The sequence below is a fragment of the Porites lutea genome, chromosome 7, assembly GCF_958299795.1.
Source record: "Porites lutea chromosome 7, jaPorLute2.1, whole genome shotgun sequence".
Taxonomy (NCBI): domain Eukaryota; kingdom Metazoa; phylum Cnidaria; class Anthozoa; order Scleractinia; family Poritidae; genus Porites; species Porites lutea.
The window spans coordinates 25,928,294-25,999,199 of record NC_133207.1 but is presented as its reverse complement, the minus strand read 5'-3'; the positions used below and the strand labels follow the sequence as shown (position 1 = coordinate 25,999,199).

At 39.7% G+C, this 70,906-nt stretch overlaps 6 protein-coding genes and 2 pseudogenes across 7 annotated transcripts in view; 7 read left to right on the top strand and 1 right to left on the bottom strand.

Annotated features, from left to right (window-relative positions):
* Positions 1-4,731, top strand: part of LOC140943632 (uncharacterized) — an 11,669-nt gene extending 6,938 nt beyond the window's left edge. The window contains exons 1-6 of one of the 2 annotated variants that reach the window (XM_073392751.1): positions 1-111; positions 253-306; positions 2,171-2,244; positions 2,389-2,478; positions 2,888-3,094; positions 4,187-4,731. The exon at positions 1-111 is cut by the window's left edge and continues 155 nt beyond it. In XM_073392751.1, the coding sequence (XP_073248852.1) occupies positions 1-111; positions 253-306; positions 2,171-2,244; positions 2,389-2,478; positions 2,888-3,094; positions 4,187-4,668 (1,018 nt within the window). In that variant the 3' untranslated portion in view covers positions 4,669-4,731. The remainder of the gene's footprint in view (positions 112-252; positions 307-2,170; positions 2,245-2,388; positions 2,479-2,887; positions 3,095-4,186) is intronic. The other variant, XM_073392752.1, reaches the window with a different exon arrangement.
* A 7,696-nt stretch (positions 4,732-12,427) lies between these two features.
* Positions 12,428-17,973, top strand: LOC140944688 (uncharacterized; annotated as a pseudogene).
* Positions 17,974-24,018: 6,045 nt separating this feature from the next.
* On the top strand, positions 24,019-28,678 carry LOC140943639 (uncharacterized). The gene is made up of 6 exons (XM_073392760.1): positions 24,019-24,332; positions 24,504-24,566; positions 25,192-25,265; positions 25,630-25,755; positions 26,428-26,502; positions 27,982-28,678. Exons 1-6 carry the CDS (start codon positions 24,070-24,072, stop codon positions 28,461-28,463), a joined length of 1,083 nt encoding a protein of 360 aa, XP_073248861.1. The 5' UTR covers positions 24,019-24,069; the 3' UTR covers positions 28,464-28,678.
* A 6,903-nt stretch (positions 28,679-35,581) lies between these two features.
* On the top strand, positions 35,582-39,220 carry LOC140944857 (ATP-dependent DNA helicase RecQ-like). The gene is made up of 2 exons (XM_073393962.1): positions 35,582-36,214; positions 38,767-39,220. The coding sequence occupies exons 1-2, from the start codon at positions 35,670-35,672 to the stop codon at positions 39,218-39,220; spliced, it is 999 nt and encodes a 332-aa protein (XP_073250063.1). The 5' UTR covers positions 35,582-35,669.
* A 293-nt stretch (positions 39,221-39,513) lies between these two features.
* On the bottom strand, positions 39,514-43,008 carry LOC140944858 (uncharacterized). The gene is made up of 3 exons (XM_073393963.1): positions 42,136-43,008; positions 40,953-41,222; positions 39,514-39,669 (listed from the first exon to the last, which is right to left on the bottom strand). The coding sequence occupies exons 1-3, from the start codon at positions 42,433-42,435 to the stop codon at positions 39,514-39,516; spliced, it is 726 nt and encodes a 241-aa protein (XP_073250064.1). The 5' UTR covers positions 42,436-43,008.
* A 2,866-nt stretch (positions 43,009-45,874) lies between these two features.
* Positions 45,875-50,461, top strand: LOC140943405 (uncharacterized; annotated as a pseudogene).
* Positions 50,462-58,411: 7,950 nt separating this feature from the next.
* On the top strand, positions 58,412-62,374 carry LOC140943637 (uncharacterized). The gene is made up of 6 exons (XM_073392759.1): positions 58,412-58,774; positions 58,941-59,003; positions 59,658-59,731; positions 60,096-60,293; positions 60,655-60,861; positions 61,893-62,374. The coding sequence occupies exons 1-6, from the start codon at positions 58,512-58,514 to the stop codon at positions 62,372-62,374; spliced, it is 1,287 nt and encodes a 428-aa protein (XP_073248860.1). The 5' UTR covers positions 58,412-58,511.
* Positions 62,375-69,956: 7,582 nt separating this feature from the next.
* Positions 69,957-70,906, top strand: part of LOC140943636 (uncharacterized) — a 4,111-nt gene continuing 3,161 nt past the window's right edge. Inside the window, exons 1-2 of the mRNA XM_073392758.1 lie at positions 69,957-70,265; positions 70,432-70,494. Coding sequence (XP_073248859.1) covers positions 70,003-70,265; positions 70,432-70,494 — 326 coding nt within the window. The 5' untranslated portion in view covers positions 69,957-70,002. The remainder of the gene's footprint in view (positions 70,266-70,431; positions 70,495-70,906) is intronic.

The following is a 70,906-nucleotide window of genomic DNA, read 5'->3' as shown; positions in this document are numbered from 1 at the left end:
TGAAGTTGGTGGAAAACAATCGCAGTTGTACCGTGATCGAAGAACGGTGAAAAATAACGCGACCCCCAACCTGTCGGAATTTGCAAACCGGCTGAAAGATCTTGAAGAAAGGTATAATCTTAACTCGGCGATTCGCTATGAATGTCGTTTTTCTATCACATGGGCAATGTTAAATGTTGGTTACGTGTCACTATTCTAAATTCAAACTGCTGAGAAAATGGTGAATTTACTAACATCACTTCTCTTTTTAAGCCACAACAAGAGCGTACATTTGATGATCAGACGATTTCAAGAGTTGGAGAAAAGGTTTGAGAAATAAAATTAAATGCATCATTACTAATTGCTTTTTTTAAAAACTAACAAGTACTTCTGAAATTGTTACCCCTAAGGATTGCATAGGAAACCCGTTCGATTTCTTGTCTAGCGAAGTATGTTACTTCACCTATTTCCAACTTGATAGAATAGGGGAAATACCCAGAAAGCCCCTGTTATCCAGGCCGGACACGTATTATAGACGGCACTGATGGATGTGCAGTGGAAGACTTGTGTGGGAACTGAGTTTCATCCAAAATCCGCTTAACACAGGGGCACCCAGCGAGAATATAGTTCGAACCACTTAAACATAGCATTGTTAAACGTATTTTAGTATTTAAACGGTAGATATGGGCATATTTTCATCCCCTAAAAATTTTTCATCTGTTCTGATTTCCTAGCTGAAAGTCTAGTGATCCGAAAATTATAGGAATCAAAACTTACCGTTTCGAAAGTTTCAGCCAGAAAAAAGGCTCCCCGAAAATTCTAGGTGACCTTTTTAGGGTAAAAATCCGTTTAAAATAGGCAATTACACCATTATTTAGATGTTCGAAAATCCTAGGAGGGGCAGGCAAGCAAAAAGTTTTACAACAAATGTTCCGAAAATTCTAGATCTCAAATCGTCTTCCGAACAGATATTTTCCGAAAATTGTCGTTGGGCTGGTGCCCCTGTTAACATAGTTCAGTGTAGTGACCAGAGTTATTGTTGATTATCTTTTATCTTTTAGCTATAAACTGACTTGATTACAGACTTAATTCAAATCATCGACGCAATTATTTACTAGAGCAAAAGAAGCTTAATAAACAGCTGTAAAAAGCAATCAGTAAAAGAAAACACCGTTTAACACAAGGGCACCCAACGGCTGTTTTCTGTAAAATATCTGTTCGGAGAAGCATATATTGCCTCGAATTTTCTATTTCTCGAGGAGGGCTAAAAATTTCTAGATAACCATTCCACTCATGTACAATTTTCGAAGCTTATCTTATAAATTCCCTACGAGTTTCTAAGGTTTAACTTTTCACATTTCACTCCCCAGGTTAGGCTATTTTTCGTAGAAAAAAAAAAGAAACCTAAGATTTTTGGATTCAAAAATGAGATGGAGAGCCTTAGAGGAATCAGAAAAATTATCACTTTTGTAATACGTTTAACTGCATCCACAATTTTCGGGAAAGTAATACACAACTGAGCCCATGTAATTTCGGAAACTCTCAAGTGGCCCTAGAATGACCGAACAGATACAAACTTTATCGCCGCTTAAAACACATTCCTAGAGATTTAAAAGCTCTCTGGATAGCCTAAAAAGTGCTTTCAATACATTTAGGAGGAAACCGTCGCTGAGTGCCCCTGTTAACAGATTTCTAACAGTTAAAATTAAGCCTAATTAAGCCTCAACTGGTAGTTGAACTTTACTTGGGATTTAAGGCTATTTTCACACTATACTGATCTATACTGGAAAGCTTGTCGTGTCGACACGAAAAGCTGTTGGGTTTATAAAGTATCAACAGTAACGGCACAGAACTGGAACGTTTACACACGCATCGAAGCGGTTGGCCGAGAGGGTTAGGTGGACTAAATCCCAGTCTTCACTTCTCACCCCCTAAATATTTACTTCCGTCTCAGTAGATTCCAGTCCTCGCTCCTACATTTTTACTCCCGCAAAGATTCACTGCACAAAGTGTAGCACGAGGTGGCACATGATCTATCTGATATGTTACGCTCCATTTTAAAGTTCGGCGCAGCGCAGCCTCGCTCCGTTACAGTGAGCGGAAATGAAATGTGTGAACATGGCTTAAGTGACAGAGAGATTGAGATTTTCTTTCTTGATTTTTTCTTTTCTATGGTTGATCTTTTTTTCAGACTTGATGGCTTACTGCGATTATCTCCTCGACCAGCAGGGGAATCCTACGGGTCACTTTTGAGCTATCTTCTTGGTAAAATATGATATTAAATCCAATCGAAAGTTACCTAAGGCAACTAGCGGATTTCATCAATATAGACAAAATGATGTCAGGTCCATTTGGCTGGTAAATGTGCTGTGATTTATGGGTGATATCACCGCTGTGTTTCTTTTTCAGGTCAGCATATGCAAAACCCTGGAAAGGGTCGAGTTGGACCACCCGGCCCTCCAGGGAAACAAGGGCCAGCTGGACCAAAAGGATCAAAAGGTAAAAAGGGTAAACGACAAAGATGGAGGATATCGGGGGAAAATGAAAATTGTATAACGCCAACTGTGAACGCAGTGGAGAAAGCAAATGAAACTGGTTTTTTAATTTCAGTTTTTATGTTCCAGCAATTAGAAGTTAGCCGGCAGTAAAGAAGAAGTGCGGTTATCGATAGTAAATTAGCATCACAGTTATTTTCTGACAAAGTATTTCTTTTGCGGTTCTTGTTTATGATCATGGAGTGTATCAATTGCAAGCCGCCCAATTTTCAACCGCTACACGCATGAAAGCAAATGTGGATTGTAAGAAGTCCATAAGAAAAAAAAAGCACTTTTATGGATTCCACCTTTTAAGCACTAAAATAAGTAAAAAAGCTGGCATCGAGCGCTTTGACTCATTTTATACTCTGCAGGGGAACAAGGAAAACCAGGTACCAACAAGCCATTCCCAGGCCCCCCTGGTCAAAAAGGAGACCAGGGAGCAGTTGGGAAGACTGGAGCGCAGGGACCACAGGGTGCCAAAGGAGAAAAAGGACAGGATGGAGTTGGGACATCAGGAGTGAAGTACGTTCGCTGGGGAAGGACCACATGTCCTAGTGGTGCGCAGATAGTTTATAAAGGTAAGAGAAAAGGAGCTTAGTATGATAGTTACTATTACTCGTATGGTCCTAAAGACAGAAAGAGTGATAACCTGAAGATTTTTATGCCACATACACTTACTCATCATTATTTAAAAGTGACAACTATGAAATTTCTCCAAGCTTGTTACATCTACTGGTTAATAACCCGGGCATCTCTTTAAGTTATCTCTTTGTTGCATCTTTCCTGCATATTAACTGTTGAGTGTAATTGGTTCGTGCCTGTTCATGCATAAGACAGAGTGAAATCTGGGTATGAGATAACGCCCCTTGTTTCAGTTTCCTAACAATGCGCGCTCTCACGGCATTGGTTACGTCGAGGTCACATCAAAATGTATCGAGCCACATCGATCAGACCCCTGAACAGTGAATTATCACCCACGAAGCATAAATGATTGCCGCTTGCTGAAATTTAGTTTCATAAATTTGTACAAGTAGGCTTTTCTATGTTTTAGTGATCAATATAAATAGACAAGGAAATGGCAAAAAAGTAAGGACATTGTAATTCTAGAGTATTGTATTAATTTTTTGCCTCAAAATGTTACAGCCATTTGTGGTTTGTGGTCTTGGTGTTTTTTAAAAGTAATCTGATTAGTTCGCTATCTTAATATTCACCTCTTAGCGATATTAAGTGAGCTAGATGTTTTGCCAATTTTTTGAGTAAGAACTAGTCAACAGAATCCTATGGTTGATGTTTTTGAAGGTAAGAAAAGATTTCAAACTATTTTAACTGCGTTTTCCGACTTACTTTTATAGCAGAATGTTTTTCGTTTGAACAACAGTTTACTCGAGTAGAAGATGCCATTTTGTTAACTCAGCATTTCCTTATTACAAGAGGAATTCAGTTGCCTAGAAATCAAAGTTAATTTATGACAAAAGAAAATGAAAGCAAATGTTCGCGAAAATTCTTCATTTCAAATAACCAGGACAGAGGAAAGACGCCTTTCCTCCCTCAACCGGTAGCCGCCCTTTCATGCACTTGCCAAGAGCAGAACGGGAAAGATTTTAATTAACTTGGCGAGTTGACAGAATTTCAAAGAATAATTGTTGATAAATTTTTTTGCCTTCTATCAGGTATAATGGGTGGAGAGCATTACACTCACCCTGGTGGTGGAGCGAACTACCTTTGCCTTCCACACAATCCAAAGTATGACAAGTACACAAATGGCCATCAGGACTCCGGATACATGTACGGCACTGAATATGAAGTAAATGATCGCAACGGAAACCCTTTTGAGAGAAATCTTCACGATCATGAAGCACCATGCGTTGTCTGCTTCGTCAAGTCACGTGGCTCGATGCTGATGATGCCTGCCAGGAATGACTGTCCGTCTGGATGGACCGAGGAGTATCATGGGTACCTGATGACTTCATATTATAACCACAAGCATTCAACCGATTTCATCTGCGTTGACGGGGATTCAGAGTTTGTTCGTGGTAGCCATGCCAACAAGAATGGTGCTTTGCTGTACCCTGTGGAAGGTGTTTGTGGCTCACTCCCATGTCTTCCTTATGTCAACGGGCGAGAGATGACATGCGCTGTGTGCACCAAGTGACGGGAAGATACATGTCACTGTGGCATTGCTGCCATTCCGATGAGCTGAGGAAACCAAAAACTAATGGTTAAATCACTAGATACTTTTAACTAGTCTTAAAACAAACCGCGATTATCTGGTCTGCCAGCACTAAGGCGCCAGAAAAGTTGGCTGTAAATTAATACGGGATATAAGCAATAACGATTAAAATAAGGTGAAAACATTGATTTAAAAAAATGTCTTTCTTTACTTCCTTTTCCAACCGATTCCAAGAAATCAGTACAAATGCCCTGTCAGCCGGCAAGTAGCAAAACCAATCTTCGACGACCCATGTAAAATTTTAAACAAGTCCCTGTTTTTTTGTGTCCATGAAACTAAGGAAGAAGGCATACAAGAGAAGAGAATTCCTCACCAGATTGTAGCTCGTCTGACAGGGGTTATTTGGCGTTGACAAGATAAAAGCGCCAAGCTCGAGGCAAGGGGACACGGATTCTCGGGGAATCTGTCTTTAAAGCCTATAAGGTGTCTGCGCGCTGCCTGTCAACTGTGATCCCAGGTTTGTCGAGTACCTCACACTGCGCTCGCAGTTTACGTGCACGATCAATATATCTAATTGCACCAGGCAGGTAGACCGCGAGCGGTGGTCCTTCTTTCCTCAGGGCCAATCTCAGGGCCACGCGCGGCGAGTGAAAAAGTAAAATTACTCTGATTCAAAAGAAAAATAAGAGACAGCTCGCAGTCTGTGACGCCATATGTGGGTTGAGTTTGTTGTTGGTTCTCTCCCTTGCTCCGAGAGGTTTTTCTCCGGGTACTCCGGTTTTCCCCTCTCCTTAAAAACCAACACTTTCAAATTCCAATTCGACCTTGAACGCACGGACACGTTTCAACGAGTTCTTATGAACTCCTTAGTGATCCGTGGGTAAACAAATTACAATTTTTCAATTTTTTTTTTACAATTTACAAGTCTACCTGCTAGGGGACGGGACGGCAAATTTTGTAAAAACAGATTATCAAGTTGTTGTCAGGCGAGCTCTTGCGACGGCTACTCAGTGGAAGAACAGCTAACAAATGGGAGATTATATCACTATATTTTTAACCCATTAAGCCCTGAGAGTGATAAGCAACAAATTTCTCCTTGGAATGCCAATGTTTTACACATTGGTGACGAGAATAAAGATCATGACCAAACACAAAAAATATAACTATATCAGAAGTATTGAATTGATAATTAGTCAGTAAAAGACGAAATCACTGTCATTGGACACACTTAGGGGTGATTCAGCTGAGAAATTGAGATTTTTGAGGGCTTGAGAGTTTATAGCCATTTTAGCGTAGGCTCTTGTGTCAGCCACGGAGGAATCTAACAAGTTCCAAGCATGGGATCCTCTGTACGAGATGGAGTTCTTCATGTAGCAGTGGCAGATCCAAGGGAGGGGTCAGCCCCCTCCCCCTTGTTGTCTCAGGGCCTGGATGACTGTCCTCACCCCCCCCCCCCCCCCCTCCCCCCCTTATCTGAGGGTGTGGATCCGCCACTGTGTAGTACGTTTCGAAACGCGGAATACTCACGCGATGATGATGACACAAGTCGTACTTGTTCTCTCGCCTCGGTCTGGATTAGACGTTCCAGGAGCCCTGACGTTCTCAGCGTGATGGAGTTATGCAGTTAAATATTTTGTAAATTTAAGTTACGATCTTGGCCTCGTACATGCCATATACGAGTTCCACTTGACTGATTTTCGAACGTTTGCAGAGGGTAAGTAGCAGGGCAGATTATATATGACTCAAGCAGCTCTGCAATGTATAGATTCCAAAATAATTTAAAATTCATTCTTATTGCCCGGTGGCACACTCCCAGATTGGTAGCGCAAGACTGCTTATTCTGTAGAAAACGTGTAGGGACAACAAATGGATAAAGTATGGAATATTTTTTTAAGGATAGCTACCATACTTAACTTTGCAGATTGGTATTTATTGGATCGGCGTGCCCAGTTTACTACTCTCCCAGTGCGAATCCCCTCTCGTTTTGGGAAGCCATGATGTTCCATCGAGCAATCACTTTCTTCAATTTTGCACTATTAAACTTATCTATTTTTAGTAGTAACCCTTTGGTCGGTGGAAATTGTCCCAAGGTTAGTGAAATGAAAGAAAATTTTACCGGAAACATGAATTTTACATTCAAGTTATTGCTCTCTGAAATTTCTTAAGGTGATGTTACACGGGACGATTCGCAACGACGATCTTTAGCGCAACACAGCGTTGCAATGCTGGAAGAATGCTGGAACCAATCGAAACAATGTTGCAACGCTGTGTTGAGCTAAAAATCGTCGTTGCGAATAGTCTCGTGCATCATCACCTTAAGTGAAATCATCAAGCTTTGTGAGGTTTTAAAATGTTATGTCCAGTTTATTCACATTTCTTCTCTTTTATTATTAGTCTCGCTTGCTTAAGCAGCGAGACTCATAGTCTGCAACGCGTTTTTCGCCCCGGAGGCGGGGGGGAGGTCCCTTATATAGGCTTTATGGGTACGGTGCGGTGCCACGGGGTATGTTTTTTCAGCCGTTTTGGTCTGAAATAGGGTATCAATTTCGACCATTTTGGTCTGAAATAGAGTATGGTTTGTGCACTCTAGTCTTGAATTGGGTATGTTTTTTAGAAGAATTAGCTACTTCTTCATCATTTGGCGATAAGACCATTTCCCTTAAATGTTTACGCCAACTATAGGCTTTTGTACATTATGCTTTTGCTTCCCTACTAAAATGCTCCACCTTAATGCTCCATTTTTCCCACTAAAATGCTCGGTCTCCCCAAAAAAGTCACTAAAATGCTCGGATAATGCTCATTATACAAACAGTTTTTTTAATTAATTTCAAAGTTTACACTTACAAAAAACGTGCAAGTGTTGCAAGTAACAACGACAACGTGCACAAGTTCATAAATACAGCCCAAAAAACCAGCTGTATCAGGTTTTTTGTGAATTTTGAGTTTTAGTCTTCATTTTGTTTAAAAAAGCAGGAGCTCATGGGGCATGGGCTCCTGAAAAAAGTTAATTTCTGTTTTATTTTCTCGGAAAAATTAATTTTCCGGGGAAAATGCCATAAAATGCTCGAATAATGCTCAATGCTTTTGCCTCACTAAAATGCTCGAAAAAATGCTAGCATAATGTACAAAAGCCTAGCCAACTACCGTGTACATGCCGTAACAGCTTGTCACGCGCTCCGGTCACGCGCCGGGCTCTAGGGCTTCAGGTCTGAAAAAGGGTATCAAATTTTTGATCAGGTCTGAAACAGGGTAGGCAAAATCACAGATTTTGGTCTGAAATAGGGTAAGGGTGTGAGAAAGCGTACCGCACATCCCCACCCAATTTTTCTGGAGGTACCCCCGGGGCATTTTTGTCGTTTGGGGGTCAGAAATGGGGGGTCATTGTGCCAGGCGTTCTTTGCGGACACCGTGGAAACTGGGACTAAGAATCGTTGCGTGATGGAAGGCACGCATGTTTTGCGAAGAAAGCTTAGGAAAAATTAAATTTAGAGCTTTTCAGAAACGTGTCGATCCAAGAATTCTATCACTTGAAAGCGATGATTACTTTGGAGCAAGTGAACACTACTGAGCGGTCGAAAAAGAATAAGAATCTGAATTAGCAAAATTACGATGGTCAGGTGTTGTAAACTTTCACTGTATGCAAATGAGTCTTGGGATGAGGATGTGCGATTTAATTTTTTATTTCGGCCATGATTGAAAAGACGTGCCATGTAAATCACTTTTTCGGTATCTGGTAATGATGCTACAGTTCTCTGGAATCGAGGCTTTTGAATTTTCGTATATTTATACACGCGTGTAGCTTGCGACCGCAGACGTATTTCCGGTCGTCGCCAACACACGTACTAAATCAATTCAGAAACAAGTAAACAGTATCGACGTCGATAAAATAGGAAGTAAAAAACATTTAGCGAGTAAATGTGTTTCGTTTCGTGTAGAATTAATCGCCTCCTCAATTCTCGATCTTATCTTCAAGCAAGCGTGACTGAATCCGCTAGAAAAGGGTTCTTGTTTTCACTCAAGCACGAGGCACCACTCGATAACGTCAAGCCGAATTACTTTATAGACAAGGGGAAACAATTGAGGTAAGATTTTACAAACAAATTGACGGTTCTTAGTATAAAATGTTTGTTCAAAGCCTAGTTTAACAGTCGTTAAAGTTTTTATAAACTCAAGACTCAAGACTAAATGATATCTTGTCGTTTTCTCGTGGGCATTCAGGTTTGGGCTTATCTAATTTTTGAACCATGGGAGGATCATCGCGTAATTGTGAGTATAAAACTTACCGCTACAATAGTAAGGGACTTTTGTGGAAAACAGCACAGACTTTACAGCTTGAGCGAGCCACAGTGCAAAAGCAGTCTATATCAGAACTGTTTAGATGTTGTTGTTCAAAGTTTCCTTTGCTTTGATAATTTTTAAAACAGCTTAAAGTTTATCACAAAATGAATCAACTTAATAACGTTTCGTGAGAAATTGCGTTACTTGACTTACAGTGAGAGAAAGGCGCTGTGATAGGGCCAAAAGCTTGATAGTAGTGACCCTTTTTAACGACAAAAACAATTTGTGCATTCATTTCAATTTTTGATTGTATGGACCAGGTTCTGGGCAACTGCCCATGTAATCCTCCCCCCTTAAAGCCAATGTTAACACTGACTTCTTCCTTAGGAAGAGTAGGTGGGCAGACGTTTACCAGAACCTTATAATGAGACACTTTGACTTAGGTGGTCATCAGTTTAAGGGAAAAAAAAAAGGAAAAATAACACCTGATTGAAAAATTAAGCTTACAGGCAGAAAATTATTTTTTTTAAGTGGAGTAATAAGCTGTGGTCCGTGGAAATGAGTTTCAACATAATGTGAAGAATTGTCAGTCGCAAGCACCGATGTTTAGCAATCAAAGATTGAATGAGTCTGAGTAGCATATTTATTAAATTTTCAACTTCGGATAATTCATTTCTAACATTCTGATTGGTTCACTCTATCTCGGTTATCAGCTCATATACCTTAGTTTGACCTTCTATAATTTCTCTCGGACATTAAAGCGGTGGGAAAAAAGTAGATTTCGCGAGCTTTCTACAGACGATACAACAGAAAAAAACAGAAAGTGCCATACTGGCACCGACAAAAAACCACAAACTTTGGTTTGAAATCATTTGATGCTACTCCGAAGTTTTCTTACATAGTTAAAGAAATTCTTAAAGCTTCAATTCTTCCGTACGTCAAGCCTATTATGTAACAACAACAAAAAAGTTTACCTTTAAGAATGGCTTGCAAGAACTTGGAGGAGTAAGTTTTCAAAACCATTAGCAGATTTTCGCGTTTTTGAAGAGCTTTTGCACCTCTTAATACTCTCCCAAGTCCATAACGGACCGCATTAAAGGCCTCAAGTGAATCCCACAACGAGCGACTTTCCATTGAACAACACAACAAATTGATTTGATTGCCATGGTCTTTGTCACAAGGTACAGCTCCGGTTCAGTGGAGGAAGATAACAAAATTGAAGAGCAGTCAGGTCGACCTATCCAGCGTCAAATTCCACAGTCACAGCGAGGGTAAGCGAAAACAGTCAGCTTCGCTCCCAGTCGTCCTCAGCGATTTAGGATGTGACTTCACCTGTCAATCGAAGCCTCCTCTTGTAACTCGGATAGTGCGAACTGGCATGGGTACGAGGCTGGAAAACAGTACTTGTCGAGAATAACGCACATGTCACGTGATTTTCCCTTGGTTTACCGGAAGATACTTAATATCCGGTCTTTTTGTAATATTTAAAATGAAATTTACTAAAATTCAGTTGTAATAACCAGTCATTGGAAGTTTACAAAAATTTAATAAAACAATTATTCCATTCGCGCTTTTTGGATATGAGATAGTTATAGCCAACTTGGTGCTACGCGCCCCGTTGGCTATTTACCACCTCATATCCAACAAGCGCGAATGGAATAATTGTAAGAATTATGCAGATCAAGGACGGTGTTATCCACCGAGGCCGTACAACCTGTATAGCAGTGTGTGTCTAGGCGCAGTTGCCGAGATGTAGAAAATGGATTATAGTAACAGAGGAGCACCATTCCCAGGATTCCTATCCCTACTTCCGGAGAGCGACAGAGAACGATAAATCAAAAATCAGGATATACTTAAGAGGAATATGATTTATACGAAAGAACAGAGCCGATATCGATCAATTCCCTGCTGCCTTTGAGTATGTGTGACAAGTGGCCATGTCCTTAAAGGTAAATTCCGCTCTCAGTTTTAAACCGTATTCACCCTATTGCCGGTTTCCAGTGTCACGCCATTCAAAAAGAAAAATTTCAACCGTTCAATAGATAAAGTCCAGAATCTGGGCAATGAAAGGAGGTTAATTTACAAATACTCTCCCCAAGATTCAGATCAGAAGAATATTTCGTATTCGAGATATAAGAAGAAATTTATTGCCCAGATTTATAACGATTTGTATGGAGAAGCCATGCTGGTGCCCATCCGGATGGGCACCAACGTGGCGAACCGAAACCAACAGAAACATCTGTTACCGAGTTTTGCCACAAAAGCGCGAATTTCTTCCTCGAGGAACTCATAAACATTCAAGTAATACTGCTTCTGATACATGAACTGTCTAGATAGGAAAATTCCATGAAATAAGTCACTTTTTTGCCTACATGACAGCTCTCTCGGCTGTCATGTAAATGCCGCGTCACGCAAGAAATTCAAGCGTACTCTATCACAAAACCAAGAACCCTTTTGAAGCGAAAATTTGTATGGAAATTAGTTTTCGGCTGCTCTAATAAATGATAAAAGTAAAATCTCAGTAGGATCTATAGTTCTTTGGTTAGAATTTTAGTGACGTCATGTGAAAACCATCAATTTTCTGTAGTTTTATTCAGCTTCCTTTAATTCAACAAATACAAAGGAAATCCTGCTTAAACCTGAGAAAAGATTTTACCTACAATAGCCGCACCAAATTTGTGTCGGTTTACCGAATTTTGTAAAGTTTAATTTGACAAATTTTGTCTATTTAGACTTTCACAAAGGGTGTATTTTCTCAATATTACTAAGCAGAGTAAATTTTAGAGAATTTGTACGTTATTTCTGAGGCAGCCTGTCGCCTGGTAGGTATTTTGACGGTTTTGATTCACAATTTGAAATTTAAAGCAGATGTACAGCCGGGGTATAGAGCCCTAAACGAAAAAATGTTATTTTAAACTTTCTCCCTCGGATGATGAAAAAGTAACGCACATGTATTCTCGCTCGGGCCTGAATGGAGGGCTCGAAACCTTACTATCAAAAATTTCCGGAGGCTTAAATAAATAAGCTTAACATGCAAATTTAACAGATTTTACATTATATAGTGGCCGACAGAAGAAAAGATATACTCGGTACAGATTCCAATACTTTCTTTAGCCTCCACCTTTTAAACGCTAACGACTGGATTCAGACTGGGTCAGGCTTCTTGTGTGCGTCAAAAATGCTTAATCATGCTCTGAAACAGTTGGTTCGTAAATGACGTCTCCATACTTAATATGACTATACCGATACTATAGTAGACTGTTTACTCATTGTCCTTGCATATTTAAGTCTGTTGCAAGCTCACATCCGCCTTCCGATGGCCTTAGATGTTACGTCACAAGCGCGAAAAATTTCTCGTCCGAATTTTTGTACCTTCCAAGCTTCGATATTGACTTCACGTAACACCTTTTTGTGGAGGATAGACAAAAGGTTGTTTTCGGTTTCAAAAGATCTTTCCTGTAAAATGAAATTGTCTCCAGCTGTTACACCTCGCTCGACCGTACGTTTCTTGGCTGTGACAGTGATGTTCTGTGCTGGTCTGGTTCATATCCTCGCTCTTGATGATCAACTGGCGCGAAAACCGCGAGGAGAAGATCGCGTATCTACTGAAGGCACTGTAGTTGGTGGACAACAATCGCTGCCGTACCGTGATCGAAGAACGGTGAAAAATAACCGAACTCCCAATCTGGCGGACTTTGCAAACCGGCTGAAAGATCTCGAAGAAAGGTAGCTAAAGGTATAATGTTAGCTCGGCGATTTGCTATCTCACTTTAATTTGAGAACTCATTTAATTTGAGGCCATGGGAACATTCTATTAGACACTGTTCATCGGTTACAATGTTCACACTGTTTGTAAAATGATGGATGTACTAACCTCATTTCCTCTTCTTTGCCAAGCCACAACAACAGCATACGTTTGTCTCGAATGATGATCAGACGATTTCATGAACTGGAGAAAAGGTTTGAGAAATGAAATTAAAAATTTTACCATTGTTAAATAAATATAATTGCTTTTTTAAACTAAGTATACTTCGATTCTGAAATTGCCATTGCATACTGGGGGAAATCTGTTCAATCTCTTGTCTAACGAAGCATGTGCTTTTGGCAACATGGCAAATCCCCTCTTTCCTAAAATGTGTAACGGCGACTCCAAAGGTCAGGAAGGGGGAAATTATAAGCCTTTAAAACAGTTTCAAAACTGTGCATAGGCTTGGGTCTCCTATTATAAAAGTACCTGGATACCCCCTTTAAACAGGAAAACGCTTTTTGTTGGCCGGCACTGATGAATGTTGAAGACTTGCAGCCCGTTTGTGTGGGAAGATCAGTTTTCAGATCCAGAATAGAGTATCCTTCAGTGTAGAGACCAGAGTAATTGTTGGTTATTTATAAACTGACTTGATGACAGTTTTTTTCCTTTCATCCACGCACTAATTTCCTAGAGCAGAAGAAGTGTAGCAAACACCACGAAAATATAACAATGCCTAACTCTTGTAAAGTTAAATTCAAGCCGCATTAAGGCGGAACTGGTAGTTGAACTAGGGCTAAAGACACGAAGGTCCCCGTTACACTATCCCTGACAATTTCTATGTTTGACTCTTTTTTGCAGATTTGATGGCTTACTGCGATTATCTCCTCGACCAGCGGGGGAATCTTACGGGTCACTTTTGACCTACATTCTTGGTAAAATATGTTGTTCACTATTGCAAACTAGTACGAAACTACCTATAAGCAACTAGCGAGTTTCATTAATATCAGTAGGCAACATGAACAGCCGGAAATATTCAATTCAGGTGTTTTGCCCTAAAGTTCTTTTAAAAACATAAAATAAGCGATTTTATGTTGTCGGTGATTTAGTGTTTTAGAATTCGTAAGCAACAATGTACCCCAAGAACCGGTATGTAATTCATTTGGCTGATAAATTTGCTTTATTTGTGAGTGGAAACACCCACCCTCTATACAGGGGATTTTTCCTTAAAAAAAAAAAAAGAAAGAAATAAAATATTGGTGGAGTTGGGGAGGGGGGGCACTTTCTAAGCGAAAAAGTATCGGCAATGGGGTTTTGACATCAGCGTGTTTCTTTTTCAGGACAACATATGCAGAACTCCGGAAAGGGACGAATTGGACCACCTGGCCCTCCTGGGAAACAGGGACCTGCTGGTGCTCCTGGGAAACAGGGGCCTGCTGGTGCTCCTGGGAAACCAGGACCAATTGGACCAAAAGGACCAAAAGGTATCAAGGACAAACGACATAGAGGTCAAGGGAAAAACTGAAGCTTTTATAACACCAATTGTGAATGTAGGAAAAAGAGGAAAAGAAACTCCTCTTTTAACATACCAACATTTACAAGTTAGCCACCTGGTTAGCTGTAATAAACAATAAGTTCTATTCATCGAATTTCAGCTAACATCTTATTTCTTTGTTATGGTGTTTTTGGGTCTTTTGCAAGCCGGCCATTTTTCAACCGTTATATTCGTGATTTGTAATCGTCACAATCCTACAGGAAAAAATAGTCTCGCGAACGCACCAATTTTGAGCCAAATGATGTAATACGTCGAGATTGAGTGCTTGGGGTCGTTTTTATACTTTGTAGGAGAACAGGGAAAACAAGGAACCAACAAGTCATTCCCAGGCCCTCCCGGTCCTAAAGGAGACCAGGGAGCAGGTGGAAGGACTGGAGCCCAGGGACCACAGGGTGCAAAAGGAGAAAAGGGACAGGATGGAGTTGGGAATTCAGGAGTGAAGTACGTTCGCTGGGGAAGGACCACATGTCCTAGTGGTGCGCAAGTAGTTTATAAAGGTATGCAAAAAGAAGCTTACATGATAGTTACTATTATGCCATGATTCTAAATACAGAAAGAGTGATAAGCTGAGGATTTTTATGACACTTATTCTGAATCATATTTAAAAGTGGCAACTATGAAATTTCTCTAAGCTTGTTACTTTTACTGGTCAATGACCCGGGTATCTCTTCAAGTTATCTTTTTGTTGCATCTTTCCAGCAGTGTAACTGGTTCATGCATAAGACAGAGTGAAATCTGGGTATGAGAGAGAAAGAGAGAGAGAAAACGCCCCTTGTTTTTCCCAACAATGCGCACTCTCACGGCATTGTTTACGTCGAGGTCACATGAAACTGTATCCCGCATAAAGTTTTTTTTACAGTCTATGTCGTCGATCGGATCCTTGAACATTGGATAATCACCCATGAAGCATAAATGATTACCGCTTGCTGAAATGTATTTTCATAAATTTGTAGTCTAATACGCTTTTCTTTTTAGTGATCAAAAGAAATAGGCAGACAATGAGTAGAGTATTGTAATAAATTTTTGCCTAAAAATGTTACAGCCGTTTGTGGTTTGTTGCTGATTAGTTTCTTATCTTTGACAATCCAGGAATTTTCACCTCCTAGCGATAATTGCGTGAACTAGGTGTTTTTCCAATTTTCTGAGTAAGAACTAATCAACAGAATCCTAGGGTTGATGTTTTTGAAAGTAAGAAAGGATTTCAAATTATTTTAAGGTGACTCGACCCAGTTTTTTTGAGGGGGTACCATCCTACTTTGAAGCTCTCTGGTATCCCCACCTTTACTTTTATCGTAAGTCTAACACATAAAATGGATAACATATAGATCAATCTACAATATAACATAAAATTTTTGGCGATCGGAGTAAATGTCACGTGGTTATAATGCCACGCCCCTTTGAGGTCTGAGTCGAAAATCTGCTGTTGCCGGCATTTTTTCGTGAAAATCTCTCGGCTACACATAGTGCGCATTAGTGCCTTGCGCTGAACAGAGTTTCACCAAAATCGCAAAGACCCAATTCGAGAAATTCAGCGGTTTCCAAATTTAGGTCATAATTTATGCGAAAATGATAAGCAAACTTTACACGGATTATATCTAATAAACTATGAGATTCATCCCTTTATTTTGGGCATCGTTATAACAGATGGGTCCTTGCAAGTCAGCAAAACGCTTTAGGGCCTTGTTAATGCGCGCGATTTCGAGCAAAGCAAACATATAGAAATTATAGTTTTCGCTATTTGTTGACGTTTGTCAGCGTTTAAGAGTCCTTCTCACGAAAAAAGCATTTTCTTAAAAATTCGTAGTTTTTTTTCCTTCAAATTTTTTCAGGGCCACAATTGATTAATTAACTACCCGGACTCTGAATTTCATGGTCATTGAAAAACTGTGACATTATCTTCTATAAGCCCAAACTTGAGTAAACATTGAAGATTTTTAGCGTTTTGGCTGAGTTTGTGCTTTGGGAGTTATCTATTGTTTCTAGTCTGTCATTATACAGCATTCTTGTTCAGCACGCGTGCAATGACCACGCTTGGCTGACTTTCGAATGCTCACCGAGATATTCCCTTCACGAGTTGGTTTAATTATTGGCTTGCATTAAAACTATGAAAAAATGATATTTTTGTAATAGTAAGTAGATTTAGTGTGTAGCACTTCTTGATTTTTTTGCAAAGGCACAAGAATTGATTAAAAATTGTTAGTTAAACCTCTATGTATCACGCGATGGCCTGTCTCACTGTACCAAAATTATCATATCTCGGTGAGCATTCGGAAGTCAGCCAAGCGCGGTCATTGCACGCGTGCTGAACAAGAATGTTGTATCATGACATGCTGTATTATGACCTAAATTTGGAAACCGCTGAATTTCTCGAATTGGGTCTTTGCGATTTTGGTGAAACTCTGTTCAGCGCAAGGCACTAATGCGCACTATGTGTAGCCGAGAAATTTTCACGAAAAAATGCCGGCAACAGCAGATTTTCGACTCAGACCTCAAAGGGGCGTGGCATTATAACCACGTGACATTTACTCCGATCGCCAAAAATTTTATGTTATATTGTAGATTGATCTATATGTTATCCATTCTATGTGTTAGACTTACGATAAAAGTAAAGGTGGGGATACCAGAGAGCTTCAAAGTAGGATGGTACCCCCCCCCCAAAAAAAAAAACTGGGTCGAGTCACCTTAACTGCGTTTTCCGATTTACTTTGGCAGAATGTTTTTCGCTTGCAATAACAGCTCACTCGAGTAAATGAGGCCATTTTGTTAACCCAGCATTTCCAAACAAGAGGAATTCAGTTGCCTAGAAATCAAAGTTAATTTTTGACAAAAGAAAATGAAAGCAAATGCTTGCGAAAATTCTTCATTTCAAATCACCAGGACAGAGAAAAGACGCCTTGCCTCCCTCAACCGCTAGCTGCCATTTAATGCACTTGCGAAGAGCGGAAAAGGAAAGTTTCGCCAGTTGACAGAATTTCCAAGAATAATTGTTAATAATTTTTTTTCCCTGTATCAGGTATAATGGGTGGAGAATTTTACAATCACCATGGTGGTGGAGCGAACTACCTCTGCCTTCCACACAATCCAAAGTATGGCAAGTACACAAATGGCCATCAGGCTTCCGGATAGATGTACGGTACTGAATATGAAGTGAGTCAGTACAGCGGTAACCCTTTTGAGAAAAATCTCCATAATCATGAAGCACCGTGTGTTATCTGCTTCGTCAAGTCACGTGGCTCGATGCTGATGATGCCTGCCAGGAATGACTGTCCGTCTGGATGGACCGAGGAGTATCATAGGTACCTGATGACAGAATTTTATGCCCACAAGCATTCACGTGATTTCATCTGTGTTGACGAGGATCCAGAGTTTGTTCCTGGTAGCCATGCCAGCAAGGATGGTGCTTTGCTGTACCCTGTGGAAGGTGTTTGTGGCTCACTCCCATGTCTTCCTTATGTCAGCGGTCGAGAGTTGACATGTGCTGTGTGCACCAAGTGACGGGAAGATACCTTTTACAGTGGCATGGCTACCATGCCGATGAGCTACGAAAACCAAATAATAATGGATAAATCAGTATATACTTTAAACTAGACTTAAGCCACACTGCGTTATCTGTTCTGCTGGCACTATAAGGCGCCAGAAAAGTTCGCTGTAGATTAATACGGGATGTAAGCAATAACAATTAAAATAAGGTGAAAACATTGATAAAAAATGTGTTTCTTTACTTCGTTTTTCAACCGATTCCAAGAAATCGGTACAAATGCCCTGGCTGACAGCAAGTAGCAAAGGCAATCTTTGACGACCCATGTTAACTTTAAACAAGTCCCTTTTTTTTGAGTCCAATGAAAGGAAGAAGGCATACAAGAGAAGAGAATTTCCTCACCAGATTGTAGATCGCCAAACTGGCGTTATTTACCTTTGAAAAGATGAATGTGCGAAGCGCGAGGCAAGGGGACACGGATTCTCGGGGAATCTGTCTTTATAAAGCCTACTAGCAGTAATCGTAGATTATAGTGCGTCGCCTTTCTCCATAAAGCATCTTAATCCTTTTTATCCCACACTGAGTTATGGGGAGTTGATTTCTCAAACGAAGTCACTTTTGTAAGAAATCCTCTGGTTTTTCCATTCCTGAATGAAACCTCTTCGGCGGAACTTTTGCATAGTACTGTTTATTTGTAACGCAAACATACTAATTGGCGCATGGCGCGCTCGGATGCTATTTTGACGTTTCAAGATGGCGCAGATTTGGAACCGACACACCGACAACCTCTTTTCTCGATTTCTCACGCTTGAAACATGCACAGGCCGCCCACGAACACACAGAACAGCCAACGACTCTCCTTCGTCGACGCAATATGATGTCTGCGCGCTGCCTGTGAACTGTGATCCCAGGTTTGTCGAGTACCGCTTCACACTGTGATCGCAATTACTCGCATGATCAATATACTTGATTGCACCTGATAGATAGACGGCGAACGGTGGTCCAATTTTCCTCAGGGCCGAGCATGGCGAGTAAAAAATTTTGTAAAAACAGATTATCAAGTTGCTGTCCGGCGAACTCTTGCAATGGCTACTCAATGGAAGAACAGCTAACAAATGCGAGAAATGTCACTATATTTTTAACCCATTAATTAAGCCCTGCGAGTGACAAATTTCTCCTTGAAATCAGGGGCGGACGGAGGATTTTGTGATAGAGGGGGCCTAGAGATATATAGTATAGAGTGGCAATATGGGCGCGACAGCGCCCATCAGGACTACGAACGGCGCACTTTTCTACGGAGTTTCGGGTGCATGCTCCTCCGGGAAAATTTTTCAGATTGAAGTTCTCTGAGATGCAATCTAGTGCACTCTGGACGCTTGAATTTAGCAAATGTCTGGATTCCATATTGAACATGTAATACTGAAATATTTAACAAGCCACAGGTGTGGTTGTGGTCAAAGAAGTAATTAACACTTTGTATGATGCTAGCAGGGGCCGAAGCGATTGCGGCGAGAGCACAATCTCCCGGCAAAGGCGGCAACGTTGGCCGTATTTATACTAGAAGACGTCTTAGGCCTGGTTCAGACGCCGTACTTTTCATGTGCCGAACCTAACTGAATAAGTTCGACTTTGGAGCGACAATGGCGCGACATCTGATTCAGACGGCGTACCGTGTGTCGAACCTAAGTTAAGTTCGACAAAAGTTCGACAGACTCTGTCGAACTTAACGCTTTTGCCGCACCAAACTAAAACTGCCGTACCAAATTGATTCAGACGCCGCTATTTTGCCGTACTTAATTCATCAGTTAGGTTCGGCACATGAGTGGAGCGGCGTCTGAACCGGGCCTTAGACATCCAGACGCATTAAACATCGGACGGTTAAGTGCGTCCCTTTTTTATACTAGACTTCTTAAATGTCTGAGACGACTAATTCATCTGTTAAGTGCGTCGATCGGACGCACTTAACTTCAGACGTTTTATTCATCTGAGGTTTAATGCGTCTGCCTTATTTCCCGTATTTATACTAGACGTCTAAGGCCCGGTTCAGACGCCGTACTTTTCATGAGCCGAACCTAATACATTGAATTAAGTACATGAAAAGTTCGGCGTCTGAATCAATTAGGAACGCCTGTTTCAATTTGGAACGGCTCACCCGTTCTTTTCGCCTAGCCCGGCCGGGAATTTCGCCTATGGATCGACTTTGGAACGCCTTTGATTCAGACGCCGAACTTTTCATGTACCGAACCTAATGCATAAATTCTTATAACGTATTTTGTAAGCAGTTTGACCAAAATGCGCATTTTTCGCCTTCTGAATTTAGTTCGGGTGGAATTAAGATCGGCGTCTGAATCAATTTAGCCGGTCTAAATAATTTGGGTCGGCCTTAATTCGAATTAGGTTCGGCTCATGAAAAGTTCGGCGTCTGAACCGGGCCTAAGTCGTCTAAGACGTCTTAGACGTCCTCTAGTGTGAATACGGCTATTGTCTCCCTGAAAAATTGTCAAATCCAGTTTGTTTGAGGCGGTCATTGGTCATTTGCGACAAAAATTGTAGGCTTCGAACACAGATTCTTTTCTCATTTGCAATGTTTATTAAAGAAAGTATATTAAAGTAACAAAGCTCGAAGCACCAGTCGACACACGTTTACTAAAAGAAAAAAATTCCCGGACAAAAGGGGGGGGGGGGGGCGGCCCCCCTTGGCCCTCCCCTTAATCCGCCAGTGGGAATATCAATGTTTTACACATTGTTGACGAGAATTAAGTACATGATCAAACACAATAAAACTAATTAAAACTTCAACAAATTCTCCCACTAATAACAACAACTTTTATTCAAACACGGTTAAAATTAAAGCTAATACAGCTTCGAAACACGGAACACTCACTCGATGGTGATATGACACAAGTCGTACTTGTTCTGTCCCCTCTGGATAATTAGACGTTCTAAGGAGGATGGAGTTATGTGATGAAATATTTTATAAATTAAAGTGGATATATATCTTGGCCTTGTACATGTCAAATAACGAGTCTCACTTGACTGATTTTCGAACGTCTACAGAGGGTAAGTAGCGGGGCAGTTTATATATGACTCTAGCAGCTCTGCCATAATGTTATAGATTCCAAAACATTTCTTAAAACATTCTTTTTATTGGTGGCACACCCCCAAATTGGTAGCGTAAGACCGCTTATTTGTAGCGTAAGACCACTTATTCTATAGAAAACGTGTAGGGACAACAAATGGATAAAGTATGGAATATTTTTTGAAGGATAGCTACCATACTTTACTTTGCAGTTTGGGATTTGTTGGGATCTGCGTTTTCTCCATGAAAATTTTACACAAACTTGTCCCCAGTTTACTAGTCGCCAAGTGCGAATCCCTTCTCGTTTTGGGAAGCCATGATGTTCCGTCGAGCAATCACTTTCTTCAGTTTTACACTGTTAAACTTATCTCCCTTTAGTAGTAGCCCTTTGGTCGGTGGAAATTGTCCCAAGGTTAGTGAAATGAAAGAAAATTTTACATGAAACATGAATTTTACATTTAAGTTATTGCTCTCTGAAATTTTTAAAGTGAAAGCAGCAAGCTTTGTGACGTCAATGTTATCGGTAAAAATGTCTGGTTTATTCAGATTTCTTCTCTTTTATCATTTTCTCTCAAGCACGAGGCACTTCTCGATAACTTCAAGCCTAATTATTTTTTAGACAAAGGGGAAACAATTGAGGTAAGATTTTACAAACAAATTGACGGTTCGGAGCCTAGTTTAACAGTCGTTCAAGTTTTTATAAACTCAAGATTAAATGATATCTTTTCGTTTTTTCGTAGGCATTAAGGTTTGGGCTCAGCTTATTCCTGAACCATGGAAGGATAACCGTGTAATTGTGAGTATAACTTTTCAGATACAATAGAAAGGTACTTTTATAGCTAGTGGAAAACAACATAAACTTTTCAGCTTGAGCGAGCCAAAGCGAAAACAGTCTGAATCAGAACGGTGTCGATGTTGTGGTTCAAAGTTTTCTTTGCTTTGATAATTTTCAAAACTGTGTAAAGTTTGTCATAATATGAATCAGCTAGTAACTTCATACTTAGGAAGGGCAGGTGGGCAGATGGTTACCAGAACTTTTTAGTACTGATACACTTTTTATTTTACTTAGATCGATTGTGGTCATCAATAAAGGAAAGGAAGGAAAAATAACAGCTGATTGAAAAATGTTACATGCCAAGGTGAAATTGAGCTTAGGCAGAAAATTATTTTTCAAGTGGAGAAATAAACTGTGGTCGGGGGCTGAGTGTCAAAATAATGTGAAGCATTGTCAGTCCCAAGCACTGATGCTGTTTATTAATTATTTCAACAGCAAAGATGTTTTTACATGTACCTATTAACTATTCGGGTTGTGAATTCTAAATCATTCTTAATAATATAGAACACCCTTAAGTTCTAAACATTGCATTCATGACTTTCAAGACATGAATTTAGATGTTAGAGCTGCAGATTCCAACTTCAATCAGGCAGAAATTTGAGATAATAATTCTGGCAGGCATTAAAGTAAGCAAGGTTTTATTCCTCTAGATTAAAAACTTGACTGTCCCTCACAGACTTTTGTCATCTGTTATGAAACCAATTGTTTTTCCCTATATGCTGTACCAGTAAAGATAATAAATTTGTCTGTCATTAGCATATACATACTTTGTTAATTAATTTCAGGGCAGCCTTTCAAATACTGAGTATCTAACATTCAACGTGAGGAGCTGGGAACAAAAAAAAACAAGGAACAGGAGTTATCTCTAGAAATGTTGTAAGTTAAAATAAAAAATATTTATATGGCAGTTAATAATAACATTGTTATTGTTGTTGGATTACAAAAATAACTCGCCGTCCCAACTGGGCTAGCCTACGTCGCAGGACACTCTAAACCGCCTGGATAACTAAGCAGTGTGTATATAGAGTGCAGTTGCCGAGTTGTACTAAATGGATTATAGTAACAGAGGAAGATCATTTCCAGGATTCTAATCCCTAGTCCCCCGGAGAAACAGAGAACGAAAAATCAAAAATTTACTTGAGAGGAATATGATTTATACGAGAGAACAGAGCTGATCTTGATCAATTCCCTCCTGCCTTTGAGCATGACACGTGGTCATGTCCTTCAAAGGTAAATTCCGCTGTTAGTATTCAACCTAGTTTCTGTAGTTTGATTCAGGTTCCTTTAATTCAGTAAATACAGGGAATCCTGCTTCAACCCAAGAGAGGATTTTACCTACGACAGCCGCACCGAAGTTGTGTTATCTATAAGTGCCACCGAATTTTGCAGAATTAAATATGACAAATTTTGTATGTTTAGACTTAACACAAAGCGAGTTCTTTTTTTCTCAATACGATCGACTAAGCGGAGTAAATTTTAGCGACCCGTTTACAAACAAAAGGACTCTGACTCATTAATACTCTTTCAAAGCTGTGTTAATTGAATGATTTTCTTTGTTTGCCACCTAGCCGAGATGATTCATGTCAATGCCTGTGTTTAAGCAATAAGCTCTCTCTCTCTCTCTGGGCTAAATCATGAAAGAGGCCTTCATAGGGGGGTATGTTATGGCTTTGTTTGTCATTCCTGAGCCTGCCTGAGCCTGTTGTAGGTTAGGAAAAAATATCGCTGTCGCGGAAAGTCGCTAGGGTAGAAAGTCGCTGTCGATTGGCATAAATTTCTGTGATACTCAATTTCAAATTTACGGCAGATATACAAAAGTCAGGATAAAGAGCCACAAAAAAACAAATTTTATTATAAACTTTCTCCCGCGGTGAATGTAAGTTACGGACGTACATTCTCGCGCGGGCCCGAATGGAGAGCTTGAAACCTCACTATCAAAAAAATTTCCGGAGGCTCAAATAAATAATCTTAACATGCAAATTTAGTAACAGATTTTCCATTATATAGTGGCCGGCAGAAGTAAAGATATACTCGGTACGGATTCCAATACTTAACTTAACCTCCACTTTTAACGCTACTGACCGGATTCAGATTGCGTCAGGCTTCTTGTGTAACAAAAATTCTTAATCTTGCTATGGAACACTGAGTTTGTCCGTTAGCGCCGTCTACAAACTTAATATGACTATACCGATACTATAGTAGACTGTTTACTTATTGTCCTTGCATATTTAAGTCTGTTGCAAGCTCACATCCGCCTTCCGATGGCCTTAGATGTTACGTCACAAGCGCGAAAAATTTCTCGTTCGAATTTTTGTACCTTCCGAGCTTCGATATTGACTTCACGTAACACCTTTTTGTGGAGGATAGACAAAAGGTTGTTTTCTGTTTCAAAAAGATCATTCTTTCCTTTAAAATGAAATTGTCTCCAGCGGTTACACCTCGCTCGACCGTACGTTTCTTGGCTGTGACAGTGATGTTCTGTGCTGGTCTGGTTCATATCCTCGCTCTTGATGATCAACTGGCGCGAAAACCGCGAGGAGAAGATCGCGTATCTACTGAAGGCACTGAAGTTGGTGGACAACAATCGCTGCCGTACCGTGATCGAAGAACGGTGAAAAATAACCGAACTCCCAATCTGGCGGACTTTGCAAACCGGCTGAAAGATCTCGAAGAAAGGTAGCTAAAGATATTATGTTAGCTCGGCGATTTGCTATCTCATTTTTGAGAACTCAGTTAATTCGAGGCCAGGGGAACATTCTATTAGACACTGTTCATCGGTTACGATGTTCACACTGTTTGTAAAATGATGGATATATTTACTAACCTCATTTCCTCTTCTTTTCCAAGCCACAACAAGAGCATACGTTTGTCTCGAATGATGATCAGACGATTTCATGAACTGGAGAAAAGGTTTGAGAAATGAAATTAAAAATTCACCATTGTTAAATAAATATAATTGCTTTTTTAAACTAAGTATACTTCGATTCTGAAATTGCCATTGCATACTGCGGGAAATTTGTTCAATCTCTTGTCTAACGAAGCATGTGCTCTGTTTGGCAACATGACAAATCCCCTCTTTCGTAAAATGTGTTACGGCGGCTCCTGAGGTCAGGAAGCCGAAGGAGGATATTATAAGCCTTTAAAACAGTTTCAAAACTGTGCATAGGCTTGGGTCTCCTATTATAAAAGTACCTGGATACCCCCTTTAAACAGGAAAACGCTTTTTGTTGGCCGGCACTGATGAATGTTGAAGACTTGCAGCCCGTTTGTGTGGGAAGATCAGTTTTCAGATCCGGAATAGAATATCCTTCAGTGTAAAGACCAGAGTAATTGTTGGTTATTTATAAACTGACTCGATGACAGTTTTTTTCCTTTCATCCACGGGCTAATTTCCTAGAGCAGAAGAAGCGTGGCAAACACCACGAAAATATAACAATGCTTGACCCTTGTAAAGTTAAATTCAAGCCGCATTAAGGCGGAACTGGTAGTTGATACACTGTCCCTGACAATTTCTATGTTTGACTCTTTTTTGCAGATTTGATGGCTTACTGCGATTATCTTCCCGACCAGCGGGGGAATCTTACGGGTCACTTTTGACCTACATTCTTGGTAAAATATGTTGTTCAATCCTATTGCAAACTACTACGAAACTACCTATAAGCAACTAGCGAGTTTCATTAATATCCGGTAGGCAACACGAACAGCCGGAAATATTCAATTCAGGTGTTTTGCCATAAAACTTCGGTCCTTTCAAAAACTTAAAATAAGCGATTTTATGTTGTCGGTTTAGTGTTATAGAATTCGTAAGCAACAATGTGGCCAAAGAACCGGTATGTAATTCATTTGGCTGGTAAATTCGCTTTATTTGTGAGTGGCATCATCCAACCTCGTTCCCAGGACTTTGTCCCTTAAAAAAATTTGAGGGAAAAAACCTTGGGACCGATGTTGTGACATCACCGTGTTTCTTTTTCAGGACAACATATGCAGAACACCGGAAAGGGACGAGTTGGACCACCTGGCCCTCCTGGGAAACAAGGACCGACTGGTGCTCCTGGGAAACAAGGACCTACTGGTGCTCCTGGGAAACAAGGACCGACTGGTGTTTCTGGGAAACAGGGACCGACTGGTACTCCTGGGAAACAAGGACCGGCTGGTACTCCTGGGAAACAGGGACCGGCTGGTACTCCTGGGAAACAGGGACCGACTGGTTCTCCTGGGAAACAGGGACTGGCTGGTGCCCCTGGGAAACAAGGACCGGCTGGTACTCCTGGGAAACAGGGACCAATTGGACCAAAAGGATCAAAAGGTATCAAGGAAAAACGAAACGGAGATGAAGGGGAAAAATGAAGCTTTATAACACCAACTGTGAGGGTAGAAGAAAGAGCAATAGAAACTCCTTTTTTTTGACAGTACCAGTAATTAGAAGTTAGCTAACCGGCTGTAAAGAACAAGTTCTGTTAATCGAATCTCACTAGAGGGTCTTTTACAAGCCGGCCATTTTCAACCCCCATATGCGTTCTTTATAATCGTCAAAATCCCATGGAAAAAATTTATGTTATGACACTTCCAATTTTAAGCACTGAAATATTCTAAAAATTAAGTTAAAATCTAGTGCTTGGGCTCTTTTTACACTTTGTAGGAGAACTGGGAAAACCAGGAACCAACAAACCATTCCCAGGCCCTCCAGGTGCTAAAGGAGACCAGGGAGCAGTTGGGAAGACTGGAGCCCAGGGACCACAGGGTGCCAAAGGAGGAAAGGGACAGGATGGAGCTGGGAAATCAGGGGTGAAGTACGTTCGCTGGGGAAGAACCACATGTCCTAAGCATGCTCAGATAGTTTATAAAGGTAAGGAAACAGGGGCTCACAAATGGTTCGTGACTATTTACCCGACTTAGTAACGAGGATCTCTTAAAAACTCGGCTTCTTAAGTCTGCATTTTTTTCTGAAAAACACAATGATTTTACTTCAGCAAATGAACTTGGATACTTAGTTTTATTTCTTTTTTCCCCTCTTTTCATTTCTTTTAAGCTTTTATTTTTTTATATATTATTGTGCGTAACCACTGCTCGCTTCGACTAGCTGTTGCTAACTTCGGGTCTTGTTCCTTTTTGTAAATTTGTCACGAATCAATAAACGTAACTGAACTGAACTCCTACATGATGGTTCTAAAGACAGAGAGAATAGAGAACTGAAAAGTGAGGACTACTCATTATTATTATCAAGGGAATTTTTATGTTCTGTGCAGTGTTTTTATTTGGCAATATTCCCCCTGACATTTCTCAAAGCTTTTTTCGTCTGTTAAATTAACCGGTTTAGTCTATAAAGTTAACATCATGTTTCGTTTTTGTTACCTATTTCCTGTATATTAACGCCCCCAACTCTTCTAACGTCACCAACCTCATCCCCATTGCTTTTTCCTTCCATTTTCCGAGGGGTTTAAGGTGGCTGAACACAGTTTTGGCAGTTTGTGAGTATATGGCATTTGCCAAATCATGGCAAGAGAATGGTTGCAGCTCAAAAGCTGATTATTAGATTTTCCTATAAACTTGCAAACAGCTTAATATGATTAATCATTACCATTTGAAAATTATTTGACCAAATCTTAACAGACCGGTTTTTAGATCATTAATAATATAATTGTACTGTAATTATAAAATGTGTCACAAAATTCGTCTGTTCAACCTCCATTTTAAAGTTCTTATAATTTAAAATACGATAAAAGTAAAAATTATGCTAAATATCACATTATTTTTATAAGTAGATTTTGAGATATCGTCTTCTCACAGAGTACCATTGCTTTTTTCGCCGCCATTTTTGTAAAACACGCGCCGTCAGGAGGGTTCCCGCCGACTGCCGGCAAAACTGTGTTTATCCACCTTAAAGCCCTTTGGAGGAGGTTGCAACGCCCCTTGTGATCTCAAAGCTGGATCTTCCACGGCCAACAATGAGGCAGAATGTGATCTGGATTTTTCCCCAACAGCGCGTACTGTCATCAGTTACTTTGAAGTCACAGACCATCTAACAACAAAACTCTTCTCCTTCAAAAAGCGCTGAGTTGGCAATGATGCAAAAGGGTAACAGTACGCTGTAACCTGACAATGATGATCGTTTGCCGAGATTTACTTTCATAAATTTAATTTGTGCACGTAGTAGTTTTTCTTTGTAGGCCATTTATCGGAAAGCTTTGTTCCCGCGAAACTCAGTTTTGGGATTCTTTGAAAACAAGAGCGGTCAAGTTTTAAGTTTCATTATGTCCTTTTATGATAATGAGAAAATTTAACTTAAAAAAGTAACGACCAAAATTGATCTTTCTCCTTGTTTTAGGTATAGTAGGTGGAGAAAGCTACAATCACCACGGTGGTGGGGCGAACTACCTCTGCCTTCCCCGCGATCCAAAGTACGGCAAGTACAAAAATGGCCATCAGGGGGGAGGATACATGTACGGCAGTGAATATCAAGTTAGTAACTACAACGGAAACCCTTTTAAGAGAAATCTCCATGATTATGAAGCACCGTGCGTTGTCTGCTTTGTCAAGTCACGTGGCTCGATGCTGATGATGCCCGCTAAGAATGACTGTCCATCTGGATGGACCGAGGAGTATCATGGGTACCTGATGACTGCTCATTATGGCCACCCGCATTCAACCGACTTCATCTGTGTTGACGGGGACCCAGAGTATGTTTCCGGTACAAAAGCCAACAGGGATGGTGCTTTGCTGTATCCTGTGGAAGGTGTTTGTGGCTCACTCCCTTGTCTTCCTTATGTCAACGGTCGAGAATTGACATGTGCTGTGTGTACCAAGTGACGGGAAGATACCTTTCACAAGGGCATGGCTACCATACCGATGAGCTACGACAGCAAAATAATAATGGTTAAATCAGTTTATACTAGTGTAATTCTTATTTTTTTGGACAACAAGTCAACCTTTACCTAGATAAAACACACTGCGTTATCTGGTCTGCTATCACTATGGCGCCAGAAAAGTTCGCGTAAATTAATACGGGATGTAAGCAATAACAATTAAAATCAGTGAAGGTGAAATTGATAAACAATGTCTTTCCTTACTTTGTTTTCCAACTGATTCCATCAAATCGGTACAAATTCGTTGGCAAGTACAGCAAGTAGCAAGGCCAATATTGAGCAGTCCATGTAAACTTTAAACAGGAGAGAATGACGGCTACTCTTTTGCTTTAAACGAGTCCCTGTTTTTTTGAGTCCGATCTCGGAAAGGAAGAAGACATGAAAGAGAAGAGAACGTCCTCATCATATTGTACCTCGCGCAACAGACGTTATTTGGCGTCACGAGCAACCAAAGAGGAGCACGAGGCAAGGGGACATATACAATAGGAAATTTGTCGTAGAGACTAAAGCCTGCGCTGCCTGTGAACTGTGATTCTAGGTTTGTCGCGCACACGTCACACTGCGCTCGCAGCTCCCGCCCGTGATCAATATATTTAATTGTACCTGGTAGGGGATGGGACGGTGAATTTTGTAAGAACAAATTATGGAGTTGTAGTCCGGCGAGCTCTTTCGATGTCTACTCTATGGAAGAACAGATAAAAAAAATGCGAGATCATCAATGCGTTACAAAACATATTGGTGACGAGAATTAAGGACATGCACACACAATGAATTTATTTAAAACTTCAACAAATTCTCCCACCAAGACCACTAATTCTATAGGAAACGTGTTGGGACAACAAAGTGGATAAACGATGGATAATGTTATGAAGGAAATCGCAAATTTTACACAAACTTGTGCCCAGTTTCCTACTCGCCCCGTCTAAGTCCCTCCTCGTTTTGGGATGCCATGATATCGATCCTTTCGAGCAATCACTTTCTTCAGTTTTGCACTGTACTTATCTCCTTTGAGTAGAAACCCGCTGGTTGGTAGAAATTGTCCCAAGGTTGGTGCGATGTAATGATATTTAATTATAAAACTTGAATTTTACATTCAAGTTATCGCTGTCTAAAATTTCTCAGTGAAATCAACAAGCCTAAGTTTGTAATCGGTGAAAATGTCTGGTTCATTCAGATTTCTTCTCTTTTTATTATTTTCATCCAAGCACGAGGCACTACTCGATAACTTCAAGTCTAGTTATTTTTTAGACAAAGGGGAAACAATTGAGGTAAGATTTTACCAACAAATTGACGGTTCTTATCTTAGTATAAAGTGTTTGAAGCCTAGTTTAACAGTCGTTTATATAAACGTAATATTAATGATATTTTGTCGTTTTTTCGTGAGCATACAGGTTTGGGGCTCAACTAAGGGCCTGTTTACATGGAGGTGAGGGACCCCAGGTGGGTAAGGTAACCCGCTTAGGTGGGGTAAACCGTCTTTCCATATAGTCTATTGTTTTAATTTGATTGCGTTTACATGATAGGTGAGGTGACCCGCCGAGGCGGGTAGCCCGGTCTGCCAGACCGCGTACCCTCTCAGTCGTGGCCAAATTTTGCCATGTAAACGTTTCAAGGTGAGGTAACCCTCCTAGCCGGGTCGGATTCGTGATACATCAAATTCGCGCAAAGTTCACTTTGGCGGTGGCTTTGCATCATTATAAGTAACAATAGAAAGCCACAGCATCGAAAGTTTTAGCAAGAGCAGCAAGTGGGAGCAGAAGCACATTAATCGCCAAAACGCGTGGTCTGCCAACATTTTTCTTGTTTACGTGCTCAGCGACCAGATTGCATGTAAAGATTGCATGTAAACGCGGGATATTTTTTTACCCCACCTAAGCGGGTTACCTCACCTGCCTGGGGTCCCCCACCTCCATGTAAACAGGCCCTTATTCCCGAACTGTGGGAGGATAATCGCGTAATTGTGAGTAAAAAACTTACAGATACAATGGTAAGGAACTTTTTATCTTTGAAAACAACACAAACTTTACAGGTTGAAAAAATTAAAGGTTTGTTTTTAGTGTAAAGTGTACTTTTCTTATCCAGTTAGTTTACAGGCACTCCATTCAAATAACTAGCTAGAAACAGATAACCCAAATAGAACATAACAGGATTAAAAACCCCAACTGACAGGAGGCAGCCACCAGTTGGCTATTAACAAGCGTGGCCGAAGATTTAAACTCGGGGCGACAGGGAACAAAATCCAGCAAGTGACCAGCCCGGGACTCAAACCCTAGACCGCCGGATTGCGAGTCTGACAAGGTGACCACTCGTTTATGCTGCCTCCTTAAAGCTAGAGCGAGTTATAAAGCAAAAACAGTCTGAATCAGAACAGTGTAGATGATGTGGTTCAAAGTTTTCTTTGCATTGATAATTTTTGAAACAGCTTAAAAAGTTTGTCACAATATGAATCAACTTAGTTATGTAAGAAACTACATCACTATGACTTAGGAAAGGTGTTGACAGTTGAGATAGGGTCAAAAAGCTTCTGAGTAGTGACCCTTTTTCACAACAGAAACAAACATTGTGCATTCATTTCAATTTTTGATTCTATGGATCAGATTTTAAGTAACTGCCCATGTTCTTACTTGCGTTTTTTTACCTTAGCTTGTCCAAAATGTGAAAATAATCTTTGTTGATGGCCAAGCTTTTATAGATGGTTTTCCAAGTGAAGGTTACGTTTTTCTCCATATAATGATTACTATACTTTACTAAGCACATAGTTCCTGCCAAAAAGAAGATCAACACCGCAAATAAAACTGATGTCTTGATTTTTTCAACAAATTCTATTCACAATTATCCTAGGGAGACAGCCGTTATTTGCGAACAACATTGCCGAGACTCAGTGTCGTTTATCTTGTTATTCATTGCAAAATCACGTTTGATATTTGAATTTTTGCATAAATTATGAGATCTAAAATGTATCTTGTAAATTTTTTCAGTGAAGCTGATTATGGGCTTCCAGAGGGCAAAATATTTTTTTGGCAATGTTTATTGTATGCCCTTTGAAATGAGGTATAGCTTTCTAAGCTAGGGTAAGTAACAGTGGAGATATAATTGTTTTAAAATGTGTGGTCAATTAATTTGCTGTTTGCGAGTCTGTCATAAATGAGTTAAGGGACAGCATCCTTTTCTGTCCCTTTGTTTCTTTCACTATTAAAATACCGTACTTTAACAAGTTGAACGTTTTCTATTTATTTTGAGTCTGAGCGGAATGGAATGGGCAAAACGCCGGTGGTCATAGTTTAAAGTGTCAACTGCTTGAAGGCGTTATCACTGGACGTAAAGTTGCTGAAAGCTCTACCCAACTGTCCTGTCATGGCGAGTCTTTCGCTGTTTCAAAACGAGTGTCCGCTCAAAGGGTTGGCTGTTGTAGCTTCCGATTTACCGAGATTGTCAAACAAAATAGCCTATCCTGAGTGGAATAGAATGGAGAAAAAGCTGATAGTCACAGTTTAAAGTGTTGATTGCTGGAAGGCTTTATCACTCGTCGTAAAGTTGCTCATAGCTCTTCTCGACTGTACGGTTTGAGCAATGTAATGGTGAGTCTTTCTCTGTGTCTAATCGAGCGTCACTCAAGATTTTAGCTTTTGCATCTTCTGATTCACAGGCTACAGAATGAAAAATTAGGCTTCTGTCTACTCTCGTCGACCGCAATAAAAGACATGTGACTATTTCGAAATTAGTTGAGTAGAGCTTTCAGCAACTTTACGTCGAGTGGCAAAGCCTTCCAGCTGTTAAAACCTTAAACTGTGACCATAGGCTTTTTCTCGACGGTATTTCGCTCAGGATAGGGTATTTTGATTGATGACTTCGGTGAATCAGAAGATGCAAAAGCCAAAGTCTTGAGTGACGGTCGATTAGACAGAGAAAGACTCACCATTACATTGCTCAAACCGTACAGTCGAGAAGCGCTTTCAGCAACTTTACGTCGAGTACCAAGCCTTCCTGCTGTTAACACTTTAAACTGTTACTATAAGCTTTTTCTCCACGGTATTTCGCTCAGGATAGGCAATTTTGATTGGTGACTTCGATGAATCAGAAGCCGCGAAAGCCAAACTCTTGAGTGACGCTCGATTACAAACAGCGAAAGACTCGACATAACATTCCTCAAAACCATGCAGTTGAGTGCAAATTTCTGCAACTTTACGGGGCATGATCCAGCCTTCCAGTGGTGAACACTTTAAACTGTGGCCATCGGCGTTTTCCCCATTCTATTCCCTTCAGGAAATTATATTTTGATTGATGACTTCTCTAAATCATAGGCCGCAACAGCCGAAAAACGTTAACGACACTCGTTTTGAAACATCGCAAGACTCGCCATGACATTCCACGCAGCTGCATGATAATTATCATTAAAATAATACTGAATCTTCTTTGTTTGGTCATGACATTTGCTTGAAAGGCCGGCTAGATACCTTCTCAACATTCTCGGCATTCAAGATACATAATTCCGTTAGCCTGTTGGTTAAAATAACGAAGAAACCAAATAGCATCGGGCGTCCATCTTGGTGCTTCGCGCCAAAACAGAGCAGCAACTTTGTAACCGGATGTGATGTCATAAATCGGTGGATCATAGGTACACGAAACAAGTACTAGGCGCTATTGGAGTCGTGGGGCCCCCCCTTGCACCAACATAACAAGCATTACAACTTGCACACGAAAATTTATAGACCACACGCGTGCGTAGCCCCTCAGGCACAGCATCTTTCACATTGAAAAGATTCCTGACTTTGAAAGTAGTAAAGACTAACATTAAATCAATAGGTTTACGTAATCGGTTAGCAAGTTTGCGTATACTCCTCTGTGCCGTGAGTGAGAATCGCCAACGTAAGGGATTTTAAAGAAGAACATTAACCTGACTCTCTCCCTGTAAAGAACTAAGCGTCACTCATTTAATTTTGTCTTAGTACGCAATATTGACAACGCAATGTAACGAACTTTGTAAGATCGCGCGCGCTTTAAATTCAACGGCGATTTCAAAATATGTAACACTGAAGATGACGGATGTACCGTCGAAACATGTCTGGAAAATTAAAGAAAGTTGTTATGTTTATACGACTATCTTTAAACGTTAATTTCACCAATGAGACAATGTGTGTTTCCACAGTCTATTCAATATGCAGAGGGCTGTGTTCATCAACGAAAAGACAAACCTCTCTAACAATCTCGCCTCCCCTATTACGCAGACTAACTCGCCGTCCCAATTGGGCTAGCCTGCGTCGCAGACACTCTAAACCGCCTGGATAGCTAAGTAGTGTGCATATAGACGTACTTACCGAGTTGTAGCAAATGGATTACAGTAACAGAAGCAGATCATTCCTACACAGTAATTTTCAAGGAGTTATAATAACTCCTCTAGTGGGGCTAATTTAAATCCTTAGGGTGGAGTTATTTTTTTGGGAGTTATTTTAACTCCAAAAAGGAGTTTAAAGAACTCTTTTTCAGGGGTAAAAGTGACCCCAGATATTGAGGAGTTAAAATAACCCCAAAAAAGGAGTTATCCTGTACCCGAAATTTTTATTCCACTTTCAGAGTTAAATTAACTCCAAAAAGCGTAAAAATAACCCATGTAAGGAGTAAAAGTAACCCCGTTTCGGAATTATTTTAACTCCAGACTGGGAGTAAAAAGAACTCTTTTTCAGGAGTAAAAATGACCCCAAATTCGGAGTTAAATTCGGAGTTAAAATAACCCCCAAAAAGTGTTTATCCTGTACCTAAAATTTTTACTCGATTTTTGGAGTTATAATAACTCCCTAAAAATTACGGTGTAGGATTCTACGGTGGCCCAGAAGGGTCACACATGTAAATTAAAAATGTTGCTGCAAACTAAAATTGGATTGTCCCCCGGAGCGACAGAAAACGATAAATCAAAAATATACTTAGACGAATATGATTTATACCCGGGGGGGGGGGGGGGTACTCCCCAATATGGGCTATATAGGTATGTGCGGCCCCAAAGGGTAGGGTTTTTCAGCCGTTTTGGTCATAAATTGGGTATCGATTTTGGCTATTTTGCCGCCATTTTGGTCATAAATAGGGTAACGATTTTTGCACTGTAGTCTTGAATGCACTTTTTTTAGAAGAAGCTACTTCCTTATCATGTCCCCCTCCTTCATAAATAGGGTAGGGAAAATCGCAGATTTTGGTCATAAATAGGGTAAGGGTTTTGGGAAGCGGGCCGCACACCCCTACCCAATTTTTCTGCGAGTACCCCCCCCCCCCGGGGATTTATACGAAAGAACAGAGCCGATGTTGATCAATTCCCTCCTGCCTTTGAGCATGACACGTAGCCATTTTCTTGAAGGTAAATTCCGCTCTCAGTTCAACCTAGTTTCTGTAGTTTGATTCAGCTTCCTTTAATTCAGCAAATACAAAGGAAATCCTGCTTCAACCCAAGAGAGGATTTTACCTACGACAGCCGCACGAAAAATGTGTCATCTACAAATGCCACCGAATTTTTTAAAATTTAGTTTGACAAATTTTGTATGTTTAGACTTTCACAAAGCGTGTTCGTTTATCTCAATACGACAAAAAGGAGTAAATTTTAGATCTTTACAAATAAAAGAACTTTCATTTATACTCTTTCAAAGCTGTGTTAACTGAATGAATTTCTTTGTTTGCCACCTAGCCGAAATGATGTTAATGACTGTGTTAATTTTAAATTTAGCCCGCGAGCAATAAGCTCTCTATTTAGGGCAAATCATGAAAGAGGCCTTCCAAGGGGTATGCTGTCGCTTTGTTTGTCATTCCTCAGGCTGCCTGTAACCTGGTAGTTTAGGAAAAAAATATCGCTGTCGCATTTTAGCAAGGTCGAGAAAGTTGCTGTCGTTTGGCATAAATTTTTGTGATACTCAATTTGAAATTTACGGCAGATATACAGGATATAGAGCCACAAAAGAAAAAATGTTATTAAACTTTCTCCCTCTTGCTGAAAAGTTATACGCACATGCGTTCTAGCGCAGATCGCTTGGCTCGCCCGAATGGAGAGGTTGAAACCTAATCTCGTACCCAGATCTCCCACGGCCAAGGGAAAGGGAGATCTGGTAAAGTTCGATTTCGATCATGCTCAGTAGAAGCGAGGCCCGATATACGGGCCTTGCTATAACTGCGCATGTTCGTGCTTACTGTTCGGGAAAGAAAGGAAAACATGGATTTGGACAGTGTTCTTGAAGATGTTCTTCGAAGTAGCGGTCAAGGAAATCTTATACTGAAGCCTAGACAAAAAGAAGCTCTACAGTCCATTGTTTTTAAAGGTCAGGATTGTTTAATTGTTCTTCCAACTGGCTACGGAAAGTCGTTGATCTACCAAATACTACCATCACTGTTTCATAAAATTAGTGCGAGGAACCTTTCATCGAAGGACAAGTCAATTGTCATTGTTGTTTCTCCTTTGAATGCCTTAATTGATGACCAAATAAATAAACTTAAATCAGCTGGTGTCAATTGTACAAGTTTGCGTGTTTGTGGTGACGAGGTTGATGGCGCATTTGAAGAGAAAATTCTTGAAGACCTTCAAGCTGGAAAGTTTGAATTAATTTTTACACACCCCGAGGTAGCAGTAAGCAACAGGCAATGTAGAGACCTATTTTTGTCGGCTTACTACCAGAAAAATGTTAGGGCTGTGGTGGTTGATGAAGCACATTGCATCATTGAGTGGTAAATTATGATTATCATTACTTTTTGTTGTTTTTCTCTGTTTGATCATTTTGTTATTACTTTTAAGGTTATAAGCTTACTTTATGTTAGGGCTAAAAATGGCCCCTACACGTATTGTTAAGTTCCTGTTTCCTAGACTCAAATTTTTGGGTTACATGATCACTTTTGTCACCTCACACCTGAAAGGATTTAACATAAAGTTAGTTGCGTAGTCAGTCATCCTTAGTTGCTACTTTATGAAGATTTCACAAAGGTTATAAATTCAATGTTCTCACACCGGGATCCAGACTCCAAAATTTGAACTATACAATGAAACTCAAAGTTTACTATGCGTGTTTACTATGTGTGTTTACTTTGCAAGGACACAATGAGCTGTTTCTATTCTTATCATTGCAGTAATGATATTTATTGCCTTATGCAATGTACATGCTAGATCAACTAAATGAAAAGGTTTTATTATGTGCAAAAGCAGCTATCTTGGTATTTCAATTGCTTCTGATGGATGCCTTGATCAGATCACCAAAAAACTAATATTCATAGACCTGTTATGCTTGTAGACTTTGTTTTCTCAATGTGTAAAATTTTGATGCTCTCAAGAGGTATCATGTGATATGTTTTCTCAAATTTAATGCACATCTTTAAAATTTGAAAGAAACAGTTCTGTTCTCCAAGTATGATCAAATGACTTATATTAAGGCAACAATGCACACAAGCAAAAGAAGTCTTTACAAAGTACAAATGACTGTTTGGGTTCATTTAAGTAGCAACTCGATACTTATCTTCACCATTTGTTTTCCAGTGCATACCTGTGGCCAGTTCAAATTAAATGTCATTCATTTTTAGTGCAACTGTGTGTCCTCCTTTCACACTAGTATGAATCTCTAACTTCCCTAAATATTCCATCACCACGTTGTTTAACAGCGACAGTGAATGTTTGAAACACAGTATAATCTAACCGTAAATTAATGACCTAAGTCCATCACAGAAAGCTGGTGGGAAATTAAAATAAAAATTATGTTCAAAACAATACGACTGGGAATTCTAAAATAATTTGTTATCCAAAACTTTAAAAAATGTCACTCTTAGAGATGCTAAATTCCTGGATGGTGCCATTTTGAATGAATGAATGTTATGTGATAAATATTATTTTATTAATGTTAAGGTGATTCCCTAGTTTTGCACTGCGCATCTCTTACTGCGCATAACAAGATGGCCGCCGTAAAAAAGAGCATGTGAAGTAATATTATTAAAATGAAGTTGACTGAAGAGAAACGCTATTGGAATTTTTGCTTGCTGTTGTTTTTTGCCGAGGTGAGACTCAATGTGTTGGGAATGTGCATAACGTAAGCAGTACGCGTGTTGCTGAGTTCGATCTCCTCTCGGAGAACCTCGATAGTGGATGTTTAACTTGTGCTTACTCACTTTGATTTTCATTTAAACACTTTCTTTATCACATTGTGTCCTAAATGTGATATCTCGATGTAAATTCTGTAAAAACTGATTTTTTAATACTTTCTTCCCCCTCTCACATACATTCTATTTTGAAATTTGCCCCAGTCCTCTCTCAAAAATCGGAGAAAATGCGTTTGGTGCGCACTTTCTGCAGCTCTACCGCAAAAACGAGTACGGTGACCCCCATTTTTTATTTCATGATTTTAATAAGGACAGTGCTTCCTTTCGATAAGAAAAAAATTGGCACAAATCTATGTTCAGTTTTTTGGCAATTTTACTAAATTGTACGGATTGAGCCATCACGGGTCGAAAAGCGCGCGTCCAATTTAATTCTACTTTGGAGCGTAAAGTAAAAACAAGGGCATTAAAAGGCATTTTTCTGGTACGTAAGTGGATAAACAATACATTAAAGCCAAATTCTGTGTGATGTCACATGCATCATCGAAAAAATCTCTTCTTTTTGTCTAGTTTTGCGCTGCCCGCGGTTTTTGTAAAAGGGTCCAAAATAGCCATATTTGTCAGCATTGTGACGTCAAAACGAGCACGGTGACCCCCACTTTTTATTACTTTTTTATCATCTTCTTGACTTGTTACATCAGCGTACCAAGTTTTAGCTAAAATCTATGTTAGGTTCTTTTACTATGGAATCACCTTAAGCTGGTTAAACAAAATATTTTCAGTTACATCACGTAATAATAACAGAAAAGTGAACCTTGAACCTTTAAGCCCCAGTAATGACCTCTCATTAAGCAGAGGCCAAGAGATTACCAGTGGCTAAGCTTCTTGATATTTCAGCAACCTCTGTATAGTGCTACTAGGGAAAATGTACACCTAAGAGCAGTTAAGGGAAATTTCATCAGTGGGGCTTAAAGGGTGAAAAGCTAATATAACTACATGGCCATATTGTTACTAATAACAAAGTTATTGCAGCCTTTTTCTTCTTAATTCGACCCTACTAGAACGGCTTAGTTACTTGAAAGTCCCCTTACATGTAGTCATTATCCGTAATTCTTGTGGCCAAATTCTCTTATTTTAGTGGCAAGTATAACAGCATTTCAGTGTATCACAATAGCATTTTTACTTTGTGTTTCATTGTTTAGGGGGCACAACTTCAGAAAAGACTACAGAAAACTAGGAACACTTTCCTCGGTATTCCCCACGGCTAAGATTGTTGCCATGACAGCAACAGCAACAAAGGAATATCAAACAAGCATTATGAAAAGTCTGAACATGAAAGATCCCAAACTTGTAATTACAAATCCTTACAGGCCTAACATTTTTTATGAAGTACAGCAAAGGCCATCCTATCTTAAACAAAGTAACATTAACCAGTTTGAAGAAATTCTTTCACCCATAGCAGATGAACTCATTATTTGCAATATTAAAATGCCTGTCACTATTATTTACTCATCATTAGAAATGTGTGGAGTTGGGTATGCCTTTTTGGAGAGAGCTTGGGGATCACCAGTTCTACCCGATTGGGGTTCCCCAAATTCCCCAAAACAGGCTTTTTGCTCAATTTCACTCGCCACAGACAGACAAAATGAAACATGAACTTATTAGCAGCATTATTTCACAGTCATGCAAACAGAGAGTAATATTTGCTACAGTGGCATTTGGCATGGGGGTCGACTCTCCTTGTATTGAAAGGATAATTCATTTTGGTGTGCCTTGAACTATGGAGAGTTTTTTTCAAGAAAGTGGGGGAGCTGGAAGAGATGGGAGGCCTGCCAAATCAACTCTTTACTTCAACAACAATGATATTGGTGCAAATGTTGAAGGAATGCAACCTGTTATGAGAGATTACTGTAAAAACCCTCAAAATGTCTGCAGAAGAAAAATTGTGCTTAGCCACTTTGGTTTTGGCATTCCAAGTCCTCGAGACAAACACAGCTGCTATAACATTTGTCGAACTGACTGTGAGTGCTCTGAATGTGTTGAGCTACATCAAGATGTTTTGGCCCTTGAAAACATTCACATCTCTGATAATGAACTTCTTCTTTCTGGAAGACAGGTGAAAGATATAAAATCAGAGCTTATAAAATACAAAGAAGAAATTGAGGCCGGCGATAACTATTTGAATTTAAGTATGTGTTCAGGATTAACAATGACAGTAATTGATGATGTTTGTTCAACACTTCAAGAACTCTGTTCTCTTGACAGAGTTATGGAAAAAACTACCAGTTTGGAGAAAAGAACATGCAGAAAAGATTGTACAGATTATGAGTAATGTCACATCCAAATAGGCTTAAAATCCTCCGTAAGAAAATCTGCAAAACATTCTAGGTACCATAAATAATTCTGATAATATTTTGTTGTGACAATTTAACTGAGGGAGCCCATCCCTTATAAGCCAAGTGGCTTCTCTTGGGCTTTCTCACCATTAGCTTTAAATACTTAAATTTTCTTGTTTTTTGTACATCCTAAAACTATAAATTGAACTGAACTGAATTCCATTTTAAAGTTCCCCCTTTTTAACGCAGTAGATGAGGAAAAAATTCTACTTTTGTTATAACGTGTACTTTACTTAGTCATCTGCATCAGACGATTCAGATTCTACATTTTCAGGAACTACAGATTGACCTCTTGCAAGCTGTCTCTTGTGATTTTCAAGCCAACGCAAGAATTCACTCAAGTCAATCTTCTCTCTTACACTCTTCAGCATAACAGGGAATGAAGGATGAGGCTCATGTATTGGGTCGCATTTGAATGGCCTTAGCAACCTCAGATCCCCCAGCATAATGCCTTCATCTCTATCAGCACTTTTTTTAGTGTGAACAGTTGACGGTGGCTTGACATTTGGACTCTCATCATAGGCATGCAGGGATTCACTGACTCCAGTGACTGCCATTGAGCTATGAAGCACAGCCTTCTCAGTTTTATTTGCCCCCATTGAATTTATCAGATTTTTTGTGCTCTTGATGGTATGCTCCATTTCTAAATCATTTGGCATATTGACTCCAATTTTCCCTTTCTTATTGGTCTCTCTTCCCCAAATAACACGTTCGGACACCTGGTGGGTCAGCATGCACTTTACTGAAGTTAGGAGGTACATTCCTTCAATCGTGCATACTTTGACAAATTATTTGTTATTGGCTTTGAAAACCCACAAAAGGTATTTCCAATTAATAACATTTCTATCTCCATCACCTTCATAAATTGTGTCATTCAGTTGCATATTAAGAACTATGAACAGTTCAATCAAAGAGAGACCATATTTCTGGACTTTGTCATCGACTGTCACACCTTAGTGGAAAACATGGTAGTCAACAAACTTTCCAAGCACCTTATCAAAGTGTTCCTTCTTTGCCTCCAGGCTTGCATTTTGTTCAGGCAAATTTTTTGTAGGCTCACTTTCAGTGTTTTCCATACCAAAGAATTCTAGGAAAGCTTCCACTAAGTAAGCCCTTCCAACTGACACAAAGAACTCCTCATATGCATCAGGGTTGTTTTTGACAGTTGTTGGAACATTGTAGTGTGTAATACGCTCTCTAAAATACTTCAGTGTACCAATTTCACGTGTTGAATTCTGGTTCATCAGGACATCATTAATGAGCTGAAAATAAATACAAAACAATAATAATTATTGTTATTTAAATTATGTATTTTATTTTACTAAGTAGAATCCAAACTCGACAATTGAAAAGTGGGCTATGAAATGTCCCTCAGCCTTTTTATTCATGTGTTAAGAATTGTTTTGTATAAAAGAGCTTTTGATTAAACTCTGCTTTGTTTTATATATTTATATGAAGAAGAAATGATTATTACGATCATTACAATATAGATATAGTATTAGGAAACTTAAAGAATTCAACTATCTTTTATGATCAAGTGTGTCATAGGCAGCCAGATTTAATAAATCCAGTTTGTACTTTTATACTCAACAGTTGTTGAACAGAAAAGGACTAGATTAAGTATAAAAATCCAAATAATAGTACGTAACTCTTGCAGTCACCATATATATTACATATGTTGCATAGCTGTACTTAAGGTTAAGAATGCTTGCTTTGTATGAAAGAGCTCTATAACATCAGGCTGAGAATGTTCCAGTCGGTCCTTAGAAGTGTGAGCTCCAGCCCTTAGTTTACACTCATACGTAAAACGCACTCTTGTCAACTGATCGCCACCAGATGGACAGTTAAAGTCTATAGCTGCGATGTAGGGTTCTTGTTCAGGACCTTCATTATCTGTAGCTGCTTTAAATACTGTTTCAAATGTGGCAGATGTCTACCACATCTGCATATTTTTTTTTTTTCATCTTTGAATTGCATTGGCAGTGGAAACACTTCTGACTTCGAGCTCATTTCGTTGGTGTACCTATGCAGAATGTGCTGTGGTACCAGCTTCTTTATAACTGCTGCAAATTGAGGTTGTTTGAAGAATTCTAAAAAGATTCTATTCTTGATTTCCTCTGAGGTAAGGAGGTAATTCTCATTAGAAAAACTCTGAATGTCACCAAGTGGCCTTACATTGTCCAAGTGGCTGAAATCAATCCTCTCAAAAACAACAATGATTGCAAACCAGTTGGACCGCTTGTTCCTTTGATCTACCCTCATGTTCTTCACTGTTGTTTTGCAGTTAAAATTGTCATTAAGAGTGTAGAATTTCTTTCCAGCTTTGACCAGTTGAACAATTTTGTCATGAAAGTGTCCTCCCATGAGATCCAGTAGATTGATCATAGAGGTGTGTGACAAGCACACCCCTCGCTTTTCTAGGCGTCCATATGTGTGAAATAATATAAAAAAACAATTTAAAATGATAGTCATCATCAAATTAAAGAAAATCCTAAAAGAACCCCTGGGGAGGTACTTCCATATACGAGGCTAATGGAGATGTGCTACTGGATGGGGTCGCATTTTCACGACTGGATTGACTATAATGGGCTCGCATTTTCATTAGATTTACTAGAATGGGGTCACACGTCATTTTCTGCTTATCTGTACAAAGAGCACTAATGTATGTGTAACATTGTGGTCTGTGTTTTTTCAATGAGTTTATTATGACACAGACCCAAAAGATCACAGTGCCTGGTGCAAAAATTAAGAAGGTGCATCTCTAACTGCCATACACGTCTATAGCATATCATATTATAGAATTCACATGCAATGAGCAGGGAGAAGCTGTGAAAATGGTACAATTTTTGCGAAGATGTATGTAATTGCCAGTATGCATCCTTTTTTCTTTTTATCGCAAGAAAGAAAGGAAAGAAAAATAATTATAAAAACAGCTTGCAGTAAGGGACCGATCATTATTTAGAGGTAGCCAGGGCTGCTGTAAATAGACCTATTCGGCTAACTCAATGTTGTACCCAATTCAAACCCTTTGGGAATAAAACGTTTTGTTTCCGGAATTTACGTATCACTTAAATGTGAATGCCACATTATAATGCAAACACAATACACAAAGAATCTTACCTTTGGGTTATTGAGGTCCTGCTTTCTCTAAAGAAAAAGCTTGCACCAGTTGGGGGATTTTGGTGGGCTGGATGGTCTGTACAAATGAAAATCAAAAAACAATAAATTAGCTGCATATTTTTGTCACTCTTTTCAAACTGATTTATTTCTGTACCTTTGGGTTCTTAATGCCTGGCATCTGTGAAAGAATTAACAGTTGAAACTAGTTGGATTTTGGTTGCCTGGTTGGATGGAACAGACTGCAAAGTACATACCGGTAAACGCAATTTAGTTGATGAGTAGCTAGAAATCCTGAGCAGCCCATCTTATGCCTATGTAGCTTATCTATATTAAACGTGATATTCCAATACGATTCTTACCTTCGGGTTATTACCCGGTTCTTTATGACACACAGGCCTTTTAACCGGCGTTGGAATTCTGGAAATTTTCACATGCGAATCTGAGGCCACATTCATACTCTGAAATCATAAGACATTCAATTTGTAAGGAATTGAGACCGTGTTAAAGTTAGGCACCACTAGTATAAGTTAAAACCGGTAGTAAATACTCTCAGGCCGAGGTTGACTTACCAGTACATGTATGGCAGAAGCAGAACATCTTGTATTGCTTTAATATGCTCACCTCCTGATCACTCGTTTGCTGGTTACCGAAAGGAAAACGTTTTCGTGCTGAAGTCACCATTGAGTGCGGTATTTTTCTTGGCTTTTCGGTGCTTTGGGAAGTATTTCCCGTCCGAGACCGTTTCTTGATGTTTTCTTGTCTACTTGTTATCAGTTCGAGTTCAAGTTCCTTCTGTGTACTCTGGCAGGTAGAGGTAAATATTTCTAAGTTCTTGTTTAGACGTAGAACTTTATCATGGCAACTTCTGCAACAAAACTTAGGAAGTTCGTCCATCTCTGAGACTTCAATTTCACATACTCTAAGAATAATCCTTTTTAACTGTAACGCCTTTCCACTATCGCTGAAAAAATTTTTCTCGTGGTCGTCTCACCACACAACCGGCACTAACTTTTTAAAATATCGTCCGTCAAAGTTTGGGATCCTTCCATGTCTCACGACAGCTGGAGCGGCCACCCAAAAAACCGCGAAACCTTGGAACCGTTAAAAGAGCCAATCATACCGTTTGTTTTATCACGGCACAACTTTTAGCAGGAGCCAATGAAAAATGGCCTTGTATCCACCTTTACCAGATCTCACTTTTCAGTGTAAAACAGAGTGAGATCTGGGTACGAGATTACTTGAAACCTCACTATCAAAAATTTTGTGTACACTTAAATTTAAGAATTTGTTCATGCTTAGCGTGCGTATATCGAGTTATGGATGCACGCGGGAAGTTTGGAGAGCACGAAAGATGCGTAAGCGTTGCACGAGGCGATAGCCGAGTGCAACTCTAGCTTCTTGAGTGCTCTCCAAACTTCCCAAGTGCATCCATAACTCGATATACGCACAGCTAAAAGCATGAGCAAATTCTTTTATAACATAGCTGACAAAAATGCTTGCTTTTTGATTAACTACAAAATTCTCGTAACGCGCTACACAATAACAAACGCTTCTATTGGCTGATTACGAACACACCACAATCATCTAGTTTGAATGAAAATATTCTTTCTGCAGCTTTTCTGTAAAACTGAGAAAGAAAATTTGCTTCTTTATTCGTTAACGATCACTGGAAACTAAGCAGAAACAAAGGTAAAAGAGTCTTAAAGTTCACCTAAAGTTAAAATACTAACATGTTCGTAAGAAGTCGTGGAGCTAGTATGGTTTGGATTGCCGTTTGGATTTGCTGAAAAGATGTTTACGTTTTGCTCGGCGAAATCCAGAAAACATGTTTTTAGCGAAGACGACTGTCATCCTTCTTTAAACTCATATTCATTTACAAACATTGGCTGGTCATTACGGCTTCTTGAGAAGACCTGGCAGCAGTTGTTCTTGTAAGTAATAAATTTATGTCTTCTTGTGTAATCTGTGTTGTTATTGCGAGAGAAATCTTCCTGCTTCAGTCGGATTGTCCGGAGATAACAACAGTGCATAACAAATTTAAAAACAACAATAAAAACGGACATTTAACCTCTTAATGTTGTTGATGACCAGTTGGTCTCTATTCTGTTCCCAGTGAATGTCTTTCGGCCAAAATTTGCTGCAGCTGGTCTTCCGACAAATTTGCGAAACGCGCAACATGCGAGTTTTTTTAATTCGGCTCTATTTTTGCTGCTTGTTGGACTAGGACCTAAAAGGTCAATGCCGATAGAAAAATTGGGCAGTTTTTCGCTGGTTTCTTCCATATTTTAAAGAGAAGGAAAACTGCACTGCAGCTTAAAAGACGACAACTCTGCAGCCCAGTCTGCAGCCAGGTAAAAAAAAATGCTTACGTCATCTTATTTACGCACGGGCGTGCGTAAATAAAGATTTTGTTCATAGCGGCTCAATAGGACTTATATAGGGCAAGCACGCGCGCTATGTTATAAAAATAAGCTTAACATGCAAATTTAAGAGATTTTACATTACACAGTGGCAGACAGGAATAAAGATATACTCAGTACGGATTCCAATACTTTCCTTAACTTCCGCTTTTATACGCGTCAAACTGGGCTGGGCTTCTTGTGTAGCAAAAACGCTTAATCTTGTTCTGAAACAATTTGTCCTTATATGACGTCTCCATACTTAATATGACTATACGGGTAATATAGAAGATTGTTTACTTATTGTCCTTGCATATTTAAGTCTGTTGCAAGCTCACATCCGCCTTCGGATGACCTTGGATGTTACGTCATAAGCGCGAAAAATTTCTCGTCCTCATTTTTGTACCATCCAAGCCTCGAAAGTGTTTTCACGTAACAACATTTTGTGGAGGATAGACAAAAGGTTGTTTTCTGTTTCAAAGACTGAAAGTTCCTTTAAAATGAATTTATCACCAGCGGTTACTCCTCGTACCAGCCTACGTTTCGTGGCTGTGTCAGTGATGTTCTGTGCTATTCTGGTTGACATTTTTGCACTTGAAGAAAAACTGGCGCGAAAACCGCGAGAAGAAGATCGCGTATCTGAAGGCACTGAAGTTGGTGGAAAACAATCGCAGTTGCACCGTGATCGAAGAACGGTGAAAAATAACGCGACCCCCAACCTGTCGGAATTTGCAAACCGGCTGAAAGATCTTGAAGAAAGGTATAATCTTAACTCGGCGACTCGCTATGAATCTCGCTTTTCTATCACGTAGGCAATGTTAAATGTTGGTTACGTGTCACTATTCTAAATTCAAACTGCTAAGAAAATGGTGAATTTACTAATATCATTTCTCTTTTTAAGCCACAACAAGAGCGTACATTTGATGATCAGACGATTTCAAGAGTTGGAGAAAAGGTTTGAGAAATAAAATTAAATGCATCATTACCGTGTAACTGCTTTTTAAAAGCTAACAAGTACTTCCGAAATTGTTACCCCTAAGGATTGCATAGGAAACCCGTTCGATTTCTTAGCGAAGAATGTTATTTCACCCATTTCCAACTTGATGTAGAAAAGGGGAAATACCGAGAAAGCCTCTGTTATCCAGGCCGGACACGTATTATAGACGGCACTGGTGGATGTGCAGTGGAAGACTTGTGTGGGAACTGAGTTTCATCCAAAATCCGCTTAACATCGTTCAGTGTGTAGTGACCAGGGTTATTGTTGATTATCTTTTATCTTTTAGCTATAAACTGACTTGGTTACAGACTTAATTCACATCATCGACGCAATTATTTCCTAGAGCAAAAGAAGCTTAATAAACAGCTGTAAAAGGCAATCAATAAAAGAAAACATGCACCGTTTAACACAGGGGCACCCAACGGCTGTTTTCTGTAAAATATCTGTTCGGAGAAGCATATATTGCCTCAAATTTTCTATTTCTCGAGGAGGGCTAAAAATTTCTAGATAACCATTCCACTCACGTACAATTTTCGAAGCTTATCTTATGAATTACCTACGATTTTCTAAGGTTTAAGTTTTCACATTTCACTCCTCAGGTTAGGCTATTTTTCGTAGAAAAAAAAGAAACTTAAAATTTTGGGATTCAAAAATGTGATGGAGAGCCTGAGAGGAATCAGAAAAATTATCACTTTCGTAATACGTTTAACTGCATCTACAATTTTCGGGAAAGTAATACATAACTGAGCCCATGTAATTTCGGAAACTCTCAAGTTGCCCTAGAATGACCGAACAGATACAAACTTTATCGCCGCTTAAATCGCATTCCTAGAGATTTAAAAGTTCTCTGGATAGCCTAAAAAGTGTTTTCAATGCATTTAGGAGGAAACCGTCGTTGAGTGCCCCAATTAATAGATTTCTTACAGTTGAAATCAAGCCTAATTAAGCCTCAACTGGTAGTTGAACTTTACTTGGGATTTAAGGCTATTTTCACACTATACTGATCTATACTGGAAAGCTTTTCGTGTCTACACGAAAAGCTGTTGGGTTTATAAAGTATCAACAGAAACGGCGCAGAACTGGAACGTTCACACACGCATCGAAGGGGTTGGCCGAGAGGGTCAGGTGGACTAAATCCCAGTCTTCACTTCTCACCCCCTAAATATTTACTTCCGTCTCAGTAGATTCCAGTCCTCGCTCCTACATTTATACTCCCGCAAAGGTTCACTGTACAAAGTGTGGCACGAAGTGGCACATGATCTATCTGATATGTTATGCTCCATTTTAAAGTTCGGCGCAGCGCAGCCTTGCTCCGTTACAGTGAGCGGAAATGAAATGTGTGAACATGGCTTAAGTGACAGCGAAAGTCCTTGTTTAAAACACTGTCTCTGAGATTTTTTATGGTTGATCTTTTTTTCAGACTTGATGGCTTACTGCGATTATCGCCTCGACCAGCAGGGGAATCCTACGGGTCACTTTTGAGCTACCTTCTTGGTAAAATACGATATTAAATCCAATCAAAGTTACCTAAGGCAACTAGCGGATTTCATCAATATAGGCAAAATGATGTCAGGTCCATTTGGCTGGTTAATGTGCTGTGATTTATGGGTGATATCACCGATGTGTTTCTATTTCAGGTCAGCATATGCAAAACCCTGGAAAGGGACGAGTTGGACCACCCGGACCTCCAGGGAAACAAGGGCCAGCTGGACCAAAAGGATCAAAAGGTAAAAAGGGTAAACGACAAAGATGGAGGATATCGGGGGAAAATGAAAATTGTATAACGCCAACTGTGAACGCAGTGGAGAAAGCAAATGAAACTCGTTTTGTAATTTCAGTTTTTATGTTCCAGCAATTAGAAGTTAGCCGGCAGTAAAGAAGAAGTGCGGTTATCGATGTTAAATTAACATCTCAGTTATTTTCTGACAAAGAATTTCTTTTGCGGTTCTTGCAGTTTATGGTCATGGAGTGTATCAACTGCAAGCCGGCCAATTTTCAACCGCTACACGCATGAAAGCAAATGTGTATTGTCCATAGGAAAAAAAAAAGCACTTTTATTGATCCCACTTTTGAGCACTAAAATAAGTAAAAAAGCTGGCATCGAGCGCTTTGACTCATTTTATACTCTGCAGGGGAACAAGGAAAACCAGGTACCAACAAGCCATTCCCAGGCGCTCCTGGTCCTAAAGGAGACCAGGGAGCAGTTGGGAAGACTGGAGCGCAGGGACCACAGGGTGCCAAAGGAGAAAAAGGACAGGATGGAGTTGGGACATCAGGAGTGAAGTACGTTCGCTGAGGAAGGACCACATGTCCTAGTGGTGCACAGATAGTTTATAAAGGTAAGCGAAAAGGAGCTTAGTATGATAGTTACTATTACTCCTATGGTCCTAAAGACAGAAAGAGTGATAACCTGAAGATTTTTATGCCTCATACACTTACTAATCATTATTTAAAAGTGACAACTATGAAATTTCTCCAAGCTTGTTACATTTACTGGTTAATAACCCGGGCACGTCTTTAAGTTATCTCTTTGTTGCATCTTTCCTGCATATTAACTGTTGAGTAACTGGTTCGTGCCTGTTCATGCATAAGACAGAGTAAAATCTGGGTATGCTTTAACGCCTCTTGTTTCAGTTTCCTAACAATGCGCGCTCTCACGGCATTGGTTACGTCGAGGTCACATCAAGATGTATCGAGCCGCATCGATCAGACCCTTGAACAGTGAATTATCACCCACGAAGCATAAATGATTGCCGCTTGCTGAAATTTGGTTTCATAAATCTGTACAAGTAGGCTTTTCTTTGTTTTAGTGATCAATATAAATAGACAAGGAAATGGCTAAAAAAAAAGGATAGTGTAATTCTAGAGTATTGTATTAAATTTTTGCCTCAAAATGTTACAGCCATTTGTGGTTCGTGGTCTTGGTGTTTTTTAAAAGCAATCTGATTAGTTCGCTATCTTAATATTCACCTCTTAGCGATATTGCGTGAGCTAGATGTTTTGCCAATTTTTTGAGTAAGAACTAGTCAACAGAATTCTATGGTTGATGTTTTTGAAGATAGGAAAAGATTTCGAAATATTTTAACTGCGTTTTCCGACTTACTTTTATAGCAAAATGTTTTTCGTTTGCAACAACAGTTTACTCAAGTAGAAGATGCCATTTTGTGAACTCAGCATTTCCTTACAAGAGGAATTCAGTTGCCTAGAAATCAAAGTTAATTTATGATAAAACAAAATAAAGCAAATGTTTACGAAAATTCTTCATTTCTAATAACCAGGACAGAGAAAAGACGCCTTTCCTCCCTCAACCGGTAGCCGCCCTTTCATGCACTTGCGAAGAGCAGAAGGGGAAAGATTTTAATTAACTTGGCGAGTTGACAGAATTTCAAAGAGTAATTGTTGATAAATTTTTTTTGCCTTGTATCAGGTATAATGGGTGGAGAGCATTACAATCACCCTGGTGGTGGAGCGAACTACCTTTGCCTTCCACACAATCCAAAGTATGACAAGTACACAAATGGCTATCAGAACTCTGGACACGTGTACGGTACTGAATATGAAGTAAATGATCGCAACGGAAACCCTTTAGAGAGAAATCTCCAAGATCATGAAGCACCATGCGTTGTCTGCTTCGTCAAGTCACGTGGCTCGATGCTGATGATGCCTTCCAGGAATGACTGTCCGTCTGGATGGACCGAGGAGTATCATGGGTACCTGATGACTTCATTTTATAACCACAAGCATTCAACCGATTTCATCTGCGTTGACGGGGATTCAGAGTTTGTTCGTGGTAGCCATGCCAACAAGGATGGTGCTTTGCTGTACCCTGTGGAAGGTGTTTGTGGCTCACTCCCATGTCTTCCTTATGTCAGCGGTCGAGAGTTGACATGCGCTGTGTGCACCAAGTAACGGGAAGATACATGTCACTGTGGCATGGCTGCCATTCCGATGAGCTGCGGAAACCAAAAACTAATGGTTAAATCACTAGATACTTTTAACTAGTCTTAAAACAAACCGCGATTATCTGGTCTGCCAGCACTAAGGCGCCAGAAAAGTTGGCTGTAAATTAATACGGGATGTAAGCAATAACGATTAAAATAAGGTGAAAACATTGATTTAAAAAAATGTCTTTCTTTACTTCCTTTTCCAACCGATTCCAAGAAATCAGTACAAATGCCCTGTCAGCCGGCAAGTAGCAAAACCAATCTTCGACGACCCATGTAAAATTTTAAACAAGTCCCTGTTTTTTTGTGTCCATGAAAGGAAGAAGGCATACAAGAGAAGAGAATTCCTCACCAGATTGTAGCTCGTCTGACAGGCGTTATTTGGCGTTGACAAGATAAAAGTGCCAAGCGCGAGGCAAGGGGACACGGATTCTCGGGGAATCTGTCTTTAAAGCCTATAAGGTGTCTGCGCGCTGCCTGTCAACTGTGATCCCAGGTTTGTCGAGTACGTACCTCACACTGCGCTCGCAGTTTACGCGCACGATCAATATATCTAATTGCACCAGGCAGGTAGACCGCGAGCGGTGGTCCTTCTTTCCTCAGGGCCAATCTCAGGGCCACGCGCGGCGAGTGAAAAAGTAAAATTACTCTGATTCAAAAGAAAAATAAGAGACTGCTCGCAGTCTACCTGCTAGGGGACGGGACGGCAAATTTTGTAAAAACAGATTATCAAGTTGTTGTCCGGCGAGCTCTTGCGAAGGCTACTCAGTGGAAGAACAGCTAACAAATGAGAGATTATATCACTATATTTTTAACCCATTAAGCCCTGAGCGTGATAAGCAACAAATTTCTCCTTGGAATGCCAATGTTTTACACATTGGTGACGAGAATAAAGGTCATGACCAAACACAAAAAATATAACTATATCAGAAGTATTGAATTGATAATTAGTCAGTAAAAGACGAAATCACTGTCATTGGACACACTTAGGGGTGATTCAGCTGAGAAATTGAGATTTTTGAGGGCTTGAGAGTTTATAGCCATTTTAGCGTAGGCTCTTGTGTCAGCCACGGAGGAATCTAACAAGTTCCAAGCATGGGATCCTCTGTACGAGATGGAGTTCTTCATGTAGCAGTGGCAGATCCAAGGGAGGGGTCAGCCCCCTCCCCCTTGTTGTCTCAGGGCCTGGATGACTGTCCTCCCCCCCGGTCTAGATCCGCCACTGTGTAGTACGTTTCGAAACGCGGAATACTCACGCGATGATGATGACACAAGTCGTACTTGTTCTCTCGCCTCAGTCTGGATTAGACGTTCCAGGAGCCCTGACGTTCTCAGCGTGATGGAGTTATGCAGTTAAATATTTTATAAATTTAAGTTACGATCTTGGCCTTGTACATGTCATATACGAGTTCCACTTGACTGATTTTCGAACGTCTGCAGAGGGTAAGTAGCAGGGCAGATTATATATGACTCAAGCAGCTCTGCAATGTATAGATTCCAAAATAATTTAAAATTCATTCTTATTGCCCGGTGGCACACTCCCAGATTGGTAGCGCAAGACTACTTATTCTGTAGAAAAGGTGTAAGGACAACAAATGGATAAAGTATGGAATATTTTTTGAAGGATAGCTACCATACTTTACTTTGCAGATTGGGATTTATTGGAACGGCGTGCCCGGTTTACTACTCTCCCAGTACGAGCCCCTTCTCGTTTTGGGAAGCCATGGTGTTCCATCGAGCAATCACTTTCTTCAATTTTGCACTATTAAACTTATCTATTTTTAGTAGTAACCCTTTGGTCGGTGGAAATTTTCCCAAGGTTAGTGAAATGAAAGAAAATTTTACCGGAAACATGAATTTTACGTTCAAGTTATTGCTCTCTGAAATTTCTTAAGGTGATGTTACACGAGACGATTCGCAACGACGATCTTTAGCGCAACACAGCGTTGCAATGCTGGAACAATGCTGGAACCACTCGAAACAATGTTGCAACGCTGTGTTGAGCTAAAAATCGTCGTTGCGAATCGTCTCGTGCATCATCACCTTAAGTGAAATCATCAAGCTTTGTGAGGTTTTAAAATATTCTGTCCGGTTTATTCACATTTCTTCTTTTTTATTATTAGTCTCGCTTTCTTAAGCGGCGAGACTCATAGTTTGCAACGCGTTTATCGCCCCGGAGGGGGGGGGGGGGGGAGGTCCCTTATATAGGTTATATGGGTATGTGCGGTGCCACTGGGTATGTTTCTTCAGCCATTTTGGTCTGAAATAGGGTATCAATTTCGACCATTTTGGTCTGAAATAGGGTAGGTTTGTGCACTCTAGTACATGCCGTAACAGCTTGTCACGCGCTCCGGTCACGCGCCGGGCTCTAGGGCTTCAGGTCTGAAATAGGTTATCAAATTTTTTGATCAGGTCTGAAACAGGGTAGGCAAAATCACAGATTTTGGTCTGAAATAGGGTAAGAGTTTGAGAAAGCGTGTCGCACATCCCCACCCAATTTGTCTGGAAGTACCCCCGGGCATTTTTGTCGTTTTTGGGTCAGAAATGGGGGGTCATTGTGCCAGGCGTTCTTTGCGGACACCGTGGAAACTGGGACTAAGAATCGTTGCGTGATGGAAGGCACGCATGTTTTGCGAAGAAAGCTTCGGAAAGATTAAATTTAGAGCTTTTCGGAAACGTGTCGATCCAAGAATTCTATCGCTTGAAAGCGTTGATTACTTTGGAGCAAGTGAACACTACTGAGCGGTCGAAAAAAATAAGAATCTGAATTAGCAAAATTGCGATGGTCAGGTGTTGTAAACTTTCACTGTATGCAAATGAGTCTTGGGATGAGGATGTGCGATTTATTTTCGGCGATGATTGAAAAGACGTGCCATGTAAATCACTTTTTCGGTATCTGGCAATGATGTTACAGTTCTCTGGAATCGAGGCCTTTGAATTTTCGTATATTTATACACGCGTATAGCTTGCGACCGCAGACGTATTTCCGGTCGTCGCCAACACGCGTACTAAATCAATTCAGAAACAAGTAAAAAGGATCGACGTCGATAAAAAAGGAAGTAAAAAACATTTAGCGAGTAAATGTGTTTCGTTTCGTGTAGAATTAATCGCCTCCTCATTTCTCGATCTTATCTTCAAGCAAGCGTGACTGAATCCGCTAGAAGCGGGTTCTTGTTTTGACTCAAGCACGAGGCACCACTCGATAACGTCAAGCCGAATTACTTTATAGACAAGGGGAAACAATTGAGGTAAGATTTTACAAACAAATTGACGGTTCTTAGTATAAGGTGTTTGTTCAAAGCCTAGTTTAACAGTTGTTAAAGTTTTTATAAACTCAAGACTCAAGACTAAATGATATCTTGTCGTTTTCTCGTGGGCATTCAGGTTTGGGCTTATCTAATTCTTGAACCATGGGAGGATCATCGCGTAATTGTGAGTATAAAACTTACCGCTACAATAGTAAGGGACTTTTGTAGAAAACAACGCAGACTTTACAGCTAGAGCGAGCCACAGTGCAAAAGCAGTCTATATCAGAACTGTTTAGATGTTGTGGTTCAAAGTTTCCTTTGCTTTGATAATTTTTAAAACAGCTTAAAGTTTATCACAAAATGAATCAACTTAATTACGTTTTGTGAGAAATTGCATTACTTGACTTACAGAGAGAGAAAGGCGCTGTAATAGGGCCAAAAGCTTGATAGTAGTGACCCTTTTTAACGACAAAAACAATTTGTGCATTCATTTCAATTTTTGATTGTATGGACCAGGTTCTGGGCAACTGCCCATGTAATCCTCCCCCCTTAAAGCCAATGTTAACACTGACTTCTTCCTTAGCAAGAGTAGAGCGTCTCAATGAGGTTAACCGATAGGCGTAAAACGGCCAAAAATTTAGTCGATAACCGTAAAAATTGAAAAAATTTTACCGTTAGCCGTAAATAGGGTAAAAAAATAGTTAACCGTAAAAGAAATTGTTCCCTAAATTTGCTACCTTTAAGGAAGGTACTAAACTCACTTATGGTTGCGTTTTTTATTTCCCGGCTAGTTTCCAGAGCGAAAGTGTGGCTTCTTGCTGGGGATTAATATTTGCGATTTTCAGGAGGTCGTGCCCTCGAACTAAGGAGTTACGCAACGACGAGGACGGCGACGGCTACGAAATCGTCGCTTAAAAAGTGAATTTGCGCTGCCTCAAACTTTATCGCGCTTATTCCATCTCGTTTAATTCGTCAAGTGTTGGCAAATTGTTTTGGAGTTGAATTCTAAAGGACTTATCAAAGTTCAGGAAAAGAAGAAGAAAGTTGTTGTCTTTTGTTCCCGTCCTCAACAAAACATGAAATTAGGCAGTCAGTTCACGTTGTAGTCGTGCAACGACGGCAGAGATATGTACAAAAAAGCGTGATGCACGTGCAAAGTTGTTGTTTTGCTTGTCTAAACCTATTGCTTCAAGTTTTTGCCGTTCTCGTTGCCTTCGTCGTCGTCGTTGCGTAAACTCCCTACTAGTGAAACAACACACAGAGATGTCACTATTTGTAAAACACGTTGCCGATAAACAACATGTCCCTCTTTTTCTCTGACGCTACGGTCAAGGCATTTCGGTGGCGAACTCGCTGGGACCACGTGACCCGAAACGTATTAGCCGCGCGAAATAATGAGGCCTCCGGACAAGGCAACGGCTGACAGTCGTTTCGTACAGTCCTTTGCTATCATTAAAAACACTGGACACGGCAATTTTGTTATTGGCCGTTTTCACACTAGAGCTAGAAATGGGTTATCCGTCTGAGACTAGCCTGTGTACAGTCGCCCCCTTCCCGACAGACACCCCTTCTCCGATTTTTTCTGAGGGAAGAGGGCGGCTGTACACAAGCTATCTGGAACGGATAATCCCATCTTCAAACTTTCCGTCGAAATTGACAGATAAAGTCAGGCGGATTGTTCATTCAAAATTAAAACTATTCCATTTTCAAATTAAGACGTATTACCTATCTGACGCGAATCATCAAACGGATAACCCATCTCACACGAATAATCCGTCTCTAGTGTGAAAACGGCCATTTCTGTTGTAATAAATGTCGCGTCCCGGCCTTGAGTTGGGCGTTCGCGTGTGTGCTTTGCTTTTTCACAAAGATTATTTTTAAATTGACAATTCACATTTCTATGTGTAAAATAGTATTAGAAGTGGAATACTTTATAAAAAGTATGATCTATCAAATGTTAAAATTTTTCTAAAGAATAGCTTATCTCATCCCGAGATGATCCTAAGACCTTTACTTCGCTTTAAAGATACCAAAAATACAGATTAATTAATATGTAACTTTTTGAAACAAAAGAAGTTAATTTTTAACTTTTTTGTTAACCGTAACTGAAAAAAATTAACCGATAGCCGTAAAAAAACCAAAATTTTAGCCGATAACCGTAAAAGCCACTACCCCATTGAGACCCTCAGAGTAGGTGGGCAGACGTTTACCAGAACCTTATAATGAGACACTTTGACTCAGGTGGTCATCAGTTTAAGGGAAAAAAAAAAAGGAAAAATAACACCTGATTGAAAAATTAAGCTTAGGCAGAAAATTATTTTTTTTAAGTGGAGTAATAAGCTGTGGTCTGGAATTGAGTTTCAACATAATGTGAAGAATTGTCAGTCGCAAGCACCGATGTTTAGCAATCAAAGATTGAATGAGTCTGAGTAGGATATTTATTAAATTTTCAACTTCGGATAATGCATTTCTAACATTCTGATTGGTTCACTCAATCTCGGTTATCAGCTCATATACCTAGTTTGACCTTATATGGAAAACAACAAAATTTCTCTCGGACATTAAAGCGGTGGGAAAAAAGTAGATTTCGCGAGCTTTCTACAGACGATACAACAGAAAAAAACAGAAAGTGCCGTACTGGCACCGACAAGCGAAAACAGTCAGCTTCGCTCCCAGTCGTCCTCGGCGATTTCGGATGTGACTTCACCTGTCAATCCAAGCCTCCTCTTGTAACTCGGATAGTGCGAACTGGCATGGGTACGAGGCTGGAAAACAGTACTTGTCGAGAATAACGCACATGTCACGTGATTTTCCCTTGGTTTACCGGAAGATACTTAATATCCGGTCTTTTTGTAATATTTAATAATGTAATGTAATAATGTAATAACCAGTCATTGGAAGTTTACAAAAATTTAATAAAACAATTATTCCATTCGCGCTTGTTGGATATGAGATAGTTATAGCCAACTTGGCGCTACGCGCCCCGTTGGCTATTTACCACCTCATATCCAACAAGCGCGAATGGAATAATTGTAAGAATTATGCAGATCAAGGACGGTGTTATCCACCGAGGCCGTACAACCTGTATAGCAGTGTGTGTGTGTAGGCGCAGTTACCGAGTTGTAGAAAATGGATTATAGTAACAGAGGAGTATCATTCCCAGGATTCCTATCCCTACTTCCGGGGAGCGACAGAGAACGATAAATCAAAAATCAGGATATACTTCAGAGGAATATGATTTATACGAAAGAACAGAGCCGATCTCGATCAATTCCCTGCTGCCTTTGAGTATGTGTGACAAGTGGCCATGTCCTTAAAGGTAAATTCCGCTCTCAGTTTTAAACCGTATTCAGCCTATTGCCGGTTTCCAGTGTCACGCCATTCAAAATAGAACAAAAAGAAAAATCTCAACCGTTCAATAGATAAAGTCCAGAATCTGGGCAATGAAAGGAGGTTAATTTACAAATACTCTCCCCAAGATTCAGATGAGAGGAATATTTCGTATTCGAGATATAAGAAGAAATTTATTGCCCAGATTTATAAAGATTTGTAAGGAGAAGCCATGCTGGTGCCCATCTGGATGGGCACCAACGTGGCGGACCGAAACCAACAGAAACATCTGTTACCGAGTTTTGCCACAAAAGCGCGAATTTCTTCCTCGAGGAACTCATAAACATTCAAGTAATACTGCTTCTGATACATGAACTGTCTAGATAGGAAAATTCCATGAAATAAGTCACTTTTTTGCCTACATGACAGCCGAGAGAGCTGTCATGTAAATGCCGTGTCACGCAAGAAATTCAAGCGTACTCTATCACAAAACCAAGAACCCTTTTGAAGCGAAAATTTGTATGGAAATTAGTTTTCGGCTGCTCTAATAAATGATAAAAGTAAAATCTCAGTAGGATCTATAGTTCTTTGGTTAGAATTTTAGTGACGTCATGTGAAAACCATCAATTTTCTGTAGTTTTATTCAGCTTCCTTTAATTCAACAAATACAAAGGAAATCCTGCTTAAACCTGAGAAAAGATTTTACCTACAATAGCCGCACCAAATTTGTGTCGGTTTACCGAATTTTGTAAAGTTTAATTTGACAAATTTTGTCTGTTTAGACTTTCACAAAGGGTGTATTTTCTCAATATTACTAAGCAGAGTAAATTTTAGAGAATTTGTACGTTATTTCTGAGGCAGCCTGTCGCCTGGTAGGTATTTTGACGGTTTTGATTCACAATTTGAAATTTAAGGTAGATGTACAGCCGGGATATAGAGCCATAAACGAAAAAATGTTATTTTAAACTTTCTCCCTCGGATGATGAAAAAGTAACGCACATGTATTCTCGCTCGGGCCTGAATGGAGGGCTCGAAACCTTACTATCAAAAATTTCCGGAGGCTTAAATAAATAAGCTTAACATGCAAATTTAACAGATTTTACATTATATAGTGGCCGGCAGAAGAAAAGATATACTCGGTACAGATTCCAATACTTTCTTTAGCCTCCACCATTTAAACGTTAACGACTGGATTCAGACTGGGTCAGGCTTCTTGTGTGCGTCAAAAATGCTTAATCATGCTCTGAAACAGTTGGTCCGTAAATGACGTCTCCATACTTAATATGACTATACCGATAATATAGTAGATTGTTTACTTATTGTCCTTGCATATTTAAGTCTGTTGCAAGCTCACATCCGCCTTCCGATGGCCTTAGATGTTACGTCACAAGCGCGAAAAATTTCTCGTCCGAATTTTTGTACCTTCCGAGCTTCGATATTGACTTCACGTAACACCTTTTTGTGGAGGATAGACAAAAGGTTGTTTTCTGTTTCAAAAGATCTTTCCTTTAAAATGAAATTGTCTCCAGCGGTTACACCTCGCTCGACCGTACGTTTCTTGGCTGTGACAGTGATGTTCTGTGCTGGTCTGGTTCATATCCTCGCTCTTGATGATCAACTGGCGCGAAAACCGCGAGGAGAAGATCGCGTATCTACTGAAGGCACTGAAGTTGGTGGACAACAATCGCTGCTGTACCGTGATCGAAGAACGGTGAAAAATAACCGAACTCCCAATCTGGCGGACTTTGCAAACCGGCTGAAAGATCTCGAAGAAAGGTAGCTAAAGGTATTATGTTAGCTCGGCGATTTGCTATCTCATTTTGAGAACTCAGTTAATTCGAGGCCAGGGGAACATTCTATTAGACACTGTTCATCGGTTACGATGTTCACACTGTTTGTAAAATGATGGATTTACTAACCTCATTTCCTCTTCTTTGCCAAGCCACAACAACAGCATACGTTTGTCTCGAATGATGATCAGACGATTTCATGAACTGGAGAAAAGGTTTGAGAAATGAAATTAAAAATTCACCATTGTTAAATAGATATAATTGCTTTTTTAAACTAAGCATACTTCGATTCTGAAATTGCCATTGCATACTAGGGGAAATCTGTTCAATCTCTTGTCTAACGAAGCATGAGCTCAGTTTGGCAACATGGCAAATCCCCTCTTTCCTAAAATGTGTAACGGCGACTCCTGAGTTCAGGAAGCCGAAGGGGGATATTATAAGCCTTTCAAACAGTTTCAAAACTGTGCATACGCTTGGGTCTCCTATTATAAAAGTACCTGGATACCCCCTTTAAACAGGAAAACGCTTTTTGTTGGCCGGCACTGATGAATGTTGAAGACTTGCAGCCCGTTTGTGTGGGAAGATCAGTTTTCAGATCCAGAATAGAATATCCTTCAGTGTAAAGACCAGAGTAATTGTTGGTTATTTATAAACTGACTTGATGACAGTTTTTTTTCTTTCATCCACGCACTAATTTCCTAGAGCAGAAGAAGCGTAGCAAACACCACGAAAATATAACAATGCTTGACTCTTGTAAAGTTAAATTCAAGCCGCATTAAGACGGAACTGGTAGTTGAACTAGGGCTAAAGACACGAAGGTCGCCGTTACACTATCTCTGACAATTTCTATGTTTGACTCTTTTTTGCAGATTTGATGGCTTACTGCGATTATCTTCCCGACCAGCGGGGGAATCTTACGGGTCACTTTTGACCTACATTCTTGGTAAAATATGTTGTTCAATCCTACTGCAAATTAGTACGAAACTACCTATAAGCAACTAGCGAGTTTCATTAATATCCGGTAGGCAACATGAACAGCCGGAAATATTCAATTCAGGTGTTTTGCCCTAAAACTTCAGTCCTTTTAAAAACTTAAAATAAGCGATTTTATGTTGTCAATTTAGTGTTTAAGAATTCGTAAGCAACAATGTGGCCAAAGAACCGGTATGTAATTCATTTGGCTGGTAAATTTGCTTTATTTGTGAGTGGCATCACCCAACCTCGTTCCCAGGACTTTTTCCCTTAAAAAAATTTGAGGGAAAAAACCTTGGGACCGAGGTTGTGACATCACCGTGTTTCTTTTTCAGGACAACATATGCAGAACACCGGAAAGGGACGAGTTGGACCACCTGGCCCTCCTGGGAAACAAGGACCGACTGGTGCTCCTGGGAAACAAGGACCGGCTGGTACTCCTGGGAAACAGGGGCCTGCTGGTACTCCTGGGAAACAGGGGTCTGCGGGTGCTCCTGGGAAACCAGGACTAATTGGACCAAAAGGATCAAAAGGTATCAAGGACAAACGACATAGAGATCAAGGAAAAAACTGAAGCTTTTATAACACCAACTGTGAATGTAGGAAAAAGAGCAAAAGAAACTCCTCTATCAACATACCAACATTTACAAGTTAGCCTCTGACCCGGCTAGCTGTAAACAATAAGTTTCATCAATCGAATTTCAGCTAACATCTTATTTCTTTTTTATGGTGTTTTTGGGTCTTTTGCAAGCCGGCCATTTTTCAACCGTTAAATGCGTGATTTATGATCGTCAGAATCCCGTAGGAAAAAAAAGTTTCATGACAGCTCCAATTTTGAGCCAAATGATATAATAAGTCGAGTTTGAGTGCTTGGGGTCTTTTTATACTTTGTAGGAGAACAGGGAAAACAAGGAACCAACAAGTCATCCTCAGGCCCTCCTGGTCCTAAAGGAGACCAGGGAGCAGTTGGAAAGACTGGAGCCCAGGGACCACGAGGTGCAAAAGGAGAAAAGGGACAGGATGGAGCTGGGACATCAGGGGTGAAGTACGTTCGCTGGGGAAGGACCACATGTCCTACTGGTGCGCAGATAGTTTATAAAGGTATGCGAAAAGAAGCTTACATGATAGTTACTATTATGCCATGATTCTAAATACAGAAAGAGTGATAAGCTGAGGATTTTTATACCACTTATTAATCATATTTAAAAGTGAAAGACCCGGGCATCTCTTCAAGTTATCTTTTTGTTGCATCTTTCCAGCAGTGTAACTGGTTCATGCATAAGACAGAGTGAAATCTAGGTATGAGAGAGAAAAAGAGAGAGAAAACGCCTCTTGTTTTTCCCAACAATGCGCGCTCTCACGGCATTGTTTACGTCGAGGTCACATGAAACTGTATCCCGGATAAAGTTTTTTTTTACAGTCTATGTCGTCGATCGGATCCATGAACAGTGAATAATCTCCCATGAAACATAAATGATTACCGCTTGCTGAAATGTATTTTCATAAATTTGTAGTCAAGAACGCTTTTCTTTTTAGTGATCAATAGAAATAGGCAGACGATGAGTAGAGTATTGTATTAAATTTTTGCCTAAAAATGTTACAGACATTTGTGGTTTGTGGTCTTAGTGTTTAAGCAATCTGATTAGTTTCTTATCTTTGACAACCCAGCAATTTTCACCTCCTAGCGATATTACGTAAACTAGGTGTTTTGCCAATTTTCTGAGTAAGAACTAATCAACAGAATCCTAGGGTTGATGTTTTTGAAGGTAAGAAAGGATTTCAAATTATTTTAACTGCGTTATCCGATTTACTTTGGTAGAATGTTTTTCGCTTGCAATAACAGCTCACTCGAGTAGAAGAGGCCATTTTGTTAACTCAGCATTTCCTTACAAGAGGAATTCAGTTGCCTAGAAATCAAAGTTATTTTATGACAAAAGAAAATGAAAGCAAATGTTCGCGAAAATTCTTCATTTCAAATAACCAGGACAGAGAAAAGACGTCTTGCCTCCCTCAACCGCTAGCCGCTATTTCATCCACTTGCGAAGAGCGGAACAGGAAATCTTTTGATTAACTTGGCGAGTTGACAGAATTTTAAAGGATAATTGTTGATAAATTTTTTTGCCTTGTATCAGGTATAATGGGGGGAGAGCATTACACTCACCATGGTGGTGGAGCGAACTACCTCTGCCTTCCACACAATCCAAAGTATGACAAGTACACAAATGGCCATCAGAACTCTGGATACGTGTACGGCACTGAATATGAAGTAAATGATCGCAACGGAAACCCTTTTAAGAGAAATCTTCATGATCATGAAGCACCATGTGTTATCTGCTTCGTGAAGTCACGTGGCTCGATGCTGATGATGCCTGCCAGGAATGACTGTCCATCTGGATGGACCGAGGAGTATCATGGGTACCTGATGACTGCATATCATGGCCACGGGCATTCAACCGATTTCATCTGTGTTGACAAGGATCCAGAGTTTGTTCCTGGTAGCAATGCAGACAAGAATGGTGCTTTGCTGTACCCTGTGGAAGGTGTTTGTGGCTCACTCCCATGTCTTCCTTATGTCAACGGTCGAGAGTTGACATGTGCTGTGTGCACCAAGTAACGGGAAGATACCTGCCACTGTGACATGGCTGCCATACCGATGAGTTAAAAACGAAAACTAAAAAATAATGGTTAAATCAGTATATACTTTTAACAAGACTTTAAACACACTGCGTTATCTGGTCTGCTAGCACTAGGGCGCCAGAAAAGTTCGCTGTAGATTAATACGGGATGTATGCAATAACAATTAAAAGAAGGTGAAAACATTGTTAAAAAATGTGTTTCGTTACTTCAGTTTCCTACCGATTCCAAGAAATCAGTACAAACAGGAGCCTGTCAGCCAGCAAGTAGCAAAGCTAATCTTCGACGGCCATGTAAAATTTAATCAAGTCCCTGTTTGTTGAGTCCATGAAAGGAAGAAAGCATACAAGAGAAGAGAATTTCCTCACCAGATTGTAGCTCGTCTGACAGGCGTTATTTGGTGTTGACGAGATAAAAGCGACAAGGGCGAGGCAACGGGACACAGATTCTCGAGGAATCTGTCTTTATAAAGCCTTTAAAGTGTCAGCGCACTGCCCGTGAACCGTGATCCCAGGTTTGTCTAGTACACCTCACACTGCGCTCGCAATTTACGCGCTTGATCAATTTATTTGATTGCACCTGATGGGTAGACCGCTAGCGGTCGTCCTTTTTTCCTCGGGGCCTCGAGAGGCGAGTGAAAAAGTAAAGTTACTGCGATTCAAAAGAAAAATAAGAGACTGCTCGCAGTCTACCTGGTAGAAGACGAGACGGCGAATTTTGTAAAAACACATTATCAAGTTGTTGTCAGGCGAGCTCTAGCGATGGCTGCTCAATGGAAGACCAGCAAACAAATGGGAGATTATATCACTATATTTTTAGCCCATTAAGCCCTGAGAGTGATGAGCAACAAATTTCTCCATGTTTTACACATTGGTGACGAGAATAAAGAACATGATCAAAAACAACAAACCTAATTAAAACTTCCATAAATTCTCCCACTAATAACAACAACTTTTATTTAAACACATGCAGATAAAATTGAAGCAAATACTGTTTATGGGGCCGTGCACATATTAATTAAAAACATGCTAATGAAAATACATAATTGTAATTAAAAAATCTATACCTAAAAAGTAAAAAAGGACTCAATTCTTGTGTTATCCAAAAAATATACATGTATCGGTATTATTACATTGATTATTAGTCAATAAAAGACGAGATCACTGTCATTGAACATATTTATTGCAAGGGGTGATTCAGCTGAGAAATTGAGATTTTTGAGGGCTTGAGAGTTTATGGCAATTTTAGCGTAGGCGCTTGAGCGAGCCACGGAGGGATTTAACAAGTTCCAAGTATGGGATCCTCTGTACGAGGTGGAGTTCTTCATGCTGTACGTTTCGAAACACGGAACACTTACGCGATGGTGATATGACACAAGTCGTACTTGTTCTTTCGCCTCTGGATTAGACGTTCTAAGCATGATGGAGTTATGTGATGAAATATTTTATAAATTAAAGTGGCCTTTGTTCATGTCAAATAACGAGTCCCACTTGACTGATTTTCGAACGTCTACAGAGGGTAAGTCTCTGGGCAGGTTAGCAGCTCTGCAATAATGTTATAGATTCCAAAACATTTTTTAAAACATTCTTATTGGTGGCACACCCCCAAATTGGCAGCGCAATATCGCTTATTAGTAGCGTACGACCACTTATTCTATAGAAAACGAGTAGGGAAAACAAATGGATAAAGTATGGAATATTTTTTGAAGGATAGCTACCATACTTTACTTTGGAGATTGGGATCGGCGTTTTCTCAAGTCCAGGATATCGCATGAAAATTTAAAAACGCGCAAACTTGTGCCCAGTTTACTACTCACCCCGTGCCACTCCCTTCTCGTTTTGCGAAGCCATGATGTTCCATCGAGCATCAAATTCTTCTGTTTTGCACTGTTAAAGTTATCTCGTTTTAGAATTAACCCTTCGGTCTGTGGAAATTGCCCCAAGGTCAGTGAAAGGAAAGGAAATTTTACATGAGTTTTACATTCAAGTTATAAATTGCTCTCTGAAATTTCTAATTGAAAGTAGCAAGCTTTGTGAGGTCAATGTTATCGGTAAAAGTGTCTGGTTTATTCAGATTCCTCCTCTTTTACTATTTTCACTCAACTCGAGGCACTACTCGATAACTTCAAGTCTATTTTGTTTTTTTTTTAGACAAAGGGGAAACAATTGAGGTAATATTTTACAAACAGCCTATTTTAACAGTCGTTAAAGTTTTTATAAACTCAAGATTAAAAGATATCTTTTCGTTTTTTCGTGGGCATTCAGGTTTGGGCTCAACTTATTCCTGAACAGATACAATAGAAAGAGACATTTATAGCTAGTGGAAAACAGCATAAACGTTTCAGCTTGAGCGAGCCAACTTGAGCGAATACAGTCTGAATCACAACTGTGTCGATGTTGTAGTTCAAAGTTTTCTTTGCTTTGATAATTTTCAAAACAGCTTAAAGTTTGTCACAATATGAATCAGCTAGCAACTTTATCCTTAGGAAGGGTAGGTGGGCAGATGTTTACCAGAACCTTATACTGATACACTTTTACTTAGATCTATTGTGGTCATCAATTTAAAGGAAAGGGAGGAAAAATAACAGCTGATTGAAAAATGTTACATGCCAAGGTAAAATTGAGCTATAGGCCGAAAATGATTTTTCAAGTGGAGAAATAAACTGTGGTCGGGGGCCAGTATGAAAATAATGTGAGGCATTGTCAGTCCCAAGTACTGATGTTGTTTATTAATTATTTCAACAGCAAAGATGTTAACAGTTAACTATTCGGGTTGTGAATTCTAAATCATTCTTAATAATATAGAACACCCTTAAGTTCTAAACATTGCATTCATGACTTTCAAGACATGAATTTACATGTTAGAGCTGCAGATTCCAACTTGAATCAGGCAGAAGTTTGAGATAATAAGGCCTACTCTGGGACCTTAACTCGCCGCGAGATTGTGCGAGCTAATGCGAGTTTAGGCGAGTTAAGGCGAGATAAGGAAAAATTGAGCTCGCCCATTAGTTGTGAGTTTGTGCGAGTTAAGGCGAGTTAAGGCGAGTTAAGGGAAAATGATCCATCTTATGTTGAGGTTATAAGGCTTAAAACTTATAAAATGCTTTAGTACCATACATATAAAGATGCCTTGGAATCTTTGTATGTCTTATATAATTATACATAGTAGGCTCCATGTTGTCCAATTACGAAAAAATTAAACCAAAAATTTCAGATGAGCTCCAAAGTTGAATGAAGCCAAATCTTGTTTAAATTTATTAACTGAAATATTTTCCTAATTGGACAAGCTTAAGTATGGATATGCTAGTGATATGGAGTCCTGTTCTTTATCAATTATATAGCATTTAGACTCCAAACTAAACCATTTGGTGGCTGTATCATAATAATAATCATTGTCATCATCGTCATATATTATTCATTAAAGCTATATAATTATTTGGCAGAGTAATAAATTACCAGTAGTGAGGAAAAAAAATGAAAATAAAACAATCATGAATTGATAAAAAAAAAATGTAGCTGTAGTATAAGCACAGGTAGGATATTTAATTTAATTTAATTTATTTTTTTTAAATCAATAACACTATGTTTTAATAGGCAGGTGAGCATAATAGGTATCACATGACATGTCATCAATTGTTATCACTAACTCCAGAATTGAAAAAAAAAAAAAAAAGTTTTTGCAGTCTGTGTCAATGTTCTTCAAAGAACTAGTATAAAAATCCGGGGAAGCTGACGAATTACAACTCAGCTGAGGAAATTTTTATGCCACAATCAATTTTACTGAAATGAAATGAAATTTCTTTCTCCTTGAAAATTACGACTTATCTTTAAGTCTCCCACTTGATCCATTCTCTCCACGTCACTGATGGTTTCCCTTGGAGTCCAGCTCAATTGTTTGTTTTCACTGCCAGAAATGATTGCCTTTTCGTTTCCTCGGATAATCTATTCTAATTTCTTGCAAATGAAGGCTGATGCCTTTTCGCAAAGACAGCAGTTCCCATATTTTAGAAATTCCCTCCTTAAACTTGGACAATCCTGTGAGAGACACCTTGATTTCTACAAAAGAAAGGAGGATCAAGTTAACTTGATAGTAAACTCTTGATCATTCTTATCCTAGCAAAACAGCAAAAATAAATGACCATATTTTCTGTTTAGGCTTACTTATTTTTTACAAAATGTCAGAAAGTGTTCATAGTTGTGCAGAGGACTATACCTTATTTAACTTGATTAAAAAGAAAACACTCTCTACTATCGGCTTAATGTCTTCCAAACTCTTAAAAGTTGTCACTGATGAATCTTTTCTGACTTTCCTGCTTCGCATTTTTACAAAATGATCACCGGCTCAGGCGTTTTGTGCGTGTTTTTATGTCACGTACGCCACATTGAAGCTTCCAACCTAAAACTTGCCAGTGGACTGGGATCAACAAGGCTTTTATAGAGTTAACGTTGCAAGCGTAAAAGGCTTTAGCTTAGCTTACCTGCATGTGATACATTTTGAAACTTCTCGATTTAACATCAAAAGTTTTGCACGAGTTCTCCTCCTTTTCTTCAGAAGTTTTCCCGTCCATCTTGAAAATTACCCAGAAAGCATATCGAGGACAATAGGCTGAGCGAGAGGGCCCTGGGAAGACACGAGTTACCAGTATCTTCTGGGTAATTTCAAAGATGGCGAACGAAGTTGGCTATCAATGCAAAATATTGTACCTTTAGCAATCCTTTATTCAGTAAAGGGCTAAATGTAACAAGTCTTCTGAATCATGCCTGGGTTATGGTTGCCAGTCTGAATACAATGTAGGCCATACAGGATGTCACGTTGAACCAATGTACAGATCTTCTATTACGAGGTAAATATTTATAAGAATTATTTATAAGAAATGTGGACTGCAATCAGTATGTGGACTATTTAAAGGATTCTCGATTCTGGCTACATCCTAGCCTTTCATTGATGATTGTCAGCTGGAATCCTCATTAAGCTTCATCAGATTATAAGATGATACGTATGCTACTACTCTTCATATGTCATAAACAGCTTGCATGCATTATATTTGCAAAGTAATTAAACTTTCCATTACAAGTAAACTTTTTTTGTAAATCATTAGCCAGCTTAAAACTAAAAATTTGATATTCTGGTATTATGTTTTTGTATTTCACTCTAAATTCGAGATTTCTTATTTTAAGCTAAAAATTAGAAACAAATCATAGGAGAATATTTTTTTCTTCAATTGAGGGATTCAAAGAAATCTTGAATTTAGAGTGTTTCTTTGTCTTGCGTAGAAGTGTAAGACTAAAACTTAAACTATTTTATGAAAACTTTTTCGTGGATTCACTGTTAGTGCTTTTAGTTAATGTCACTTACTTTGTGGACCAAAACACAAACAGTGAATGTGGGATTTGTTAGACCCCGTGACCCCATGCCTCTGGAATTTCTGCCATGCTTAGCATTGAAGCCTTTTCATTAGGCAACGAGTTAGTGCATGTTCAGGCTGTTCCTGGTAGTTCCATTGACAGTCCAGTTGTGACTCCAAGGCATGACAATGTTAAGTAAGAAAAAACCTCATCGAATCTTTAGTGGTGAAATACCCTTACCACAGAGGCTATTGGAAATTCCAGAAGGATGGGATTGGTCAACTACATAATTTTTTAAAGGTAAAAACCCTGTTTTCCTTAAAAATCACTATCTGTTAAACTTTTGAAATTTGTGTTCTTTGGCGTCTTCCCTTTATGGAGTAATTGCGAAATTACACTGAGAGTAGTATGAGATATTGAAATTGGTATCCACTTGGCAGTGGCGAGATTGGGCGAGTTTGTGCGAGATAATGCGAGTTTAGGCGAGTTAAGGCGAGATAAGGAAATTTGAACATAATCTCAAGTTGCGAGTTAGGGCGAGTTAAGGCGAGTTAAGGTCCCAGAGTAGGCCTATAATAATTCTGGCAGGCATTAAAGTAAGCAAGGTTTTATTCCTCTAGATCAAAAACTTGACTGTCCCTCACAGACTTTTGTCATCTGTTATGAAGCCAATTGTTTTTCCCTATATCCTCTACCAGTAAAGATGATAAATTTGTCATTAGCATATGCATATTTTGTTAATTAGTTTCAGAGCAACCTTTCCAATACTGAGTATCTAACATTCAACTTGACGAGCTGGGAAACATCTTCAAAAAACAAGGAACAGGAGTTATCTCTAGAAATGTTGTAACTTATAGTACAAAATATTTATATGGCAGTTCATAATAATATTGTTATTGTTGTTGGATTACAAAAATAACTCGCCGTCCCAACTGGGATAGACTGAGTCGCAGGACACTCTAAACCGCCTGGATAACTAACAGTGTGTATATAGGGCGTAGTTGCCGAGTTGTACTAAATGGATTATAGTAACATAGGAAGATCGTTTCCATGATTCTAATTCTAGTTCCCCGGACAGACAGAGAACGAAAAATCAAAAATATACTTGAGAGGAATATGATTTATACGAAAGAACAGAGCCGATCTTGATCAATTCCCTCCTGCCTTTGAGCATGACACGTGGTCATGTCCTTCAAAGGTAAATTCCGCTCTCAGTTCAACCTAGTTTCTGTAGTTTGATTCAGCTTCCTTTAATTCAGTAAATACAGGGAATCCTGCTTCAACCCAAGAGAGGATTTTACCTACGACAGCCGCACCAAAGTTGTGTCAACTCAGAGTCAGATCAGAGTAAATTTTAGATCCGTTTATAAACAAAGGAACTCCGACTCATTAATGCTCGTTCAAAGCTGTGTTAATTGAGTGATTTTCTTTGTAAGCGAGATGAATCATGTCAATGACTGTGTTTAAGCAATAACCTCTCTCTCTCTCTCTCTGGGGTAAATCATGAAAGAGCCCCTCAAAGGGGGGTATGCTCTGGCTTTGTTTGTTTCCTGAGGCTGCCTGCTGTCGCCTTGTAGGTTAGGAAAAAATATCGCTGTCGCGGAAAGTCGCTGTCGATTGGCATAAATTTCTGTGATACTCAATTTCAGATTTACGGCAGATATGCAAAAGTTAGGATAAAGAGCCACAAAAGAACAAATTTTATTATAAACTTTCTCCCGCGGCGAATGTAAGTTGCGGACATTAACATTCTCGCGCGGGCCCGAATGGAGAGCTTGAAAACTCACTATCAAAAAAATTTCCGGAGGCTCAAATAAATAAGCTTAACATGCAAATTTAGTAACAGATTTTACATTATATAGTGGCCGTCAGAAGTCAAGATATACTTGGTACGGATTCTAATACTTAACTTAACCTCCACTTTTAACGCTACCGACCGGATTCAGATTGCGTCAAGCTTCCTGTGTAACAAAAATACTTAATCTTGCTATGAAACACTGAGTTTGTCCGTAAGTGCCGTCTACAAACTTAATATGACTATAACGATACTATAGTAGACTGTTTACTTATTGTCCTTGCATATTTAAGTCTGTTGCAAGCTCACATCCGCCTTCCGATGGCCTTAGATGTTACGTCACAAGCGCGAAAAATTTCTCGTCCGAATTTTTGTACCTTCCAAGCTTCGATATTGACTTCACGTAACACTTTTTTGTGGAGGATAGACAAAAGGTTGTTTTCTGCTTCAAAAGATCTTTCCTTTAAAATGAAATTGTCTCCAGCTGTTACACCTTGCTCGACCGTACGTTTCTTGGCTGTGACAGTGATGTTCTGTGCTGGTCTGGTTCATATCCTCGCTCTTGATGATCAACTGGCGCGAAAACCGCGAGGAGAAGATCGCGTATCTACTGAAGGCACTGAAGTTGGTGGACAACAATCGCTGCTGTACCGTGATCGAAGAACGGTGAAAAATAACCGAACTCCCAATCTGGCGGACTTTGCAAACCGGCTGAAAGATCTCGAAGAAAGGTAGCTAAAGGTATTATGTTAGCTCGGCGATTTGCTATCTCATTTTGAGAACTCAGTTAATTCGAGGCCAGGGGAACATTCTATTAGACACTGTTCATCGGTTACGATGCTCACACTGTTTGTAAAATCATGGATTTACTAACCTCATTTCCTCTTCCTTGCCAAGCCACAACAACAGCATACGTTTGTCTCGAATGATGATCAGACGATTTCATGAACTGGAGAAAAGGTTTGAGAAATGAAATTAAAAATTCACCATTGTTAAATAAATATAATTGCTTTTTTAAACTAAGTATACTTCGATTCTGAAATTGCCATTACATACTAGGGGAAATCTGTTCAATCTCTTGTCTAACGAAGCATGAGCTCAGTTTGGCAACATGGCAAATCCCCTCTTTCCTAAAATGTGTAACGGCGACTCCTTAGGTCAGGAAGCCGAAGGGGGATATTATAAGCCTTTCAAACAGTTTCAAAACTGTGCATACGCTTGGGTCTCCTATTATAAAAGTACCTGGATGCCCCCTTTAAACAAGAAAACGCTTTTTGTTGGCCGGCACTGATGAATGTTGAAGACTTGCAGCCCGCGGCTTGTGTGGGAAGATCAGTTTTCAGATCCAGATTAGAGTATCCTTCAGTGTAGA

Coding starts and splice junctions, on each gene's coding strand:
- LOC140944858 (XM_073393963.1), bottom strand. CDS start 42,435: ATGATGACTATCATTTTAAATTGTTTTTTTATATTATTTCACACATAT. Junction 41,223..42,135: donor ATTTCAGCCACTTGGACAAT/GTAAGGCCACTT, acceptor ATTTATTTTCAG/CTCATTAATGATGTCCTGAT. Junction 39,670..40,952: donor AGAAGGAACACTTTGATAAG/GTGCTTGGAAAG, acceptor CCTGTCTTCCAG/AAAGAAGAAGTTCATTATCA.
- LOC140944857 (XM_073393962.1), top strand. CDS start 35,670: ATGTTCGTGCTTACTGTTCGGGAAAGAAAGGAAAACATGGATTTGGAC. Junction 36,215..38,766: donor GCACATTGCATCATTGAGTG/GTAAATTATGAT, acceptor TTCATTGTTTAG/GGGGCACAACTTCAGAAAAG.
- LOC140943637 (XM_073392759.1), top strand. CDS start 58,512: ATGAAATTGTCTCCAGCGGTTACACCTCGCTCGACCGTACGTTTCTTG. Junction 59,004..59,657: donor TTTCATGAACTGGAGAAAAG/GTTTGAGAAATG, acceptor TCTTTTTTGCAG/ATTTGATGGCTTACTGCGAT. Junction 60,862..61,892: donor TGCGCAGATAGTTTATAAAG/GTATGCGAAAAG, acceptor GCCTTGTATCAG/GTATAATGGGGGGAGAGCAT.
- LOC140943639 (XM_073392760.1), top strand. CDS start 24,070: ATGAAATTGTCTCCAGCGGTTACACCTCGCTCGACCGTACGTTTCTTG. Junction 24,333..24,503: donor CTGAAAGATCTCGAAGAAAG/GTAGCTAAAGAT, acceptor TTCTTTTCCAAG/CCACAACAAGAGCATACGTT. Junction 25,266..25,629: donor ACTTTTGACCTACATTCTTG/GTAAAATATGTT, acceptor TTTCTTTTTCAG/GACAACATATGCAGAACACC.